This window comes from Synchiropus splendidus, chromosome 11, assembly GCF_027744825.2.
Source record: "Synchiropus splendidus isolate RoL2022-P1 chromosome 11, RoL_Sspl_1.0, whole genome shotgun sequence".
Lineage (NCBI taxonomy): Eukaryota > Metazoa > Chordata > Actinopteri > Syngnathiformes > Callionymidae > Synchiropus > Synchiropus splendidus.
The window spans coordinates 21,719,479-21,791,567 of NC_071344.1; the positions used below are offsets into that span (position 1 = coordinate 21,719,479).

Here is a 72,089-nt window from a genome sequence, read left to right on the forward strand (position 1 = left end):
AGCGGGCCCCTTCCTCTTCCAACATGACTGTGCACCAGTGTTCAAAGCAAAGTCTATATCTATAAAGACATGGATGACACAGTCTGGTGTGGATGAACATGACCAGCCTGCACAGAGACCTGACCTGAACCCGAGAGAACACCTTTGAGATTAGAGTGGAGAGTGAGAGCCGGGCCTTCTCGACCAAAATCAGTGTGTGACCTCACGAATGTACTTTTTTGGAAGAATGGTCAAACATTCCTACAAACACACTCCTCAACCTTGTGCACTGGCTTCCCAGAAGAGTTGAAGCCGTAATAGCCACAAAAGGTGGAGATCATATTCAACCCAATGGAATGGGATGGCACTCAAGTTCATGCAAGTCAAGGCAGGTAAGCAAATACTTTTGGGAATTTAGTGTATGGCTGTCATGAACCGGGCATCTCGGGTTGAATTTTAACCTGAGTGAAGAGTGTGCATTTATTTAACAAACCCACACTCTTCCATCCCACTTCAAAAACACCAGCTGTGGGATTCATGTCATTCCAAAAAGGACTTGCAAGCTACATACTCAAGTTCCAAGTTCAAGACAATAAACAAGAAGCGACTGATGCCACTTTCTTCACTCCGCTTTTTGTTCGGCGTTTTATTTAAATGATTAGAAACTTACAGCAACTGCATGGTCTTTCCAGAAGTGACGCCTGTGTGTCCCGCTCTGACTGGATGATCCTGCTGTCAGTTTGAAAATGAGCCAAGGGGACTCTTTCTTTCTCATAAACCAATGAGTGGTCACTAAAACATATTTCATTGGATCGATGTGCTGTCAATCAAAATTTCACCGTTCAGCAGGCCAGCAATGCATTTTGGACTCCATCAGCCCAAAATGTGATATCCACCAGGCATTGCCCGGTGCGACCAATTACCAGTCCACCCCTGGCCACGTAGCCACGGAGGAATTAGTACATTCCTAATACAGCTGAAAACGGCATGTACATCAGGGGTGTCAAACGGAATCCGAAAAGGGCCCTGTGCTTGCACACCAAACACGCTGCATCACACTGATAATCAACTGATTCAATTCTTCAGACACCCGATAGGCTGGACCAAAAACCTGCACCCACTCAGCCCTTTTGTGATCACTCTATGCAGCTGTGATGTATGTGAAGTTGTGCAATAATCGTAGCGAGTCAAAAGGTACAAGCATACATTTGAATTGGCAGAAATCTACTCAAGTGTTGCCAGTTCGCTTAGGTGGGCGTGTGTTGACGTGAGGGGTGTGCCACAGTGAGAAAGTGTGGGAGCGCGGCACCTGAAACTTGTTGAACAAAATAAACTTGGTCGGACAAGCAGAGACCCGGAGATTTTTCTTTTGGAAAACATACGGTTACCAGCGCGAGTCACACACCCGGAGGTTCCTTACCACGGTTCGGAACTGATCAAGCGGGTCCGGTAACACAAGTCATGGTCATCCACATCATCCTTCATTCACTGGAATTCTAAATAATTTGTAGAAGAAAAAAAATGTGGCCACTGAATTCAAATAGGGCATTTAGTTTTTACATGAAGCACATATAACCAAACTGCAAGTAGAAAACACTTTTATTCCTTGATGTAAACAAACATTTAACAATGCCCTCAAAGAACATGGAAGGACACAGGAAATTGTGAAATTTAAAAAAAGCCAGGACTCCTCCATACATGCATCAATGCAAAATCCATTTTGAAACTGACAAATCGCACCAGTCTTGTCACCTGAATATTATACAATAAGATACATAACCATACCATAACAGAAGAAGTTACTATTCGCTAGTAGTCCATTCATCACCCATGAAAAATATAGCTTGGGTTTACACAAACCTAATAAACACATTTAAGATAGACTGAGTAGATTGTCAGATGAAAGCACAAGAAAACAGTTTGAGACACATCAAAACAATGTCAGAAAATACTGAAATGTACACTGTGCATGAAGAGATCAGACTTTCCAGCTACTGAGGATGAACTGTAACAGCACTAACTATATCCCGAAGTTGGAGATAAGGTACAAGTGAGGTAGACCACTACTACAGAGCAGGAGAAGATGTTCAGAGAAAGCTGGTAATTCACACCCGTTTGGAAATAAAGATGCCTTCATGGAACGTTCTTTCACCAGTAAAGAGTGGAAAAATACATGTATAATATAGAATATGAGGGGTGCCACTGAATAAGAGTTCTCACGTTGCATCTAAATTGCATAGATTTATCAGCTTTGGTGGTTTGAAGTGAAGATCTGGAACAAAGCACATTCCCATCCACAGAAATCTTCGATCAGGAGCTGGTTACTATGATGGACGACAAAAACAATACAGTAATGAGCATGTCATAGTTCTCGGTAAAACCCACATCCCAGGTCAAACACCAGGGAGACAGAGGTGATTTGATTCAATATCATCTACAGTCTTCAGCGCAAAAAACAAACTCGGTACCTGAGTTGGAGCTACTGCATTTGCATCCTAAGAAGACTTCTCTTACCCTGAGTACAGTAGAAAGCAAAGTCACCATTTCCATATCCTGACCTAAATATATTCTATGACAGATATGCCTCATTCACATAGAGAAAAAATGAATAAACAAACACTGACTATTTAAAAATACAGTATAATATATATAACACAAGAAAAGAACACTGGTCAAGCTAGTCAGTCTTCCTCACAGCAAATGAACTCCTCTAAATAAGTCAAACAAAAGAGAAAGTTACCTCAGAGGCTTTATCATCAGGCTCTGCAATACTACCAGTCAAGGGGCCCACTCCCAAGACTTTGGGCTCAGCTTTCGGTTTTCCTTCCAGAACAACAACAATGTATTCTTGTTGCTCAGTAGGAGTGTCTTGCATTGCAACCACCTCATTAGCAGAGGGGACATCTGCACTTGGCATAGCAACCACCTGCGTCACATTGATGGGGGCCTCCTCCGCCACTGGCGGGATCTGGGGGCAGGTCTCATTTGCCATCCCAGTCTCTTCGCCAGGTACCTCCTGCACCATCTGAGGCACGTCAATTGTGACCTCCGTCATTAGTGGCGCCACATTAATGGGTAGCTCCTCCGACACTTGAGCCATTTCAACGGGGACTTCTGCTGCCACTGGAAACATGTGCACTGGGGACACTTCCAACAGCGGTTTCACATTGACGGTCGCATTCAATGCCTCAGGAGCCACTTCGACAGATGACTCCTCAGTTATTGGCGCGGCTTCGACTGGCACTGCCTCTGAATCAGGAACCCTCTCGACAGGGACTTCCACCTGCAGCATCACGTCAACAAGGTCCAAGTCAACCACAGTCTCACTACCCACTGAGGACACCTCAACAAGGCTCTGAGATTCTTGTTGGTTGTGGGTCTTCGGTGGGGTTTCAATAGATGCCTCTTCCACAACTGGCAAGAGAACTGGAGTTTCTTCAGTTATATTTTTTGCTACAGAGACAGGTCTTCCAGCTTCATCTTCTTCGAGAACGTCAAGTGTCAGAACTTCCTTGGTTGCAGCTACAGAAGAGTCGATTGACAGCACAGCTGAAAGACAAAAAAAAATCCCAGCATCCAAACGTCACTAACCTATGTAGGGCATGGGTCATGACAAATGTGTGGTGAAGCACAACCTCTTGGAAATAGTCCAGAGACAAAATTGAACCACAATGAGATCACACAAATAGATAAACGATTAAGAGTCACATATTGATGGCTGTCAAGGACTTTTGTCCATGATGATGCAGATGTCAGCCTTCCACACTGCATGCTGACCCATTAGGCATGGATCAAACTATTCCACTGACCAGGCATTTCGTAGTGCAGACTGACTGTTCAAACAGACCATCCAACATGTTATGGTAGGGTATCTGATAAAACTTTGAGTCAGGTGATAAATTAACATCTGCTACTGCATGATGAGATGTTTTAATTTGAAGTGGATACTCAAAGGAATTGAATAAAAGCACAAGAAAAAAAAATAAAAATGTTGAGGTGCATTGAACCAGCAGCAGTGGAAACACTATATTATTTGACAAGACCAATTGACAAGTACCAATGTGTCCAGATTGATAACTTTATTGTGCATCTGTTACTGAAATTGTTCACAATACCAGTCTTTTGATGTATGCAAAATGATGTGATCACATTTACAAACTTAATATCAGGGAATAAACGTTACAAGTACAGTTCTCTGCTTCACATTTGTAAAATGATTCATAGGGTGCACCTGGCGGAGCTAATGGAAGAACACTGGTCAATATAAGCTTTGGGGGGATTTTTCACAAACCTTATGCATAATTTCTGATATTACGCATTAGACAGCATCAGTTTAAGACTTGCAAACAAGTATTAAGATCCCAAAAGATCAGTTATTTCACACAACTGCAAATGAGAACACTGTGCTACGTGTTGATTTGCTTCAATACATTAAATGAATACAAGGTAGAGTCAAGTGATTATGACAGAAAACTGCAGCAAGCTCCAAAGACTTCCCAACTCAAATCAGTGTCATTAAGAAGCACAGACCTTGTAAATAGTGGCAAGTGAAAGTGTGGAACCAGTTTGTGTGCACACTCATATTTCCTTGGCATATCAAACCTCAGAGGCAGCCGACTTGTCACCAACTGTCATACCATTGATTTCAGGCTCCTCAGCAGAAGTGGGGATAGGCTCTTCTGCCTTTTCCACAGCAGCCTCGGCTTGGGGAACTTCCACCACAGTATCCACGTTGTGTGGGACCTCAGCCACTTCTCCTGTGATTGTTGTTCCCTCAGTCTCTAGAACTGATTCTGCCTCCTCTTCGGAAGGTGCCTCTGCCACCACCTCATCCTCCACGTCTCCTCCTGCAGCTGAGATGAAAGGAATTACCATACTGAGCACTCACTTAAGTTCTAATCACATAACCTCTGCCTCAAATCTATAAAGTGTTTGTAGGTAGTAATATTCATTTGCTTTTGCTTTTTTTCTGTGTCACAAAGCAGGATCAGTGAACCTCTGTGTCAATTAGGGCTGCACCGACCAAACTTTTATGGGATTCTAAGGATTCCATTTTTTTACTCTAGACGTCCTAGTCATCTGAACAGCCGATTTATGACCCGCGCCATCTTTTGACGATGCATGGATCTGAGCTAGCGCAGTGACACGTGATCAAATTTGTTTGTTCAGCATTTCACATGACATTATTAAACTTGCGTTGTGTTTCATTACTCATAATAGATCAGTCAATGAAGCATTTCCTTCATGTAGATATGAAGTGCAAATGGTGAACCACTATTGTATGGTGAGCCCAAATATATTTGGGTTAACTGTTCTGATTACTGAGTGATCTCATCCTCCATAACTGGTCTCTTTAAATGCATTCCAGTATGCAATCAGCCATCCTCGCACGACCTAGTGGAGGACTGCCACTCAGAACATGAAAACTTCGCTGCAGTACGCTGCAGCAACACTGAACCTTCAGCTGCTGCCATGTTATCTTTATGACGGGTGCCACGCATGACGTCAATGTGAACACTAAACAGAGTTTAAATGCCAGGATTGGCTCCTGGACCATTTTTTCCACAGATGCCCAATCCCACTTTAAGAGGCTGGATCGGGTTGATACCCGATACCAGGATCGGGATCAGCGCATCTCTAGTGTCAAGGCTTTTTAAGTTAAATATCGCAATTCATATTTAGATCGTTGCTGATCAGCTGTACTAAAACCACTACAGACTCTCAAACAGAGTGTGGATATTTTTGATAACTACCGCATCACACCCCAGTCAGCCTGAGCGTCTCTCCCCCTGAAAGTCAACAAAACTGACGCCTTCAATTAGTCTCTGAGTAAACAGCACCTTGGTCTACACAGGGGGTTTTAAGACATAATAGAATGTCCTTTTGGTTCAAAAAGCATTACAATAGTAGATGTAGTGTCAAATGTGGTCACTTGACATGCATGCTAATGTCAGGTTCCAAAGGAATATAACATTAACAAATTAAAAGGTTTCAGAAACAGAATGCTAACCAAGACAACGCCAGACAAAGATGGAAAGGAGCAGGGGTTTAAAAAAAGAAAAAAAAAAAAGAAAAAAAAAAAAAAGGTGTCATGCTTGTGGAGAAGACAGTGACAAACATTTCTTACCATCCTTAACGTTACATGCTATCAGTGCGCAGGAGTGTTGATGGGCCATGTTGCTCAAAGGTCTTAAAAATACTGAACAAATATTCGAATCTTTACCAGTCACTGTACGACAACGGGAAAGTCGAGTTTCAACCGGGGATACAATTTTGACGGTAGAAAAGCAGTATTCATGGCCACCACCTCCGAAAGAAAAACTCAGTGGTAGATTATTGGACATTTACTGTTTTAAAAAAAAGCCCCTAGCAGGACATGGTGCACAATGTTCTGGCATTGATGTTGTTAGTCAAATGCAGCTGGTATGAATGGAAAGTTAAACCTAGGTGAACGCCACGATTAAATTAAAATTAAAATTGACAATTTAGTTAATTATTTTATATTTTAAATACATTGCAGACAAACCACAAATTAAACATCAAACTTTCTTGCCTCTAATTATCAAATGATGAGAAATATGAGCATTGGTTTATTTTGGTACAATAGCTTTGGAAAAAACCTTTATCTTGAATTAAAAAAATGGCATGCATTTTAAGACGAAGTTGCAATTACTAAATACATAAAGAGCCATCTTTAAATTACATGTTGATCACTGATCTGATTCAAGTTAAATGATCCGCATCTAAAAAAAATAATTATATATTTTTTAAATCACGCATTCGGATCTGCGCTAGTGTTACAAAGGCCTTTTATCCACATGGACACTGCATTTTCAGTCACCCTAGTCACATGATCCGTGTCTCGTCAGACTGCCAATATGCAACTTTTTGAAGTCAGAAGACTCTGATATCAGTGCCCATCTGTCTCGCTGGAAATCCTCACATTGCAACAATAACAACTGACTGGAGAGTACTGCTCATGCGGCAACAACTGTTTAGATTAGTGTAGATAGTAACACAAAATCTTGAGCTAATCTTTCATTATAATGTGCAGCAAATGATCGTTGAAGACAAATAAAAATTCAAATCTTAACAGAAAACATGGAACTTGTATTCCCAAAAACATGGAACTTGTATTCCCAAAAAGCTCAGTAGCCTTTTTGAAAAGGGACAAAAATCCAAACCAAACAATTATGAACAAAAAAGAGCAAACGACAATATCAGGCAAGATCGAGCCAAATTATAATATATTATTTAATCCATTTAGACTGGGGGTCGGCAACCCGCGGCTCTTAACGGTACCCTAGTGGGGTAAAATGTTTTCCAATACTGTAAAAATGTGTAGAATAAATATTACATTTCAACATATCTGTCAACTAAGATTTGCGTCATATCTTGCGACACGTTTCAATCAGCAGGGCGGGATGCCAGGCAAGTGGCTGTGTGATGGGCCATGGATCCCACAGAAAAAAAGAGAAAAATAATTGATGAAAGAGGATTCAGCGTTTCTTGGACCGAATAATTTGCATTCATTTCAAATGCGGAAGGATTGCCTGAATGTTTGCTCTGTAGTTGAAGTAGTCAAATAAAGAGTAATGTGGAGACATTTCCAGGGAAGGCATGATACATTTGCAGCAGAGTACCTAGTTAGGAGTGAGAGGAAAAAGTGCGATTGCATTACTCTTGAGAAATTAGGAGCGCAAAAATAGATTTTAGAAGTGGATTGCATCTCCAAACTCCACCACTGCTGCAAGTTTTGTTGCAACCCGGGCGATAATAAATCGTGGATAACCGTTCACAGATGGTGTCTACAAGAAGGAGTCATTCATCAACATATCAGAACACCCATTTGCAGACTTCAAAAACTAAACCGAGACAATGCAGAAAATCAAAGACATGCCACTCTGCGCTACGACAGTGAAGGAAAGGGCCATTAAAACGGCAGGCAACATCACCGATCAGATCAAGGACATCAATTCAAGTGGCAGCATACTCAATTGCCTGTGATGAGTCGTGCGATGTGATCGATATTGAACAGACTGCGCTTTTATGCAGGTGTGAACTCCGATGAACCACCATAAGTTCTGTGCACTGCTTGTAAAAGTTGACAACAAATTGCCATGTGGCTTTCGAGTGGCTCGAAAAACTGCACTTTTTGGTGGATATGACAAGCCAGATAAGCAAGCTAAATGAAAGTCTCCAGGGGCTGGGAAACACTGCATTGCAAATGCTGTAAGCCATTTTGTCATTCAAACGCAAGCTGTCTGTCTTTGCCAGAGATGTACAGCTCGGCATGCTCTCCCACTTCTCTCTCTGAGAGAATTCAAAGAAGCCCATCACGATCACACACTCCACGGTGATTATTTACAGGGTTCGATCGTTGACATGCAAGCTGCACTTGGGTGCATTTTGCGAGTCCCAAAAGGGAAAAAAATGTACAGCGCCTTTCCCTGGAGAATGACCCGTCCAGGAGTAAATCAAGCTGACCTTGAAATGGAAATGGCTGATATAGCCGACAAAGATTTATGGGTGTCCAAATTCAAACGTCTGACAGTCACCCGCCAGAAAGCCCAGCTTGGCCAAAGCCACAAATTGAGTGAAATGAAAGCCTCCCAACACCCGAGAAACTTTTCTAGGACACATGGGATGCTCTTCCTGATAATCAAAGGAATATGACGTATGCATTTGGAGTATTAGCCATCTTTGGCTCAACATACCTGTGCGAGCAGACATTCTCAAACATGAGCTACATCAAATCCATATGATAATACATGCCCGATGTTGAGAAGCTGACCAGTGATGTCCAAAAACGGAGGTTACATTAAACGGGTAAAAACAATCTGCTGTTTATTTTTATAAATGCCGCTTTTTATTGCACTCTGTTGCCTAGATAAGGGGCATGTTGTGCACGTTCCATTTTGTCGTTTTTTTTTTAATCCTCAAAATAAAAATCACATCAAAAATAGGATTTCTTTCATTTCATCAAAGCAATGAAACATAATTCATTAATACTGTAATGAAGTTAAACTTGGGCGGGATTGTAAAACAGAGTACAGAGTGGATCGTCATTCGCTACAGGATGCATTGCTGGGAAAATATTCATGAAGGCTCATTATGTATTTGTAATCAACTAAGTCATTTTGATAGTAGGCTAATATAGATACATACAGCATGTGTTGCCTTCATTATAAAGCTTACACAAGGCTTGCTCCAGACATGTTTTTCGTTTTAATATGGCTCTTTTGGGTTGCCGACCCCTGATTTAGACCTTCTACAACGACACCCTGGCTGGAGCATAACTTCAAACTTAATTGCCCACCACCCCTGTTCTATATGATGTGGTATGCTTTGATGTAGGTCGAAAATTTACTGCAAGTGTAATTTACTACGATAATGTAATTTATCCCAATTTGGGTAAATTCGGCAACAAATATGTTCAGGTACATGTTCAATACATCAACCAATCAAATACACATTCCATACAAGCGAATGATCACTTCCAGAGCCACATCAAGAATAACTTGAGGCAATATATACCACAAACTCATACAAGGACCTACGTCGGTGATGCTAATCGTGGTTAATTGCACAAAGCTAAGCGAGACGGAGCAGATGGTGGTTTAACACCATCAATACAGTCGAGGGTGCAGTACTCGGCGGTTAGATGTTAGTTTAATCCAAATCTTTTAGGTTTTCTTTCTTTGAGCGCCTCAAGTGCAGCAAGTCTGTCTTTATGACGCTGGCTTGCAATGACTGAGGCAATTTATCCCCAACTTTCACAGCAAGTGTTCATGCATATTACAAATTGACTCTAAATGTTTACTGTAAGGTGCTCTCGCACCTAGTTATAGCACATAAATGGCTATTTCTACGTATAAAGAATGAATAATAGTCTTAATAAGTAAACCAATTTGATATTGGTATAATGCAAGGTTCAAGAAATCCTGATTTTCCTCTTTAGTAGGGCGTATAACTGCAGTGCATTAGTTGGATATTGGTCATTTAATCCAACTTAGCTATGTTTTCTGTTGGATCAGAGCAGTCATCAAGCAGTTGATTACTGAAACATTTTCACTATGACATTTTGCTGACAGGTGTGCCTGCATATCATGCAGAGCAAGGTTTCAGAAACGGTCAGGAAAAAGATCATGACAATGCACGTCTATGTTTGGATATAGCCTTTGTAACTTTTCATGTATTTTACCACAAGTTTCACATATTATGCGTTAAAAACTATGAGAAAGTCCACGCCATGGCTCTTTCTTTTGGTATCAGCTTTTACACATCGTGGAAGTGCGGAAACAATATATACAGGATCAAAGTTAGAAAAAAAAATACAACAAAAATAAACTGTTCCATGAACTAAAAAGGAAAGCAACAATTAGAGCAAACCTTCTATTGATTCTAAAGACTGGAATTGACATTGAATTAGTTTTCAACCAATTGAATAAGATGAACAAAAATGTAGTTATGTCCGATTTGGGGATCTGGGAATAAACTGCACATGGCAGGACGGCGGCGGCAGCAGCAGCAGCAGCAGAGTAGAACACTTTATTGTTTTCATATACAGTAGCAACACAGTGCAGTAGGAAACACAGGACAAATATCCTTTGGGAAAGAGTCCAAGGAAATCAGATGGGAAAAGCGGTGAAGGAGGAAAGGTCCAGTTCTAGCATGAGTAAGCCACAGAGGGGCTTAGTTATAGTTTTATGCTGGAAAGAATAGAGAAAGACTATTAGAAGTACCAGAAACAAAGGTAATCTCACTTAACTACCAGATAGGTGAGATGGATGGAGATTTAATGGAAAAAGACTAAAAGGAAATTGTGGATTTCTAGATTTAATGAGGAAACCGTTTAGGGATGCACCCGTGATTTTTTGTTGCCGATCAACACCGATCACCAATACTGATGAGATGGATTAACAATGAATTTGTGATCAAAATGAAACCTGTGTTCATAATATGAAAAATGAACGAAGATGGGGAGAGAGGAAGAGAGAGAGAGAGAGAAAATTGTGAAAAAAAAATCAAAAATATTTAAAAAATAAAGTGAACATTTCTTCTGCATTTTTTTGTAATTTTCATAACAAAGATTTTTTTCCCTCTACCAAACAGCTGCACACACTTATCTTAAAACATTTTCCCAACTCTCAGTTCCATTTTCAGAATGATATTTTTCATAAAATGGAGAATGTGTTTCCGAAAGACACTTTTTTTCCATATATACCCTTTTTTCTTCACATATTTATCAAGTCTTAGATTATAATTTAAAAAAATCCTTGAGCATTGCATCTGTACCAGCCATTAATGGTTTTATCAGTGTAACAATACTGACGACAAAGAGACGGACAGATAGAAAGAAGAGAAGGTTTTAGCTACAGAGTAAGACGAGTTAAGGCGGTAGTAAAAGGTGTTTGTAAGGAAACGTGATTAGTGGGGATGAAATTAAGAGGCAGAGTAAATGAAGTCCAAGCAAACTAATTTAATACTGAGAAAGATAACTTGCCTGTATCTTCATCTTCACCTGCAACAAAGACAAACTTAGTGAGAAATGTTCACACCACAGGAATCTTTTCTTTCTTTTCTAAAAACTAGGAACAATCCAGTCTGAGTTCTTCTGAGACTGCATGAATGATCGACTTGCTTTACAGAAGAGATAGAATCAGCAAATCAGAGTGAAGCGCGCGCACACACACACACACACACGTTCGACACGCCATTTATATGATCAACGAGCGAACACCTTTTGCCGAAACTTGATAATAAAAGGTCCACATGGTCCATCAATAGCCCATTCTTAAATATTGAATAGGAAAAAAAAAGTTTTTAATGTTGAGACTTACTCATGGGGGGCCATGGTTTCGGAGTCCACACGGTCTTGGGTCTGGAACTGATTTCTGCGATGCGTTCATTATATCTGGCACTGTCTGAGGTGACCGTACTATAAGCCTAACAAAAACAGAAATAATTACATTATTTTATAAGGATTATTGGAACAATCATCCTCATGAGGGTGTGCTGAAAATGGTTATAGTAATGGCTCTTCAATGTTCTGCACAAAACATTACACAAAATGAGCAGATAGCACCAGGGCTGAATTTGGAAACATAGAATAGTAATGAACTTACATAAGACATAGCTCCCACAAATGCTCCAGCACACAGCACAGTATAAACAATGTTCTCCCCAGACCCGCCCGGTGCCGATGACATCTGTCGCAGCTGCAAAACTGAAACACAAAGAAGACCGATGACATGGATTTCACTGTTTCGTTTCATTTTTTTTTGCTTTTGCATTGTGCAACAGGTTCTTGTACAAAAACTATGGACACTTGTTAGTGATTAAGATCTCTAGCACAGAGTTGTGCTACGGATTGTGCATGAGCCCCCCACAAACTTAGCAACCATACTAATAGTTTCGTGATGTTAATGACGTCTCCTTAAACAAACAATGAAGGTCCACCAATCTTCTCGTAACTATCACGACAAATTGAGTGAAAGTGGTTGTAAACAAATCTATGCAACTGCAGATCAGCGATCGGCAATGACAGGTAGTGATCGACATTCATTAATCATGCTGAAATCAGCCCATCATGATCGGTGACTGATCGACTGGATCATCCCTAGTGACAAGCAGCCTTTGCCGAGCTATTAATCACATTATGAGGGGAGTGTAGTCCAAATCACAGAAATTTCGAATTTCTCTCCTACAGTCGGACTAAGTTGTTTACTTGCATTTAAAATTCTGAACTTAGGTGGGCAAAGCAACAATGGGGTGTCAGGTAGCCATGGCCAGCGTCACCGCACAGTGAAGTTGCAGTTACAATAGAGGTGGGTTGACGGTGTCCCCAGCGCCATCCTATTAAAGAATTTTATCAATTATTCATCATCATTAATTGGTCCAAGGTGCAGAAATTCAACTAAATCAAATGTGTACAAGGTACAGAAAGTGCTTGCAAGCATGCAGACTTGTCGTAAGTATTTCAGTCTTATTGCGCAGTGATGATGAATTTCTCCAGTCTACTGTATGTGCCTGGTGGAGCGGGTGGCCAGTTGCACTGCAATGCTGTGGACTTTGCTTCAGCTGGGTAAAAAAGTCCAAGGGACAGTCAAGGGTAACACTGAATACCACAATATGTACAATGCAATTCAATAATAATTTTGTCACAAGTTCAGTTCATGGAACAATATTGACACAGAGGCTCACTGCCTTATTGCAAATATGGCATTACTAAGGTCAGTCTATGGCTCTAGAGAAGTCACGTTGGAAAAAAGTGTAAAATCATTTCAACATGCTGTAAAAGACGGTCAAAGCCTATTCAGAAAATAAATACACATCATTGATTAAAGACAGTCCGGGGCACGCACTGTGATGTTCTGGTATGTTGCGCTACCAGTAGTCTGGCGTCACACACGCAGATCACGTGACCAACAGCCATGTTTCCATGCTTCGTACGTGAAGGTCACATACGATCGCAAACATGCTTGGACACATTAATGCCCAGACACTTTCAGCTGACCCCGACGTCCACTTTGAACCGACAACCGCACTGTCGCAGGCCAGTGAACCGTACGCTCCATGTTGGACCGCTGTGTGCCGCTCCATGCGAAGCCCTAAACACACAGTGCTACAACAAAATACTCACCATCTCTGGGACGCCTGTAGGATGCCGACCGGGCCAGAGACCCACATCTGACCCAGACAGATCTGCAAGCAAACATCGTCGTTTCGAGCTTTGCAGGGACTTCTGAAAGTCAGCAGCACAAGAACGCGCAGCGTCAGAGAGGCGGAGCTGCTTCGTCGCGCGTACTTATGCTCTGTGGTGTATGAGAAACGATTATTGCCACTACCTACCTTCCATAACAGTTCAACGTTATACAAGTTATTGTTTATCTGTGCAAACGACGAACGTGTCTCGTGACCCTTTTCGACTGAAAACATAATCAGAGTTGTCAAATGCTTTTGTATCATCTTACTGGTGTGTTGAAGTTCATTCTTTATGCACACACAAAGAGACGGTTCTTTAAACAGAGTGTTGCTGTATGAGCAGGACTGTGTAGCTGTGATGTCACAAGGGGTGATGTAGAAAACCGGCGAAACTCGCAAATATCGTATTTGAAGTGTTGCCCGGAATCAAAAGACTCCGAATATAAACAAATAACCGTCCATATACCAGAGCGCTAGAGTTATACAGTCTGTTTTTCTGCCGCGCGTGCTTGTGGCATCAGTCGCCCTCTAACATAGGTTTTACGTTCACTCGCTAAAACCTCACGTGTGGGCCGTTGCAGCAGGCAGGCTGGCGGACACTGCTGACGCAACGTTCATGAAGGAACTCCTGACGCTCATAATACACACACGGTGAGAAAACGCTCACAGGAGACTGAGAAGCAGGAGGTTCTGACGCTGAAACTGCTGACAGAAACAGAAACCTTGACTGCCTTAAATGCCAGTTATAAAGTGTTTATTCTCACAAGCTAAAAGAAAACACAGAGAAGTCTAGAACTGTTGATGTTCATTGGAACTTACAATTACAAATACTGACTAACAGCAGGTGCTGTGAAAATGGCAGAAAACAATCATTTCATCAGCTGACAATGTCCATGGGCAAGGGCACAATAATTGTATAATAAATCAAACTTCATCCATTTTGACGAACAACGCCGTTGACAAACTCACTGATGAATCAGTTGTCTGTTCATGTCACCATGTCCTGCCAGGCAGAAGTCTGGCAGGTGCAGTAAGTCAAAACAGTGTGCTTTGAAAAAGTACTCGGACGACTGACTTCGGTTTCAAAATTGAAAAAGTAACTTAGTTCAGCAATTCATTGCTGACTAAGATAGATTACAATTTACTTTTCCAGTTACATTTAGCAGCTGCCGAAAACAGCCCTCATCTGTGAACATAAAATTTCTATGACAATTTTAAGGCTCTATGTTTGAAGCTAGAAAAAACAAACAAACAAACAAAAAAAAAACTGAACCCTTGGGGATACATTTTTTAGATATAAAACGTTTCATCTAAACTTAACAAATGTTTAGCTGGCATATTTGGTAACATTTTTCTCACCACAAAATGAATTAGAATGCAAATACAAAGTTCTGAAATGTGCACAAACTTCTCTTGAGATTAGGAAAGTTAGTTCGAATTCAGTTGCTGCCCATCCAGAATGATTCATGTCAATGTGATGATGATGTAAAAAAGTGGAACTCACTGACAAAGATAACACCTGGGGCCGATTCAAGAAGCCGGTTCACCAAAGCCGATGTGAAAACTCTATGAGCAGGTTGTTTACAATTCACCATGACAACAATTGAAAAAAAAAAGTCACTCCCAACTTCTCCTCAGTGGAGATCATTCATGCATGTTTATGCAGAAAGTGAACACATTGAAGAAAGAATGATGGCCGAGGTAACGATGTTGTTAACTAGAGAAAAAAGTTTCAAGTGTTTGTTGGCTACAGACGCAGAACTGACTCCTCTGTAACTAAAGTGTAATATTACTAATATATTATGGCATACAGTATGTTCTCATCGATCACCATTCTTAGAATAGAATTCACTTAACCGCCATTGTACTCCTCTATTAAACCTGCTGTGATGGATGGGAGGTGAACGCTGTAAAAGGGTGTTGTGGATTTAGACTGTGTAGTTAGTATTGGTGCTTCTGTAACCTTTCTGTGATGGGGCGAGCTGGTCCAATTGTCACATGAATACTTTGTGCATCACACTAAATGTTTTATTTTTCCTTGTCACTGGTTGTTACCAAGTCTCCTTGCTAGCATGACATTCTTATGGAATCCCTCATTAATTCTTTTAACAATCAACAGAAATTAATATAGGTCAAGGCCAGTCACCAAAATATTGTAGGGCTTGTAAGGCTCAAAACCTGAAGACATATTTTAATACACTCAGGGAAAGGCAACACAGAACATATACTATGCAAAATGCAATACTATGCAATGGCTCTAATATTGACAGAATGATGTTGCAAAAAAAAGTTTCATGTCCAGTATAGTCATTTTTTCATGCCTAAATTTTGTCATTTGTCCAACAATGTAACTGCAACTATGTGGCACTAAAGCAATGTAAACTGTTATACAAAATACCAAGGAATGAGCGTAGCAAAATTTTCTTTTACCTATAGGTAACGCTGTTTACTGAAGTGCAGCTACATAAATACATACATACATGTACAACATCGCCACCTCCAGGGACAAGAGCAGACTGCAGCGCATCCTGCGTTCCGCTGAGAAGGTGATCTGTCGCAGACTGCCACCTCTTCAGGACCTGTATGTCTCGGGGACCTAGAGACGTACAGGTCGGATCAGAGCCGACCCTTCTCACACTGATCACAGACTGTTGAATTCCTGATCAGCCTATTTTATTTTATTTTATTAACATCACTTTACTCTGAAGCATTTTCCTAGTTGGTGGGATCCCCACTGACCACGGCAATAAATTTGATTCTGATTCTGATTCTGATAAACATCAGCAAGACTTGTTGATCTCATTGGATGAACAACTTCAAGACCTGCAAGTACCACTGGGTTCAGTGAGCACTCAGTTTCCGGAGCCTGGACACTCCAGTTTGAGACACCTTGAACAAGACCACTGCTTCCAGTCTATATGTGGAATGTCTCGATCCTTTAAAACAGGGGTGGGCAATTAATTTTTATCAGGGGCCGCATGAGAAACCTGAATTGTGTCAGAGGGCCACCAACTTTCTTTCATTGTAAAATGCTCAAATTAAATATTTTGAATAGCTGATACTGATAATCAGAAGACTATAGCACTCTGTAAATATTTATATTAGGTTATGTGAAATTGTGGTGTATTGGTTAAATAAGAAAAACAATCATTGAACCAGTGCAATTTATTTTTAACTTGTTAATTTCCACAAACAATAACTTGTAATGTTCTCCACCTCATGTTACCTCTTCAGTGAGAATAATCCAGTCTGTTCTGGGCTTGAACAAGGGCATTGAAATCTGGCGGAATGTCTGAAGTGGCTATGCGAAGGACAGCTGAGAGGTGGTCATCAGTCATAGAGGATCTATGTTTGGATTTGTTAAACTTCATAACTGAGAATGTCTGTTCACAATGATAGGTAGATCCAAAGAGGACTAGGATCCTCTGAGCATGCTTCCTCAGGTGTGGAAAGTTCTCCTCTTTGAGGGAGGAGTAAAAATCCAGCAGTGAGACTGACTTGAAGTGATCTGCCAGAAGTGTGTCAGACTGCAGATCTATGAGTTCCATCTGAACTTCACTTGGCGCATCATCCACACTGCAGTTGAAGGGAGAAGAGACCATGTGCATTTCACTCTCAAGAGTTTTGAAATCTTGAAATCGCCTTGAAAACTCTGCATGCAATGTTTCTAACATGGTTGAGTACTTTTGGAGGTGATCGCCTGATCTTTTGGCTTCCTTAAGTGTTGGCAAGTGGGTCAGAATGTTGTCCTTCACTTGGCTTGAGAGAAGCTGCAGTTTTCTCATAAAAGCCTTCACTGCACTGTACATCTCATGCACAAAAAGGCCCTTGCTCTGCAGTTTGACATTAAGTTCGTTCATTAGTGCAGTCACATCCACAGTGAATCCGAGGTCTGCCAACCAGTCTTCATCTGAAAGTTCTGAGACGTCATGACCTTTCTGAACACAGAACTCCTGAATCTGGTCTCTCAGGTCCCAGACACTTTTCAGAATTTTGCCAAGGCTGAGCCACCTAACAGTGCAGTGATAGCTTATGTCACCATGTTCAGCCTCATTTTCCTCCAACAAAGCAACAAACTGTCTGTGATTTAAAGCTCTCGCTTTGATGAAGTTAACTATTTTAGTGACAGAATCAACAACATGTTTCATTTTTAACACTGTCTTACACAACACTTCCTGATGTATGATACAATGCAAAAATGTCAATTTCTGATCAGGGTTCATTTCTGTCACTTTATCCTGCATTCTCTTTAAAAGTCCAACATTTTTCCCGGTCAGATTTGGACAACCATCTGTTGTCACACCTGCAAGCTTGTCCCATTTCAGTCCTAACATGTCCATACATGCATTTACCTCTCTGAACAAGTCATTACCTGTGGTTGTCCCTTTTATTGACTGCATGGCTGCCAACTCCTCCGTGATTTGAAAGTCTGCGGTTATCCCACGTAAGAAGATGAGCAGCTGGGCGGTGTCACGTACATCGCAGCTCTCATCCAAAGCCAGAGAAAAAAAGTCAAAGTCGGCCGCTCTTTTCTTCAGCTGAAGCTCTAAATTTCCCGCGATGTCCTCAATCCGCCTCGTTACAGTGCGTCGGGAGAGTGAAACGTTCTCAAACGCGCCCTTTTTTTCTGGGCACATCAGCTCAGCAGAGTCCAATAAACACTCCTTAATAAACTCTCCGTCGGAAAATGCCTTACTTTTTCTGGCGATTTTATGAGAAATTACATAACTTGTCCTGACGGCTGCATCTCTGGAAGTGTGAAGTTTAGTGAAAAATCCTTGTTGGGTTTGTAGTTTTGCAAGCAATGCATCAGACTCCCTTGCACGCTCTTCACCAGACAGGTTTCTGTATTTATCTTCATGCTTGGTCGTGTAGTGGCGATTCAAATTATATTCTTTAAACACAGCAACCTGTGTACCACAGACTAAGCACACTGCTTTACCTTTAATTTCTGTAAAGAAATATTTGGCAGTCCATGTCTTGTTGAAAATACGGCATTCGTTATCAACTTTTCTTTTCTTGGGGTGTGCCGACATCTTGAGGGTACCCTGGCGAACAGTATCACCTTCACTCACTCAGGTGTATACGCGCGTGAAGGCGCTACGTCTACGACGTGTATATGTAGTCAAAATAAAATTTCAAAATAAAAGTTTTTAAAAAATTGTTTAATTTATGGTGTTTATGATTGGTCTTACGCGGGCCGGACAGGGACGTACAAAGGGCCGGATGTGGCCCGCGGGCTGTAATTTGCCCAGGTCTGCTTTAAAACAATCACAAGAAAAGAAAGTAATTATTAAATTAATTAAGTGGTCATAAGTCAAACTATTGTGAGCATTAAAGTATAAAAATGGGATAATTTACCAAAAACCAGGGCAGATAGCCTGCTATATACACACCCAACGTACAGTACTGTACAGGATGGAGTAAGATTTCATCTCACCATATTCTTTACCATAGTATTGGTATACTTTGCTGATAGTGTATGAAATATCCATTTCCTCCTCCAAAGTAAAGACATTAACACAAATGAAAACAACAATCAGAAACCAGTATATCTGAGGGACAGCTCATGTAGAAAGTTTGGACATGTGGAGAGGAACGGCAAGGAACATGTTGGACATAGAAGTATCAAGCAACAGATGGAGTGCTTTTCAAGCAGGGATTTAGGTTTACGGATGTGACAAAGGGGGGTATTAAGAACATCCTGTGACTAGAGAACGCAAACAGCTGATTCAGTGAATAATGGCGTACAGGTATATTGTGGAAAAACTATTTATGCTATAATCTCATTTGGACAGATCAGAACCATATTTCAACAATATTAACTAAAATCATTGTTTTATCTCAGTGATAAACCAAATTTCTGAACTTCTTCACTGAAGAACGTCACAGTTGTAAGACTGTTTGTGATATGTAGCTATATGAACTACATGTGAAAACAAGCTGGCTGGTGAAGGTTATGAACCAGTCTCATTTTCAGAGGTCATGAGTTACCGCTTAGAAAATGATGTGACGTTTCTTTGAAATTGTTGTCTAGTACCCTAATATTTTAGAACAGATATTGCCATCTTGTGGCCAAAGAAAACGAGGACTCTATTTCATGAAGCCTGCACATTTTTACCTACACAATATGCTTAATTTTCTTAAATGTCTAACAACCCTGTTATAATGTTTAACATTATGTAAACATGAGATTATTCCATCCATTATATCAGATTTAGCATGCATTGCTCCATTCACTAACAAAAGTTGGATGACAAGTTTTTACAGTATCTCTCGCTCCATTCCTTTCTTGGAAAGCTACCTATAGTCCCAAATATCACATGTCTGTACCTGTTGAAAAAAAGTAAAAAGATGTTTCTTACTTTTGCACACAAACACTGTGACTTTCTGACATTCTGACCTGCATCAATGTTCTGTATAGTGAATCTAGATACCCCAAACAACTGGGCAATGCAGAGAAGGTTGGATATAGTTTTCCGAAATTATCGTACTTGGATGATTAGTCAGTCATAGGTGACTCTTTTATTTTGGTGGCAGGTGTTGTGGAATTTCTTGACTTCAATAAAGAGAGAATTGTCTTTTATGAATATTTATTGAAGAATCTTTGCAAATGGAGTGTGAAGACAAGTTTGTGAACTTGTCTTGTATGAAGTTAAAACTCTCACTGAGGCAGTCTCAGTGAGCATACACTTTATTCACTGCACAGGAGGGATACAGATTAACATCGGAGATAACAAGCCAGAATGTAGCAACAACCTTAAGCAGCTGTGAGAAGCTCAGTCTGAGTCTGAGTTCTGAAAACAAGGAGCAAAGAGGCAGCCTTCACCAGTAACCTTCCATAAGTCTGAGTAATGTCAGTAACTTTCCATTGGTCTGAACAGTAACAATATTTTTTCCATCACACAGGCCATCTGATGGACTAAAGTAAAGTTAGTGCATTCATAAGATCTTACGGAATCCAAATCTGGTTCCAGACAGCACTCAGAATGACCATCTTGAAAATATTGTAGTGAAAATAGGAAATACCGCATCATGGACGACAGCGTCTGTGACGTGGATATTATAAGAATAATATCACCTCGAAATTTTGGGCACCACCTGAGATACAGTTCTCAGGAAACTATTAATATAATTAATGATAGCAAATTAATTGATAAAATAACGTAGTCAATCTCTTTATATGAAGTCGCTACTTAACTGTCGTGATTTAATGACCTTTACCGATCATAGGCACTTAGATTGATTATAATACATTCCAAAGTAACGCAAGCATGACCATGGTAATTTTATACGTTTGTTAAAGAAAAGCAGAACAGATAAAAAGGAAAGATTGTAGAAGTGATGTCCGGGCTCTCAAGTGAGGGGGGACAGTTCCTTGATTGGCGGATGAGCGCAATTGGCTGGCTCTAGTTCACCTTGATGATTGGCTGGTTCATCCGAGCTGCGCTCCTCCCAGTGTCCAGTAGTGGGAAGCAGAAGTCCATTTTGGGCTTGAGGAATGTGACCTAACTAACTAGAGTCAAAAGCCGAAAACGACAGGTGAGCGAGACGAAAAAGCTAATAGCAATATGGCGGACTTGTCAGCAGTTGTAATTGAGCTAAAAGCACTTCCTGCTATTGATGAACGCTTGGGGAAAACGGCCAGCACAGTTGCTGCCTTGGAGAACAACTTGACGGAAGTTAAAGGAAATGTTGCCACTAACACATCGCGGATCGAAGAGGCTGAGAGGCGGATCGACCTGGAAAACTGAAGCAGACGAAATCATCTTTGATCGGTCTCTGTGAGGGCACAGAGGGAACTCGGCCAATGCAGGAATACATCCATCCGTTATCGTCCGCTTTTGAGAGCTTGTTTTTCGAGCAGCGAGACAAGGCGAAATCACAAAGGACGGCAACAACCTTTACTTCACTAAAGATCTCTCGGCAGAAGCTGCAGAGGAGTTCCACCGTGAAAGTAATCTGCCTAACAAACCTTAACAACACGATGAGAACCGCGATTGTCACTCAAATGTTTTGATTTCTTCTTCCAAGTCGAGTTCTTACTGTAGAGCGATTGAACCACACTTATGATTCAATATTGAAATGCACTGCATGTGAAAATGCTGCACTTTAGTTAGCTCTATGTATCTAGCCATCTGCTGCTCCTGCTCCTAGTGCTTCTTACTAAGGAGATCAGTTGCCTGATTGTTTATGATCGCCAAACTCTACTCAGTAAAAACGCAGATGGGGAAAGCGCAGCAGGCGCCTCGTTAAACTACGAGCGCGTCTGCAGTCTGCCATGCCCTCAAGTCTTCCGTGCACTAGATTACAGCACCACCTTCATATACTGCTCCCGGTAAACTGTGACTATTTTAACTCCTGACTATAATAAACTCCTCATCGTTGGTGATTTTAGTATTCATGTTTGTTGCCCGGACAAGCCCCTGGTGAAGGAATTTCTGATAATTCTGGAATCATTTAACCTTCAGCAGTCTGTGCTAAGCCCCACCCATGACAAAGGTCACATACTCACTTGGTCCTCTCTCACGGTCTGCCTGTGTCCAACCTGGTGGTCGAGGAAACAGTTTTTTCTGACCATTGGTCGGTCATATTTGATGCTCCAGTATCCACAGCCGTTTCAAAAACTCCTGCAGCAATTAGATGCCATCGCTTTGTTAACTCCTCCACCACCAGTCACCTGTGGCTGCATCAATTCAAGCAGATACTGAACAGCTCACCACCTGGTTTAACTCCACATGTCAATCTATTCTAGACATTGTCGCACCTTTAAAAACTGTTAAACTCAGGCCCAAGCCTGAACCCTGGTTTAATAGCACAACCCGTGCTATTCGGCAGGACTGTCGCAGGGCTGAGCGCAAGTGGAGGAAGGACAAGCTGGAAGTGTCTAAACAGATCTACCGACAGTGCTGGAGAAATTATCAGGTTTCAGTTCAAAGGGCTAAAAGGGACAATTTTTCACAGCTTATTGTACGCAGCCAAAACAATCCACGTGTTCTGTTCAGTACGTTCAATTCAATTCTCGATCCTCCACAGGCTGCCTGCTCAGACTCAACCTCTGACACCTGTGATCTGTTTTTAACATTTTTTTTGCCACCACCAGGGCTTCTCTTGCAATCCCAGACGTGGATCCTCCCCGTGATGTTGTTGGTCCAGCTGTTTTTGACCAGTTTGATCCTATAACTATGACTGATCTCGAAAAAGTGGTCAGACAAATGAAACCTTCTGGATCTCCCCATGATGTAGTGCCTCCACGTCTACTCAAAGATGTTCTCCCAATGATTGGTCCACTGGTTCTTCAAATTATTAACAGCAGCCTGGCATCTGGAGTGGTTCCCAATTGTTTTAAGCATGCCACAATACAGCCACTGTTTAAAAAAAACAAGTCTAGATCCCTCAGCCATGTCAAATTACAGGCCTGTCTCCAAGCTGCCTTTCCTCTCCAAAATTCTGGAGAAAGTAGTTTACTTGCAACTACAATCCTTTTTAGATGATTTTAATATTTTGGAGGCTTTTCAGTCTGGTTTTAGGTCTCACCACAGCACAGAATCTTTCTCAGAGTTTTTAATGATATATTCTTAACTTGTGATGCTGGAGAACATTGTGTGTTGGTTTTGCTGGACCTTACCACTGCTTTTGATACAGTCGATCACAACATTTTAATTTTGTGCCTCGTCCACTCGGTGGGCATCGCTGGGTCTGCGCTAAAGTGGTTTAAGTCGTACCTGTCCAACAGAACCATGAACCTAAAATTGTTGAATCCTCCACTGCATCTGTTTCCTGTGGAGTTTCTCAGGGAACAGATGCCCTCTACTGTTCTCACTTTACCTTCAGCCACTTGGCGCCATCATCAAGAAACATGGAGTTTCTTTCCACTTCTACGCGGATGACTGTCAGCTATATCTCCCTTTGAAGAAGGATGACTGCCTCTCCGTGAACCTGTTTCTGGATTGTCTGACAGACATTAAAGCTTGGATGGCCCTAAACGTCCTGAGTTTTAACAATAAAAAGACTGAAGTGATGATTTTTAGACCCAGTAATGTCTGTGATCCTCTGTCTTTTAACCTGGGTCCTCTGTCCAACAATGTTAAACCTGTGGGTAGAAACCTTGGTTTTAAAATGGACAGTGATTTTAAATTTGATTCTCAGATCAGCGCGGTTGTCAAGTCGTGTTTCTTTTATCTCCGTCGGCTCTCTAAGGTGAAGACCATTTTATCCAGGCAGCATCTGGAAGCAGTGATTCATGCTTTTATCACGAGCCGACTGGACTACTGCAACTGTCTCCTTGTAGGTGATAGCCAGGTGTCACTGTCCCGTCTGCAGCTGGTCCAGATGCTGCAGCCAGGTTCTTAACGGGGTCACGCAAAAGTGAGCATATCACCCCAATTTTAGCTTCTCTCCACTGGCTGCCTGTGACTTTTAGAATTGATTTTAAAGTTCTTCTGCTCGTTTTTAAAGCTTTAAATGGTCTTGCCCCTCTGTATTTGGCGGAGCTTCTAACCCCCTACGTTCCTCCACGGTCCTTGGTCAGCTGACCAGCTCCTCCTTGAGGTACCTATGTCTGTCTGTGGCCCCCGGCTAAGGAATGCCCTCCCTCCCCATGTGAGACAGGCACCATCACTGTCCACTTTTAAAACACTTCTTAAAACACACTTTTACTCCTTGGATTTTATACAACCACACAGCTGATCTTCTTTTTAGTAATTGTTTTTTCTTTTCGTCTATCCGCCCTGTTTTAAGGTGGAGAGTGAGAGCGAGAGAGCGTAAAACCTATTTAAGCATAAATAGGACGTTGGATGACCTGAGAGGGTTTCCGCTGCATCCAAGTTAACGATCGTAGCGCACCGCCACTGGTATTAAATGAGGGTTGGCATTAACTTCGGAATAACGAGTCCCTTGTTAAAGTGAAACACTTTCTGCATCATGGAGGTGGATTTTATTATGGTCGTCTTCAGCGTGTATAAAGGGAACATCATTGAATTTCAGTTTGGTGTACCAAGTTATGGTGTGATTTTTGACGGTTTTGTCAATATGTCTGCCAGATATTTGTAATATCCTTGGACATGTCTCACCAAGGTCACTAGCAGTTCAGGGGGTCAACATAAAACTGTTCAGTAATGTTATCTGTTTATCTTAATCTTGAATGTCAAAACGGGTGTGCTTTGATCACACATAATGATATGATATAAATGAATGTGTCCAATGTAGCTGAAGTCAAGTCACACTACCTGTAAAAATGATGGTTACTCACGTAACCCAGGTTCTATGAATATGTGCGCCCTCTAACGGCCTTCGCTATTGGTTAATCCACATCGAGGCACTGGACTCGGCCTGAGACTTCGATTGATTGGCTCTCAGCCCAGGAAGGCACCACCCACCACGTATAACTCTCCCCTGCTCCCGCCGCTCTGCTCCTTTTGGAACTCAGCGGAAACAGGCCTGCTGGGCAGCCATTTAGAGGGCTACGCACATATTCATAGAACCTGGGTTACGTGAGTAACCATCATTTCTATTTCATGTGTGCTCCGCCCTCTAACGGCCTTCGCTATTGGTTAAAAAAAGGCCGTAGGGATTGGAAGAAGGAACGGCATCAACAGTCTCAGCGGAGGAAACACATACTGAAGTCCCTGCAGCCACGTCGCGTGCGCCAGAGCATCCACCCCCAGGGTGGGGTTGTCCGACGCCCTCAAGGAGAACCACAGAGGGGCTTTGTAGTTCATCCTTGACGCGAACAAGTCCACGACCGGAACCCCGAAGCGAGCCCAGACCGCCTCTGCCACGTGTGGTGTGAGACCCCACTCTTCCGCCGACACGCCTCCTCTGGACATTCTGTCCGCGTCCACGTTCAGCACACCTGGAACGTGACGCGCTCTCAGAGATAAAAGATGAGAGGCCGCCCACAGAACAATGCGAGCCGCCACTCTGTGCAGAGAGAGAGCTCTCACTCCCCCTTGGCGGTTGATGTAGGCAACCGTCGTGGAGTTGTCTGACCTGACCATCACGTGAGGACCTTCCAGACGCGGCGCAAAGTGTTCCAGCACTTTCTCCACCGCTAACAACTCCAACAGGTTTATATGCAGCGTGGAATCCGACCAGAGTCCTCCCACACGCTCCTCTCCTAGCACGCCTCTCCATCCTGACAGGGATGCATCCGTGAATACGTGCACGTATCACTGGACGCAGCCCATACGGACACCTTGGTGGAGACGACTGCTGGAGGCCCAAAAGATCAGATCCAGATGAACTTGGGCCGGAAGGATCACCAACTTCGATCTGTCCCTGACTGGGTCGAGCCTGAGATGCGCGAACCAACATTGAAGGCGTCTCATGTGCAAGAGTCCCAGTTTGACTACCGAGTGAGCCGCCGACATGAGACCTAAGAAGGTCATCACCTCGCTCACTCTCAACCTCTGGGCACTTCTCGCCAGTCGTCCAGATATGTCAGGATTCTTAGGCTCACAGATCTGAGCGGCTCCAACGCAGCATCCACCACCTTCGAGAAGGTCCGTGGAGCTAGGGAGTACCCGAAGGGCAGCCGGTCGAACTGGTAACAGTTGTCCCCCACTGCAAGCAGTTGCTTTATTGTCAGCATCCTGAACGAGCAGGAGGAGATGAAGGCATTCAGTCGTCGCAGAATTGGTCTGAGACCTCCCGACCTCTTGGGGACCAGAAAATACACAGAGTAGAACCCTCTCTCGCGGTCCTCCTGAGGCACCAGAGAGATAGCTCGTTTCGGAAGCGACTCCACCTCCTGCTCCAGACACAGACGCTCTGCTGGGGAGCAAGGAGACGTGAGACGGATTCCCGTGAACTCAGGGGGGCGGCGACAGACCTGAAGTGCGTAGCCCCTGCTTAATGATCTGTTTAACCAAGGGGCGAGGGGGCCGCACAAATCCACCCACACCGAGTGAAAGTCTGTGAGGGGTTGAGCCAGAGACAGAAAATGCCCGCCCGACACATCTGGTATGTATCCGAAAGGGCCGGGTGCCGCCGTCCGGAATCGCTGAAGACACCGTGGGCCGTGAATTTCCGGCAACATGGGAGACGTCATCAGCATGGGAAGCCGGGAGATGTAGTCCACTGCTCGACACGGTGACGCTCGGCGCAGCTGCACTGGGTTCATTTGACACAGGTGAAGCAAAATGGCCACCAGTGACGACACTCACCCGAGCGCTTGGAGAACACAGACGGGACCTCCCGGAGGCAGGCGGTGCAACGTGGCTGCCAGAGACGACAGCTGCAGAGGCCGCTGGGAAATGAAGTCCCTTAAGCCGGCCAGCACTCACCTGTGCGTTTGAAGAGTTCGAACCAGGCCGACATGACACGGGCGGTGCAAGATGGCTGGTGGCCGAGGAAGCTAGTGTTAGCCTAGCCTTTTTAGCTAGCGAACACGAAGCTTGAACACGAGGGAGGCCTACGGAACCGGGCTCAGGCCGGCACGTAAAAGCAGAACCCGAGTGCGAAGACCCGCATGCAATAAAAGCATTAGACGACACAAGATACTTCTTCTGTGGTTTATTTGCAGCAGAGACAGATCTTGGGCGTTTGTGTGCGGGTGTCCTACAGCAAGGAGCGGAAGACGAAGGTCTGGCGGATGAGGTAGGGGGCTGGGCACCTTCGCGGCGGCGAAAGGGGTCCTCCTGGACGTCTCTCTGGCCCGAACGAGCAGACTGAGATCTCTGAGCCAGACGGAAGTGCTCTGAGAGCTTGGCTGATGACGTCTGTGTCTCCATAAGCTCCATAAGACCCGAGACGTTGGAGCCAAACAATGTGTCGTCCGTGATTGGTGCTCCAATTAGGTTCCGCTTCTCTGGCTCCTTAAGCCCTGTCTTGCCACAGGTTGCGTGCCGCTATCTGGGTGAGGGCGCACGTGCGAGCTCCATCCACCGAGGCCGCCAGCGCCATCTTCTGAAATCCTCCAGAGCTTGTCCCCCTGAATGGATTCCTTCTCGAACAACAGCCTGTCCATGGAAGCTGCCAGGAAGGTCATGTTGTTCGCCAGTGTCCGAACGTGCATACCGCACGCATAAGCCCGGTCCAGGAAGGTGGCGGTAGTACGGTCTTTCTCCTCAGGGAGCCGTTGCTTACTGCCAGTCCAGAGAGAGGAGTTAGGCACCAGACAAAACCCAAGCGTGTCCCCCAGAGGTGGCAGCCCCCTGGTGGGATCGATGGCTTCCACAGTGGAATACACATGCCGTGTATTCCGCTGTGGAAGCCATCGATCTCACCAGGGGATCCCCCAGGCGGCGCCTTGATCGTCAAGCCGAGTGGACCCAAAGCCTGGTCATTTTAGGGACCGTGGCTGAGGGTCTGGACGCCTTCTTCGCCGCCTTTGCGTACAAAGGTACTGAGAAGTCCTCCTCTTCTGGTTCCACCTGGACAGGAAGGGACACTCCGAGTGTCTCCACTGCCTCGTGGAAAAGTTGGGGCATTTCGTCCATCGGGTACCTGCTCTGGCTAAGTCCCGCTGGAGTACTCTCGCCCTCGTCCACCACCCCCAAGTCGTTGTAGTCGTCGTCGGGGAAAATCTTGAGGTGGACCTCCTCCTCGTAAAAACGATGCTCATCCTCCTCCGTAACGTCCGCCCAAACCATCTTCGCTGGAGGTGGTTTAGGAGTGGGCTGAGGAGGCTGAGTAGCTGGAAGAGAGGCCGACTCCTGGTCCCGCCTGCGTGGCTCTTCCAGGAGAAGAGCCACGCAGGCGGGACACGAGTCCAGCAGTCTCAGGTGTTCAGGCCCCAAGCAGACGACACAGGCGTCATGCTTGTCGGACTCACCGAGAGAATCAGCGCAGGACGAACAGGAACGCTCCATGTTAACCCGATGGTTGTAGTTGCAGGCTGAGTGGAAAAAGGAGCAGAGCGGCGGGAGCAGGGGAGAGTTATACGTGGTGGGTGGTGCCTTCATGGACGGAGAGCCAATCAATGGAAGTCTCAGGCCGAGGCCAGTGCCTCGATGTGGATTAACCAATAGCGAAGGCCGTTAGAGGGCGGAGCACATATGAAATAAAACTGAGACATGTGCAATAATGGCACGAAATTGGTTTATCTTTACTTTGCAGCAAGATTCTACCAAGACAGCAGAGACCACAGCTGCTGTACAGAACATCCTTGCAATTCTGAATCAGTCACTGGGCACCAGCTCAGATAGGACTTGCGAGACTCAGGGACAGAGTTCAGGCCAGCGCCCAAGCTTGGATCAAGAAATGGCCAGGTCTAACATTCACACATCACATATCCATGTATCTTATCACCAATGACGCTTGAGCAGTGGTCTTCAGTAGGTACAGTACCGTAGATATTTTGCATCTATCTATCATCTATCTATCGATGTAGATAGATAAATCTCTCTTTCAGTTAACAGGTTCTTGGTCTGAAAAACAGTAAAGACCCCAGCTTTAAAGTGATTGTTGATAAACAATTTACTGTAAAAAAAAAAGGTTACAGGTCTTTCCCTGGATTTTTCAAGCGAGGATCTAAGCGTAGGCAAATGACCGTCAGTAAGCCAGCAAAAGTAGTCTGTAGTGAAAGTGACGGATGGTCTAGTCACGGACGCCTGCGTCTGTGACGTGGATATTATGGAAAATAATATCTCCTCGAAAGTTTGGGGCACCACCTGAAATATAGTTTCCAGAAGACTATTAAGCTCTCTTGATTAACACTTAATTAATTAATTAACTGTGGTAACTTAATTAATTATTAGCGTAATCAATCTATTTATCTGAAGTCACTACTCGTGATGTAATGTCCTTTACTGATCAGAGGCTCTTAGATTGATTATAATACACTCCAAAGTAACGTGATCAAGACCAACGTAAATTTATAGATTTATTTAGGAATAAAAGAACAGAAAGAAACAGGAAAGATGCAGAAGTAGAATAATATGATCCCAACAATATCGCGATGGAAACGCAAACCAGTTATGAAGCAATGTCAATACTGCATCAGACGCGTATGTAACTGATGGGAAAGTTGAGACGTTCTAGTCTAACTGTCAACCTCAGGCAAGTAATGATATTACTAAACCCCAACACACCAATCTGTGCAGAGATGACAAGCAGCGGCTTACTTTGGCGATGAATGGAGGGATGAATGGAATGGAGGATGGATGAGAGGGTGATGAGTAGATGCAGAAGGTCGGTCAGGAGGTGAGGGAGGAGGCAGGCGGCTTTGGAGGGAGGCGTCCTGGTTCTCAGCGAGGTGACTTGGAGGTGATGAGGACCCGCGGCTTCAGGCGTGGATGGCACTCTCGGATCGTCTTCCGGACCGCCGTGGATCTTTCGTCGCAGACGGGGTGATCGTAGCTGGCAGAGAGCGGCGTAGGACCGAAGGCGTATCTTTCTCTCGTGCCAGGTGATTCACCGGTCTGAACAACCTTCTAGAGTGGTCGCCTTAATGACACACTCCAGGCAGCGGAAGGTTGTTGGAAGTTGGACTCGCGTGCTCGTCACGGCCGCCGGCTGTGATCACGTGGTGTGACTGGGCCGTTCCTGAAGGAGGCTCTGGCTTGGCAGACCGCTGTAGGACGAGGGCGACGTGCAACTTTGGAGAAGTTCTCGATCACTCTCACACTTGGATGGGCAGCGAGTGGAACGCTGGCACGGCTTCAAGGGTGGAGGAGAAGCAAGAGTCTTTGCAGGAAATTGAGCAGGAACCGTCGAAGAAGTTGGTTGTAGTTGGTTGTAGGAGGCGAAGGAGCCAGAAGAAGCGGCAGAAGAAGGGGAAAGAGGAGCACAGAGGGACACAGAGGGCTGAACAGAGGGGTGAACAGAGAGGGTGGACAGAGAGGAGAACCTCTGTAGACTGGGTCTTTTAAACTCTCATGAAGAGTCTCCTTGTCCAGTTTTGATTGGTTGAAGGAGTTCCATCACCTATTGCTGATTGGACGAGGATTTCCAAGCCTGGCCTTCCTCCTCCTCCTCCAACGGGGTCGTAAATTCCAGTCTTGAGATGGGAGATTTTGATCCCCCCAGTACCGGAGTTTTATTTGACAATAAAACATTACCTGAGTTGTAAAATTGCTCACAATCTGTCAAAACTTTCCCATCTCAATTTAAGCATTCAAACGACACCAAACATGACCACTCTAGCACATTGTCTTATTATAATGATCAACATAACAATCAACCATTCATGTCAAGTTTAACATCACATGTTCAGGGCATCTGGTTTGCTGGAACATCCTGTGGAAACCATGGGTAAAGTGGGAAACATAAAAGTCCTTTTTCAGAAATACACATTAAGACACATTCACATACAAGTCTGTCTTTGTTCATCTGGAACCTGGAGAAGGGGGAGCTGTGTGTGCCTCCCACCAAACACAAGTTCACAAGTTGGTCAGGGTTTTTCCTCTTACGGCACAGCATCCTGGACTGTTGCTCTAGTCTCTCCCCCCTTTGACCATTCCAATGATTTATGGTCCTTATCGGAGGGTTCAGAAACCTCTGAGCTGCAACAGGCATAGTGGAAACCCAAGGAGATGTCTCCGAGTTGAAGTTACACATTCCAGAAAAGTCCACCAGGTCCATGCTTGAATCTCTGGAGAAGGAATCACTACAAGTCAAACGCTAGAACCCGTTTGATTTCACAGTTTTTCTTTTTTACAAAAACTCTGACACAACCCCATCACCAGACCAGGACCTGCAGCACATGCAGGTTGATCTTGGTAACTCTTTGCATGAATGCAGACTTGACTCATTTAGAGGTAAGCTGTCTTTCTTTCACATCCAAACAATTATTGTTGTTTGAAGTGATATTACCAACAAATTTTTTTTAGGTCTCCAGCCTGTTCAAAGAGGCATATCCAAAGACGCAAACAAGCACTGGAGGATGGCTCCTCTACAAAGCAGCTGGTACAAATTCCTATGTATATTGTGATTAAGGATATATATGTATATATCAGTTCTGCACTCGAAGAAGGCGGACGCTTTTTCTTTTGTTACCTCCTGCCCTTATCTCCCCTGCTTCTGCTCTTTGTCTTGTGCGGTCCATGTCTGAGCTCATGGACTTGATCTGCTGGTCTCTTAACGCTATTGACCAAATTTTCTCGACAAAGAAAACGGGTGAAGGAGAGCCTGCCTGCCCTGCCGGAAGGTTTGCAGCCGGATACATGATACATGATGATTGCCGCAGGCTAGAGGCAATTTCTGAGCACCTTTGCAAAGTGGATAACAACGTGGAGAAGCTGTCAGCTCGGCTTGGCACCCTTGTCTTCAATGTCTTCTTTGGCCCCCACTGTGCCTCCCTCCTTCTTAGCGCAGAAAATGGTGGTGCCTGATTGGTAGCAGCTACCCTCGATATCTGCACTGGGAGTCCTCCCATCCCAACTGCCTTCCCCCTCCGATATGTGCAGTCCTTGAGTTCTGTTGTGTCTTTGATGTACTCATGTGCTGAGGAGTTTTTACAGAAACCCTCACTGCGCCCCCACTCACAGGAGCCTAGTTTGGGAGTTGCTTTTTTTCTCCCTCCTCCTGCCTCGTGTTGTCTATTCTTACTGTGATTGCTACTTCTGTCCTTCCTGTTATGTCTTGTATGTTGTGTCTTGTCGGACAGGAGTTCAATTTCGTTGTTTCTAATTGTGGTGCAATGACAAATAAAGCTTCATTAGCTTCATTATATATATATATATATATATATATATATATACACACAGTGGTACCTCGGTTCTTGACCACAATCCGTTCCAGACGGCCGCTCGAGAAGCGATTTGTTTGAAATCTGAATCGATTTTTCCCATTACAATTAATTGAAAAAGAAATAATGTGTTCCAAGCCTTAAAATAGGCTTTTGTAGGAGTGAATGTAGAGTGCCTGCTGCAGGTGCTCTGTTCGTCTATGTGTGTGGCTGCTCCAGAAGTGAAGAGGTGCCTGGTGCGTGTCCAGCTCTGAATGTGCGCTTCTGTGCAGTTTGGCTCTGACAAAGTAATAAACCAAGTCACGCTCTGTCCGAGACTCGCCTCATCCCTGTCTGAGCTCCAGCCGACAACAGGACACCAAACCCTGGAGTGCGCGCTCCAGCCTGGGAGGTGTGGAGAGCGAGCACCTCCCCTCTGACACTCTACCATGGTCCAGCACGGAGACAAGAAAGGTTTTACAGTTCAATATCAGTAAATGTAGCTAACGGGACACGTCTGCATACAGAGGCTGCGTTATACACAATAACAAAGCGTGTCGTGGGTCAGCTGATCGGTCCGCGCACGTTATGTCTTTTCCGGCTTTTTTCGGGGGCGTTCAAGTTCTGGGTTTTCGTTCGAAATCAGAAGCAAAAATCTCGAAATTTTTGTTCGAAATTGGATTTGTTCGAAGTCCGGGACGTTCGAAAACCGAGGTACCACTGTGTATATATATTGTTCAGGAGCAGAGGAAACATTAAGGCTGAGGCGTTGATTAACTCTTGTAGACTGCTGATGAGTTCTGGTGGGATGTTTAGGTGCTGAGATGCCATTGTTGCCAAAGAAAGCTCTTGTTGAGCAACATCCAGGAGGTACTCCATATCAGTTGTGCCATTTTGAAGGATGAGACTGAATCTTGTTTGGATTACAAATACTCGCCTCATATCCAAGGAGAAATCCCTGAAGCTCTGGAGGAGTGGAGAGTCTGACTCCCATAAGGAAATTGCCCACTGACTGGCCTTATCAAGACAGGAAACTGAAGGCGCCGGAACCAAAACACGAACCGGGAAATACACAGAGGTACTGGGGAAAAATCTGCAACAAAAGAGAGGCAAATTAATATCAAGCCTTCTAAATAGGGAGAACACAAACACGCTCGGAATCTAATTCACAAGGTCCAATCAACTAAAAGCACTACGTGGAGGAGAACACTCAAACTCACACGAAGGGAAAAAACTACAACAATTGATTACAACAAATGAAAAGTGAGAATATAAAAAAGCTCACACGCGGGCTGACTGGAGAATGAAGGAGAGGAAACAGAAGCGCAGCGAGGAGGAGAAAATGAAACTAAGGAAGAGGCTGAAGAGGCCTGAAGAGGCGCGGACAAAAACTAGAAATACTCAGAGTTCAGCGAAGAATGTAAGTCTTGGGAGAATTATCGAATGACACGAAGTGACCATCTAGCAGCTCGCAGACTGGAACCCAGGAGAAGATATTCAAGGATTGATGACTGATTGAGTTCCAGCTGCGCTGCCATGAAGGCAGGTGAGAACATGGAAGGTATGATGTCATTGTAATCAGTGATCATGCTCCCATTACACTAAATATGTATATCAATAAACTTTTTCATAATCCACCAACTTACAGTTGAGCTGGGTGCAAAATTCTGAATTTGTGAAATATGAGGGAAACAAAATTGATTACTACTTTGAATTTAATATGATGAAACTAATGCCAGTATAAGATGGGATGCATTCAAAGTATACATTAGAGGAGAAATTATTCGCTATACAAGCATCAAATCAAGACAAAGAACATTGGAAATGGAAACAGAGAGGCAAATGAGAAAGTGAGAAAGACATCTTAATGAAGATTTTGACACAGATAAGGAAAAACCAGCTCCTTTGAAGAACTAAATACAATAGAATGTCAGCTGAAGAAGTTGCAAAAAGCCTTTTGTGGCTGAAACAAAATTATTATGAAAAAGGTGAGAAAGCGGAAAGTTATTATCCTGGCAAATAAAAAAAATGCAATCAGAATGAGTTAAATGTATTACAAATTCAACTGGCCACTTAACCTCTTATCCATTGGAAATTAATGAAAGTTTTCGCCTATATTATCAAGCACTGTGTAAAACAGAAACAAGTAAAATTTTGGAAGAACAAAATGAATTTCTTGGATGTTATCAATTTCAAACAATAAGAGATGACGCAAAAAAAGAACAAGATCGTGACTTGACTGTTGAGGAAATTTCAAATGCAATTCAGAGTATGAATAGTGGAAAAACACCAGGGCCTGATGGGTTACCTGCTGATTTTTATAAAAAAAATTAAAAGACAAATTGATTACCTCACTGTTAAACATGTTTAACGAATCATTTCAAAATAAAATTCTTCCAGAATCCTGTCGATTGGCTTTGATAACATTAGTTTTAAAACCAGGAAAACCAGCTACTGAATGCTCTTCTTTCAGACCAATAGGTCTGATGGGATGTGATGCTAAAATTGTGCAAATTACTTGCAAAAATTTGAACGGTATATCCCATTCTTAGTGCATAATGATCAAAATGGTTTTGTGCTGAAACAACAGGGATTCCATAACATAAGAAGAGTATTAAATATAATCCACGAAAATTGTGATGCAAAAGATACAGCTGTGCTATCTTTGGACGCAAAACAGGCATTTGATAGAATAGAGTGGCCATTTTTATTCAATGTTCTGCTAAGGTATGGATTTGGGAACAATTGTCTTCTATAGGTTAAAATTCTTTAGAACTATCCTATGGCCAGTGTTCTAACAAGTAATCTTGCTTCAAAGCCCATAAGGTCAACTCGCCAGGGATGTCCATTATCACCCATGTTGTTTATACTCGCCATAAAACCATTAGCGATGGCCATTAGAACACAAACCAGCAATACAGGCATTAAGCTAGGGGTCTGGAACATAAGTTATCGTTATATGCTGATGATGTGATTATTTTCTTTCTTACCAAATTTATGTACCATCATCCCAACTTTGATGAGTCATATAAAATCATTTGGACAGTTCTTTGGTTATGATATTAATAACTCAAAATCATCAATACTATTTTTAAATGGTGAAGAAAGATCAAGTCCTCACATAAAAAAAACCATTTATTAATGCTAAAGATGGATTCATGTATCTTGGAGTCAAATTACCCCTCTAATTAATTATTAATTAATTAATTATGATCCTCTGATTGAAAATGTCAATCAATGGATGACATTACCTGTATCAATAAATATTGTAAAAATGAGTATTTTACCAAAATTCTTATATCTATTTCAGTCAGTTCCTCCTTATCACATACTTTCTTTAAAACGCTTGACACAATCTTAAGTGAATTCATTTGGAATAATAAAAAACCCAGACTGCGACTACGATTACTGTACCTCCCATATGAAAGGGGTGGACTACAATTACTGAATCTAAAATGGTACGACTGAGCTGCTCAAATACGAGCCACAATGTTTTATTTTGCAAATGAAACACACCCATCATGGATGCTCATTGAACGGACATCATCACCAAATCGTCCTCTAAGGATGCATTTATACTCAACAGATCCAAAAAAAAAAATGTAAAAACAAACAAAAAACCCATTTCTAAAAGATACAATTGACGTTTGGTATGAAGCACATAAACACGTTGGGGATGTCCCCTGTATTTCCCAATTCACTGCCTTCTGGAGAAATGGGCTCTTGAGAACACACAAATTCTAAACAGTCAACGTCAAGTAGATGTCCACTGAACCAGCTTGACAGATGCGAATCCAGCCTTCCCAGCAAGTGGCTGAGTAGTGCAAGCTGGGAAAAAAAGCATGACTAAGTTAAAAAAATATTCACGCTCAATAAAAGATACATATTTTATAAACATAAGTAATGACACCAGTCATTCAGCAGGTGTGATCACTGTTACAATATCATACATTATCATTATCGTGGTAACATTGTTAATTTAATTAGTTAATTGTAAACAGCTGACCAAGTGTCTGTGTTTTCTTTTGTTTTAGTACCACCGGCGTGTGAGCCACAGCCTGTGTCAGCCTCTTTGGTTTCATTTGTAAAGTTTGCTTCCTTGTCAGTTCGACAACATTTTGGAGTTATTCTTTGTTTGGATCATTCTGTTCCCCCTGGAGTTTGGATTATTTTCATATTGAACAATCTTTGTGAACTTTGAAGAGTTTGTGCATTTGGGTCCACCACTCAGCTTCACCTTACATTCTCATGACGAATTTGAGATTGGATGCTTAGAAAAGTTAAGCAGTAAAGTAGCAGTATAGCAAACAATTAACAGTTTGTTTTATATTTACCTTATTTTAATTCTCCTTCATAACAACTTGCGTGTCCTTGCTGTGACAACATGCTCCAAAACTTTATTGACACGTTCACTTGTCTCCAACCTCACGACCTCGCGACCAAAATAGACCAAATATCTTAATGTAGCTGATTGACCATACTTACGTACATTAATTTCTATACAATGGTAAATACAGTAATCGTATCCGGTATTTTATTTCTGTTCACTTTTATAATGTTTTCCCCGTGACTAAAATAATCTAAAACTAGTAGTAAATAGACATGACTAAAATGTGACAAAGACTACGACTACTACTTTCACCCAACAAATCACACTGGACAGATAAACATCAGCAGATTTTGGAGCAGCTTTAGATTATCTACTTCCCTGATTTCTCCAAACCATTTGTGCTCCACGCAGATGCTGCAAGCAAAGGCCTTGGTGCCATTCTGTACCCACTCAGGATAGTTGGAATTTCTGGAATTAAAGAAGGAAATCACTGAAGGAAATCTGTAGGTAGTAGCTTAGTAGTTTAGTGGCAACAACCCCCTAACTCTTTACAGCAACATTTTCTAGGCATGGACATTTTCTGAGACCTGTCACTTACTCCTCGAGTCCCTTTCAGTAGTTTGTAAAGTGAACTAGCACGTCAAGAGAAGTTTTGAATATATTGTGGATAATACCTTACCAGTCCTATGAAGGCCAAGTGTACTACGTTGCGTGTGCTTCGGTGCTTGTACAGTGATGGTATCCGCAGTATTGATCTTGCTTCCCTCAGCTGATTAGATTTGGCCAAGAAATTGTACCTCAGCTCTGAAAAGGTCACACTTGTGTGACCTTTTCTCTACATTTCTTTGCAAGTGGAGGACTTTTCCAACATGTTCAATGTGATCTTCAAAAGACCGTCTGTATACTAGTGTGTCATCTACATAGATGACTGTTGCAAAAGGTTGAATGTGATGGAATTGAAGAAAAACCAACACCACCACCATGGGAATTCCACCCAGGGGAATTAACAATTTTATTATCAACAATAAAATTAAAACATAATGGAAATGGCAGTGGCAGAGTTAAAACACCTACCATCACAATTACCAACGGTGGGGACAGGGGAAGGGAATCCAAAAAGAAATTAAATTGCCTCACTCTTCTGTGACACACACGTCACAAGTTTGTTGACCATTATTATTGGAGTTAAAACCTCTCACCAAAGCACAGCATGGTGTAAGAAGAGGGATAGAAAACCTGCACGCCAGACTGAGATGGAGACGTTTGGGGTTCCAGCGCCCAGGAAGCAATGGGATTTGGCGAACCTGCCGGGCTGTTCTTAGATGGCTCACAACAGAAAACACTGGCAAAGACATGGAACAAGCATACACAGAGATCAAGGAGGCCTCAGAAAACATTAAAATTATGAGACTGAAACTGGCTACACAGAGACTTGCAACACACAGAGGTGAGCAACTGAAAGTGAAGGGCACCTGCCAGCTTAAATGCAGACACAAAGATCGTTCAAGTACGCTGAGGATACCGCCACCCATTCTGAGGATGAGCGTTAGTTTGGATTTAGACCTGATCAAGTTAATATTCACAGTGTAGAAAGAGGATGACGTACAGAGGAATATGCTGATGTGTTCCAAGGAATAGGAAAATTCCCAGGAGAATGTCGCTTTTACATTGACCCGAAAGCCACACCTGTGGCATATCCACCACGCCGTGTCCCCACGGCACAGCTGACTAAAATAAAAAAAGATAAGACAGTAATAAGACAGTGAAGTTGAGGCTAAAGCTATCTTTCACTTGGAGTTATTTTCACCAGGGATGCGAAGCCACTGACTCAGCTGTGCTTATTGTGTGGTGAGAAGCAATCCAGCAGCGCCATGGTCATAAGCAAACTTAAATGCCATCTCCAAACACCCTTCCCTTCAAAACAAGCGGATGGACTATTTTTTACAAAAAACCACAAAGGTAAATGAGCACGCCCTCAAAGTGAAATAGCTTGTTGCTGAACTCGTAGCTAAATCAAAAAAAGTCTCACACTGTGACATTAAATTTGCCAGCTTGTAAAGTCATTGTAAATGTGATACTTGGCCCTCACGCTGCCAAAGAGATCGCTAAATTGCCTCTCTCAGATAATAGGGTTGGGGTTATTGCCAGGCATATTGATGACATGCCTGCAGGCACTGAAACTGTTGTTTGGGAAAAGATGTGCATCAGTAAGAAATTTGCCTTGCAACTGGATGACTTGACGGATATTAGTGAACATTGCCAGCCCATGGCCAACGCGCGTTCTGCGAATGGAGAAGCCATAAGAGTAAAACTTCCTATTTCACAAAGCAATGCCAACAGGAGAGGAAATATTGTAGGTCACGTCAGAATATCTTGACAAAAGCAGGTTTACGTGGGGAAACTGCACAGGTGTATGCACTGATGGAGCCATAGTATGGAAGTATTTTGGTTTTATCACATTGAAATGTTTTTTTAAATAGTTGAATTGAGTGATCTGTATATTGGATGGTTGAATTAGTTTTTATTGAATAATTGAAGTAATTTTATTATTGTAAGGTTGATTGTTCTTTTGAATAATTATATTTCAAAATTTGAATATTTTCAAAATGAATGATTTTTTTTTTCACATAGTATATTCTATTTCCAGTCAGTCAGTACATCATGGCTGATTCAAAAGAGGCGGTAAGATTTCAACTATTCACTTTTACGGATTGTTGTGACTTTGGCAATAAATAAAACGGTCACACGCAATGATTTCCGAAATCTTAGGTGATTTAGACCTACCACAATTTTTTTTTTTTAAGTACGGTGTAGTGTGCACGATAGTCTCACTGCCGATTGATGAGCTCGCCCAACTAGCCAGAACTCATAGAGTATGTGTTGTCACGAAGTGAAAGGTTACAAGAAGGAACACATTTGCAACATGGAAGTGTAATGGATAGTGGTGTGTTTATCAGTTTTTATGAGTTTGCCCCTATACCGAACAGACCGACAGTGCAAACAGAAATGCAGAGATGTTGCAGGGTCTAGCACAGTATAACTGTGTGGGAAGCTTTGCGGGGCACTGGGATGTCATCGAGGTGAAATTATGTTATTATTTTTTACATTTGTCACATGGTGCAGATGAGACCAGCCCTTAAAGAAATGTGTTGGCCCCGACAATTGACAAGTTAGAGATGAAGTGAAAGACGCTAAGTCAGATTTTGACAAATATAGTATTAATTAATGTCAGGTTTACATAATTAATTGCCAGTCTGTTTCAGAAAGAACTGCTCGTGACCTGCAGGAATAGGTGCTTATACTTGCTAGTTGCAAGTTATATAAATATTAATTGTAACCACTGTACATGGGACTGATAAAGGACATCTAATCAAAGTGCATGCATGCTTGTTGGTAAGTCTTTTCCTGCAATGTTTACAAGTGGTAGAAGAAGAGGAAGTGGAAAGAGGCACCACACTGCTCTCTGCCAAAAGAGAGAGAGAACAAAGAGTAGAAGGAGTGACCATTGTAGATCAGGACGTGGCAAAGATTAGTAAGGCTGTAGTAAGAGGGGCTTTGAAGAGGATGAAGAGTGGAAAGGCAGTGGGTCCTGATGATATACCTGTGGGAGTGTGGAAGTGTTTAGGAGAGGTTGCCGTCGACTTTTTGACTAGAACATTCAACAAGGTCTTTGCGAGTGAGAAGATCCCTGAGGAATGGAGGAGAAGTGTGCCAGTACCCATCTTCAAGAAGAAGAAGTTGTGGGAAAGAGTAGTGGAAAGTAGACTAAGGTAACTAGGCAGAAGTTATCATATGTGAGCAACAGTTTGGCTTCATGCCAAAAAAGAGAACCACAGATGCAGTGTTTGCTTTGACAATGTTCATGGTGAAGTACAGATAAGGTCAGAAGGAACTCCACTGTGTCTTCGCGGACCTGGAGAAAGCATACAACAGAGTGCCAAGAGAAGAGTTGTGGTATTCTATGAGGAGGTCTGGAGTGGCATAGAAGTATGTTCGAGTGGTGCAAGACATGTATGCCAGGTATAAGACAGTGGTGAGGTGTGCTGCAGGTGTCACAGAGGAGTTCAAGGTAGAGGTGGGACTGCACCAAGGCTCAGCTCTGAGCCTCTTTCTCTTTGCGATGGTGATGGACAGGTTGACAGATGAGGTTAGACAAGAAGCCCCTTGGACAATAATGTTTGCAGATGACATTGAATCTGCGGTGATAGCAGGGAGCAAGTGGAAGATTAGCTAGAGAGGTGGAGGTGCGCCTTAGAAAGGAGAGGAATGAAGGTTAGCCACAGTAAGACAGAATACGTGTGTGAATGAGAGGGACCCAAGTGGACAGGTGAAGTTACAGGATGTAGAGATAAAAAAGGTAGAGGATTTTAAGTACTTAGGCTCAACTGTACAGGGCGATGGAGAGTGTGACAAAGAGTTGAAGAAGCGGGTGCAGACAGGATGGAATAATTGGAGAAAAGTGTCGGCAAGGATGAAAGGGAAGGTGTACTAAACGGAGGTCAGGCTTGCAATGTTGTATGGTTTGGAAACAGTGGCACTGAGGAAAAGACAGGAGGAGCTGGAGGTAGCAGAGAGAAGATGCTGAGGTTCTCTCTAGGAGTGACTAGGATGGATAGGATCAGGAACCAGACTATCAGAGGGACAGCACATGTCTGGTGTTTAGGAGACAAAGTCAGAGAGGCTAGGTTGAGATGGTTTGGACATGTACAGAGGATAGATAGCCAGTACATTGGTAGAAAGATGTTGAGGTTGGAACTGCCAGACAAAAGGTGGAGAGGAAGGCCAAAGAGGAGATTTATGGATGTGGTGAAGGAGGACATGAGGTTTGTAGGTTTGAGAGAAGTGGAAGCAGAGGACAGGGTGAGATGGAGGAGGATGATCCGCTGTGGCGACCCCTGAAGGGAGAAGCAGAAAGGAAAAGAAGATACTTTTTGAACATAGCTCTTAACTAGGGTTGCAACTCACAATTATTTTCGTTGTCGACTAACCTATTAATTATTTTTTAGATTAGTCGACTAATCGCGATTACCTTTGTTTGGACCTATTTTGAATTTCTGTTTAACCTAAAGTTGCTTAAATCATCTCACTGTGATACTCAGACACCATACATTATTAAACAAGTACATTAAAATAATGACACATCATAATCCAGGGGCATGTATCAACCCTGTGAAGCATGAAGCATACAACAGTTGAGAGAGAGCGCCAATTCTTTAAAACTGAGGTGTTTATTGGTCCTTGAGAAGAATTTAAAATTATCACTATACACATATGTGTTCAGCGAAGCTCCCGAGTTCAGTTCTGGATATTATTATAGGGAGGAGATACACTGAGGACACTTCACTACATTACTGTATAAAAAAAAAAATCAGTCTAATAGCGCAGATGTGACATGTGTGACATCATTAAAAACAAATCAATCTCCTCTTACAAGTTATCTACATGCTAACCAACATGCCAGCTGTTAGCTAAGGGTCTGTGTTGTCACAGGTGTCGAAGGGATTTGCTCAACCTTAAAGCGCGTTATCTTTGCAAGCAAAATGAAGCCACATTTTTGTTTTGAACACTACTACCTGTTGCTGCTCAAACTCCTCCGTGACTGTGACTGAGGCGCTCAGTCGGAGGTGGTGACGCGAGGCCTGGGGCGATTGACGTCGACCGAGGACAAAGACACACCTCTGGAAAGGGCCTTATGAGCAACTGAAGTGTCCACCATGTCCCTCAAGTAGGATTGAGCTAAGGTCAGCACAGATGACCAGTATGCCACCTGGCAGATATCCACCATGGAAGCTCCGCCAATCAGTGCCGCTGAAGCAGAGATAGACCTTGTGGAATGTCCTCTGAGGCCCTCTGGAACTTCAGCTCCTGTGGCCTCATACGCCGTTTTGATGGCTGAGTACATTCAGTGTGCCAGCCGCTGGAAAGAGACCGTTCTCCCTTTCAGACTCCACCATAACAGACGAACAGACCGTCTGACAGTATGAAGTGGACACAAAAGATGCAGTTTCGGCTCCTGCTCATTTTGATGGGGAGGAGAATGGAACGACCATAATCGTTTATCACCTGTGAGTGATACACCAAGGTGATCACCTTTGGTCTGAAAGCAGGGTTAGGGTGAAGGGTTACTGAATCCCTTCCATCGCCAAATGACATACAGTTAGGGTTGACTGATAATGCTATCAGATCACTCACCTGTTAGCTGTAGCTAAAGCTAAAAGCAGGACCGTCTTAAGGGTCAGGTCAGGGCCAGAGAAGATTCCGCCAGGGCCTCAGGCCTTCTAGGACCACCTGCAGATTCCATCTCGGAGTTAGGCTCCTTAAAGGTGGCCTGATCCGTCTGGCACCAAGCAGAAACCTCTTGACGGGTAGCTTCTCACTGAGAAATGACCCAGGGCCTGGTATCCCACAGAGATGGCTGCCGGGAACACGTTCAGCGTGGAGGCCACCCGTCCTCTATCCAGCAACTCCTGGAGAAAGGAAGGCAGACCAGAGGCAGGACAACTGGATGGTGTGAGACCTTGTAATCGACATCAATTGGTGAAGACGCGCCACCTATTGGCATAGGCCCTGTTGGTGTCTGGTGCTCGGGCACTCTGTACTGTTGAAATAACTGCACATCTGGGATTGGCCATGGAGGTCTCGCCGCCAGGCTCATGCTCGGGCTGTGCTGAGCCACCGTCACAACCAAGAGTTTCTGTTCCGCTAAAAAGGCATCATTAACCTGAGTGGGGGAAACTCGTGAAGAAGCCCCCGCAGCCAGTGTATCCACTCCGAGCCTCGGACTGTCCAGTGCTCTCAGAGAGAACCACAGCGGGGCTTTGGTGTTCTCCTTGGACGCAAACAGGTCTGCCACCGGAGTCCAGAATCGCTGCCAGGTCGTGCCCGCCACCACTGGTGCGAGGCCGCATTCGTCCGCGATCGCGCCCCCTATGGACATTCTGTCCACTCCCAGGTTTAGTGCACCTGGCACGTGGCAGGCTCTCACAGACAAGCGATGAGTCACTGCCCACGTCAGGATACGGGCCGCCACCGTGTGCGCTGGGCACAGCCCATAGGGACCTCTGCCATAAGGCGCGCTTCGAGAGTCCCAGATCGTCCTGGCGGGCTTAAGTTGACAGACAAAGTTGTTTGTTTCTGTCCTGGACCGGGTGGAGACGATGATGCACAAACCAACACTGGAGACATCTCAGGTGTACCAAGTCCAGCTTCACCACTGGGTGTGCGCTCTCACCTGATGCACTCTCTTCATGACGGCGATCTGCTCCAGCATGGTCGTTGCACTGGTCCAAGGGGCGCGTCGTGATCCTGAGCGAATCGAGGAGGATCCCTAGATACTGCACACAGCGTGAGGGGTGCAGATTGTTCTTCTGGTAAGGTGAGGTAAGGTGAGACGGTGAGACCCGGGCGTTTGATGTGTTTCAATATCAACGGCGTGTGCTTGATCACCTACTCCCTGGACGTTGCCAGAGCCAGTCGTCCAAGATAGTCCGAATTTTTACTCCTGAATTCCTGAGAGGTTCCAACACCATGTCCACTACTTTGTTTACGATGTGAGTGTTTAGCCTTCGAAGGTCCAGGATGGGTCTCAAGGGAGCCCTCGGGAGCCCTCAGGGGCTTCCTTGAAGGGGTTGCTGAGCTTCCAGCTTGCGGGAGAAGCTGGCTGTTAGCCTAGCCTTCTTGGGTGTGGGTTTGCTCAGGTCTTGGGACACAGAGTTAACTACCTGTGAAGAGTCTGCTGGACTCCCAGATTAGAGAAGTGACCACAGCATTAGGCAGAGTGGAATCCATTTACAACATCCAGGTTTCGTCAAGCCCAGACGAGACGGTGAAGACTGTCCTATCAGCAGTAGCACATGTGAATTCAAGGAGAGGATGAAAAGTATGAGACCTAGTACTACATCAGACCTCGTAATAGAGATGCAGACATACCTGTCAGAGTTCTTGTGTCAGTTGTGCAACTGACCCATTGTCATGATGGAAGAGATGTCCCCCTCAGTTAACAATAGGCTTTCTGTGGTGATGAAGGCCAGTCATTGTGGCCACCTCTATACCATTACAAATATTACAAACATGGATTCAACTTGGTCATTCAGTGTTTGGTGACTTTCTGTGTTGTGTGAAACAATAGCATTTATTTTTTGTTATTTACCTTGTTTCTTTTCAACTCCTCACTGTTTTGGTGACAGAATGGAACAGGGAGGACAGCATCCACGTCTGGAGTGTGTGAATGCAGGTGGAGTGATGGGGTGCGCTATTGTTCTTTCTCATCTTTGACCTCCAGTGATAGCTGTTTTTCTTTCTGTAGCTTTAACCCTCATGTGTCCGAGATGTCCCAGAATGAGTCCCATGAATTTTGTCTGAAAATCACTAGCAGAATATTACATTGAAAATAATGTCAGTGATAATAAACAGAGTTTATCTCTTACAACAGCAGACAAAAGGACTCAAGAATGTCTTTGTCTTTATTCTAACTTACCAGTCAGACAGTTTGTTCGGTGATAGCTTTGAAGTGGTGTTGAATCGTCTCACGGCTTAAATAATCGTCGTTGACGGAGGACAGAGTGCAGATGAGCTCATTGTACGGGGACTGAATTAACAATGACACAAGTTGATCTGAACGAAGAACTAATCGTTCATTGAGCCGGAAAGAGAACTGAACAAAACTTTGAACGATTAGTTCATTGAGCCGGGAAGTGAACTGAACGAAACTCTGCACCGGAAAGGGAAGGGAAAGAGAGAAGCAAACAATACAACGCCTGTTACCTGGAATATCTTCTTGATCTTCTTGATGATGCATGCACTCATATTTAGGAACTATTAATCCAACAACAAAGCGGAGGAATCCAGCACTTCTGTTGGAGCTACAGTGGACGATTAAGCGTTGTTTATTAGTCATGGGAAGTTAATGACAAGACTTCCGGGAGCGCCTTTAAAATTTAACTAAAAATGACGGTGCGCCTGCATAAAAGTGAACTAATCACTCCCTGAGATGACTCCTTCTCTTCCATTGTCTGGAACTGATTGAAGAAGAATAGTTTCTAACTCTGACGTCTGTGTCCACAGTCAACTCGAAATAACGTGTGAATGGACGTTTTGATGCTCACGCTCTGATCGCTGTTTGTCTGCTTCTTATTGAAACACGACAGTCATGATAAAGCAAAAGGACAAATGCTGCACCTTAGTCTTCATTATTCAACAGTGCTGTAAACAACAGGCATGACGTTTTTTTCTGCATGTGTTCACGGAAGAATCACGTAAGAAACATCACAATGACGTCCATAGCTCGCAGAACTCAAGTGTGTATTCCATTCATTCCAGCCGGACATGTGAGGGACAGCTTGAAACACGGCGCGAACGCTTATATATATATATATATGTATATAATGATCTATACGTTTGTTTTCGTCAGGATGACCCCTGACCTAGAAAACTTCCAAAATCACATCATGATCACTCATGTATGCAGGGAAGAGATTCTCCTACACTCCAGCAGTGTATCGCACCCGGACTCTCCTTGCTGCGATAGACTGCCACAATGGCTGCCCCCCAGCACGAAACAAAGATGGACACAAGATGTACGTTTTTGGCATAACTAAGGACAAGTTCTGAGTAGTATCTCAAAGAAATTTATGCTTCTCTCCAGATACAGCAGACACTACAACAAGAAGTCAAAATCCTTAAGTGTCTATGCTGTAAAGGAAAAGAAGGATTACTCTTACATTCCAGACATTCAGAGACTCATTCTTGGGAAGAGGTTGCAAAGTGGTGGTGGCCTTCCCAAAAAACGGACTCTTGGGCCAGATGACCCCCGGAATTCAGGGGCTTTAGTTCAGCCACCCCCAACTGCTGAACTCGTCAGAATGCACGTGAAACGTGGCGAAGGTGTTCCCCCTAGTTAACACTGAGGATACTTAATTTTGGATGTGACAATGTAATGTATTTGAAAAAGTAAAAGCAGTGACAAATATATCTTGTTTTCCATAAATCTATTTATTTTTAACACACAAACACGTGATTATGGTCCAATGCTTGTATTCTGGCCTGTATCTGCGTTCCTGTAGCTCCTGAACCCTCTGCTGAGTCTCTGGGTTCAAGTCCTCTGGTCTCCTACTTCTTCCCCTCCCTCTGCCTCTGCCTCTGCCAGCACGAGAGTGTGGGGAATCAAACTCAGAAGAAGTGGAGGTAGTGTCCGGTACTTTAAATTCTTGACAAAACATACAAACATTGTTTTACAAATGTAAAAAAAAAATGTTGCTGTTCAATAAGCATCAAAGGAAACTTAATTGCCAATGATATGCAGGAATTTTAGTAATTAAAAATTACAGCAACAATAATTGACTTGCACCCAGTTACTTTACTTTAACAATCAATGTATGTATGTACATTCGCTACATAGAATCCTAATAAGAGCATTATAACAGTAGAGGAAAACACTGAACTAAATATCTGTGCAAGTTGTGCATAGTTTATATTCAGGCAATGGTGCACCTTCCTAATGGGTAGGGTGCGTGTGTTTACTGTGAAATTGCACAACATAACATTTGACATATATATATTTAATAGCTCTAAACTCGTCAGTGCGTCGCCCGACGACAGTGATGCCGTGTCGGGGTCAGGGAAGTGACAAATACGCTAGGGAACCAAAGTTAAACGTTTCATTTTTCAAACATCTGTCACATGATAATGTGTAGCCACAATTACATTCGTTACCTCATCGCTGTTCATCATTCACACACACACTGGATGCAGACAGCCCCCTCCAACTGTCGGCAACCGGAGAAGAGGATTTTTCGACACCTTGCGCTCGCTGGTGCTCATGGGAAATGTGGTCTTCTTCAGGCAAAACACTACCGCATTAGGCCACCGGCGCCGCCAAAATCAACCAAAACTGAAAGTTCCTGTGTTTCTTTAAATATGTTTTACACTTCCCAGCCCGCCTAGCAGAGCATCTCTTTTCTGTTTTTTCATGTCCATTCGAAATAGAGTCTGTGGCTGCATGTAATGACTGTTCCATCATACAGTGAATACAGTATGCTCCCAGACTTAATTTTGGTCTTTTAGAATTGTCATGAAAATATGGCGGAATGCGCCTGGTCAGTGCACATGTGCGTGGTAATCCTGTAAATGTTGTCAATCCGGTACAGACACTACTTCAATAACGCACATCTTCAGAGGTGCATATTTGTCTGATGAGGAGTCAGTTCTGAATTTTGAGCCATATCAAATGAAACCAATAACTTATATACAACTCAATACATGTCAGCCATTGCGGATATAAATGTTTTGTATGTAGAAAAGAAATCCATCACTGAAGCTTCTCTGGCTCCTCAAACATTTTCAATAACCCTGCAATAACCCCTGAATTCGACGCCACCAACCCATGCCAGTTTGTTCCAACCAATCGAGAGGAGACCTTCTCACCCATCAGGTGTCTGAACACACGGAATCCCACACTCAACATCACTTAATTTTTCGGTTAATTGACCAGCTCTAGTGTACGGTAGTTACCATTCAGAGACGTCCATAGTATGATACTCCTCCAGTCCACTGCGATTGAGGCTCTGCGACTTCACTCACCCAATTAGACTATAGATCCATCATGTAAGGTACAACTGCAGAATGTGCAATGCTTGTTTTGAATCCAAGTTTAGGGAAGATATTCTTGGCTGCTGCAGACAGCAGAGTCGTGGTGCAGGTACTACCTACCCTTGTGACCCTGTGAAACCAATTGAGCGTTTTCTATGGATGGGGGTTGTTCATTTTTCTTAAGTCAATATTTAAAATCATAGTGGGTTAGGTGCAACCGGAAACACACTGCTGTCGTCTGTCAAGGTCCAATGTAATTTTAAAAGAGTCAAATGCCGAGAACAGATCCTCACCAAGGTTGAGAATTTGTTGAATACCACATATTAAAAAAAAAAATCAGTCTTGTCTTCTTCAGTTCTTCTATACATTTATTTCCATTGAGTATGAGAGAGTAGAAGTTGAAACTTGTAGTAGGGCAAGTCCAGACCTGTAATCAAGATAAATGACAAATCAGAACATAGGCCATTCATATGTACCTAAATACAGTGAACAAAAATATAAAAACACTTGTTTTTGCCTCCATTTTTCATTAGCTGAGACCTGAACACAAATTTCTCTCAACTACTGTTCCCAAGGCAACACAGCGGCCCAGTGGTTAGCACTCTTGCCTTTAAACAAGAAGGTTGCGGGATTGATTCCTGGGTTGGACCGGTGGCCTTTTTGCCTGGAGTTTGCACGGGTTTTTATCCAGGTTCTCCGGTTTCCTACCACAGCCGAGACATGCTCACGAGGTTAATTGGAGACATAATTGCCCCTCCGTGTGACTGTGACTCGTGTGTGCCCTATGATGAACTGGTGACATGTCCAGGGTGTATTACTGCCTCTAGCCCAATTACTGTGGAGTAGTAATTCCTGAGCCCACCATTCATCTCACAAATAGAACCACATCTCCCCCAGCAGTAGAATACAAAGATCCAGAGCATCTCAAATAGGCAAGTGACATAACTGGTGAGAAGTGGCACCATTTGATACACAATGCTATTCAACCGCTCAATGCAACTTTCTAAGCATCTTTCTATCCAATTCTGGATTTTCCATTTTTGCTGCGTATATTTAAACAAGAAACATCTGTCTGGATCCCTAAATAACAACAAGCAAAGCCATTTTCATTATCTTTTACTGTGAATAGAGTCCAATACTCTGGCATGGAGACAATCGAAAAAAAAAAAAATCAATAAATTTAATTTTTTGGGTTGGAACAGACTAAAAGCTGATCCTGTGGGCAATAGGTGTTTTCATGTGGAGAAAATGTATTACTGCAACTGCCCTAATATTAATCCCTGCAATGCGCATTGAGACTTGCATTCCATCTTCACAGCACCTTTTGAAGTCAATGGTTAAAATTATTGACTGGCATTTTTCTCAGATTTCAAACAACAGGTCAATATCTTTCCAACATTCAGCATCTCTGTAGCAAAGTACTGGTGACTCTGTGTGTTAAGTATGGCATATTGGCAACAGCTGAGTGTGACCCATGAAAATAGTCTTTAAAATGAATGAACAGAAAGTGTAAATCAATTCTCTGAGCAACAGAGAATCTGTGTTATATGAAAACCAACTGTTGCATCTGGTGTCCGACAACAACTATCCATTCACAGGCAACAATTTTGGTGACATTGCAGTTTTTAATATGCCATTTGACTTGCTCCTTCAAAACTTGCAACACCAGCAGCTTAATGATGTGTGATCAGATGAGACGTACTGCAAAAATGACTAACACTCACTGACATAGATCAAGACGGATTTGCGAATAACTTTTGCATCAAGAGACGATTGCTGAACACATAAAAAGTCTTGCATCTTAAAGATTGGCTCAGTACAAATGAGTTACGTTTACAATGTTCAGAGCATTGTGGAGCAGAAAACCGTAAAAACACAGATAGTTACTGGAGGACGCAGGTCATTTTAGGGCATTTGTCGCTTCGTATTCTTGTACATCCCTGCTGTGTTGCCTGAAGAGCTGGAAATGGTGACAAAAAATGAAACAATTATAATTCTTAACACAGACACACAAGACACTTACGATTATGGCTATGGACAAATGCTAGTTTATATACAGTGCAGCTGTTTGGAGACAAGGAATGATGAAAACAAAAGCAATATACTGAGGCCAGCAAAATTATGATCCAAAGTCTAGGAAGCAAACAACAACGTATGTGATCATTTGTTATATTTGGCGAGAAAAAAAAAGTTCAAATATGTGGACTTAACTACCAGATCAAAATAAGAGCGTGATCATGGCCATTCTGTAAACATATATTTTTTTCATATTTTCTTTAGTTGTTTTTATTTGTGACTCATTTTTTTTACTTCAGAATGTGGAAATGGCTAAACTTTGGTATAAATTATTTAATACTAAATTATTTAATAAAGAACCGGTATCTAGCGACTCAAAACATGGCATATCTTTGTGTAAACAAGGGTGAAAGTGTAAAATTTAAGAAAACTGGCAAATATGCTGTATGTAAAAGAGCAACAAATGTATTGTTCGAGTGTCCTTTAAATTGATATTGGACACGTGTGTCTGCACAAAACTCACTATAATTTTAAATATTTACATGAGTGAAAGAGGACTTATACTTATGCAAGTATTGGACTACTGAGAGGAGGTCAGCATTTGAAACTGGAGTGTGTCTGGATCTGCTCTTTAAATGTTATGTAATAAATAACGTATAAACAAAGCATTTTGCAAATTTAAAACTCTTAATAAACAGCCGATGAGAGACAAAGGGTGCACAGAAAGTGGGACGCCAATAGCTGTGTTAAATCAGCTCTTGTAAAATCAAATGGTTTTGGATGCGGTTGTGATGACTTACCAGCGCCCACAAGCCCACTGAAGATCCAAACGCTAAACCCACACTGAGCCAGTTTGAGTGAGCAGTGTCACGCTTGGAGCTTGTAAATGTTGACCTGGACCCAGACCCAACTAAAACCACAAACAACAATGATATCACCACGACATCACGACTGTTGGGTATTTGTAGTAATTAAAGCAATCAACGCAAATACTCTGTAATTTACCATTTTGTGGATTAAGTAACCACGAATGCTAGCACAACCTTGCTAAGCTAAGGTCAGTCATTCCTACGAGGATGGAGCGTGTAATTTCAATGAGACAAAACCATATGTATCGCCCACAATAGCGATCATTTTCATTTGTACCTCGGTGTGATACGACGACCCGAGAAAGTATCCGAAGAAACGACATACTGAACCAGCTTCGCTTCCTCAGGACACAATCCACAACGAAGTGGTTGAGTCTTACGTCACGTCCGCAGCCACGCTCACTTCCGGGTCCACCAGGCTGCGATCGCCGTTAGAATTTCATTGAGGCTGACCACGACGGAACCTGTAAGATTTTCGCTCTCACGTCGTTTTTTGGAAACGAACCCCTGCGACTTTTCCTGACTTCAATAAAGAGAGAATTGTCTTTTATGAATATGTATTGTAGCGTCTGCTGGGAGTCGCAAAAACAGCCGTTCTGTAGTTGACAATCTTCTTTTTAATTCCGTCAACCTCTGTGGATTGGTCTCATCAACAACAGCAGCTCGTGGCTCTCTTTAACAACTCCAAACAAAACTCCCTCTCTCATTCAGCGCAGCCCCTCGCGCCACCGCCACTCACCTGTCACCACTGAATCCTTAAAGGAACAGCATAAACATAAAGCCAGAACGCTACAGTATTGACGATTCTTCGCAAAGAGAGTGAGAATACAAGAAAACAGGATGAGGTTGACACTCTCACTGAGGTATGCTCAACGAGCGTACACTTGTTGGAGGGGTGGGGGAAGAGAACAAACAAGGATGTAGCAACAACCATCAAAGCATCTGTGAGATGTACTGTCTGCACTCTTTGTTCTGAAAACAAGGAGGAATGGTACAACCAAAAACAACGAGGCAGCCTTCACCAATAACTGCCCATTAGTCTGAACAATGACATCATTTTCCATGACAATTCCCCACTTTTTTTATTACAAATTAATAAAATAAAATATCATAATGTGATAATAATGTGATTAAATGGTAAGAATAAATATAAGTAAAATAAAAGTAAATATGAAAATATGGATAAATGTGAGTAAATATAAAAGTAAAACTCAGAATAACATCCAAAAAACAATCCCATTAGGGTTTACAGTAAATCATACAAGAGAAGTAAACAAAACACATAAATAATTTAAATAACAACAGCATACCTTCTAAACCAAAATAGTGGGGAAACTATTGAGTTCAACCTCAACTGGCGGCAGCTATGTCATCTTTTTTGATATCCATAATCAGTGAATTCAGTTGGTCAATTATGTGTGTGATATTACCAGAAACATCAGGAATGAAAGTGCAACATGAATCACCTATCACATGACATAAACCTCCCTGAGAGGCAATTAATAGGTCAAGTGCCATTCAATGTAGCATTACCACGTTGCAAGAAGCTACCATGAAAGGGGTCATAACAGAGAAACCAGCAGTCACTAAAGCAAATTTTGAGTTATGTACACATGTGCATCTTACCAATGTTATGAGTGTTGTTTAACTGTTCCCCACCAAGGAAGGCACTCTGACAAGAATTTAGTTCCTGGGGAGGTCATGAGTCGCTTTGAAATGTGATGAACATTAGTGGTAGGATGGTGGAAGTGTGGATAATGATGAGTAGTGTGTAATGGGGCAGACAAAAATGATAAAGACGGACGTAAATGGAACAGTGAGCAGATGCCACTCCATCTAAGCTACTCCCACATATCCAAAGAGCATCGGGGGGCGACCCAAATTCCACCTCACTTGGCCATAAGCACTTTTTTCAAACACTGATGAGTTCAAGAGTACGCTGATGCAAGCAAAATGCCCCCCTCCCTACCTACCTGAAATGACGCAGGATGTTAATTGACGGTTCTTATTCTAATTGATGTTCTGAAAACAGCTGTGAATATTTCATTTGTATGGGGGTGAATACACACGCAGAGGACTCATGCAATTGAGGCTTTTCACAGGCTTATTACTTTTACTTCTCGTATATGCTAAATACAGTATATTTGATCATTTACTTTGCTGGATGTGGTGCTCGCTTATGGACACCTAGTGGTGAATTACTGAAACGGCAGTGTCCCGATATACTATATGTCGAGTTCGTTGAGAATAGGATGATAAACAAATAATAACATAAAGTGTTATTGACACAAGAGTCAATATTGTTAAATATATTGTTAGATGTTGGAGATGCTTTAACACCATGAGGGAGCTGCAGTGCTGTTTTCTGCTGGTGGAAACAAATGTAGATTCTTGATGTATTAATCTACCTGTGTAGTAGACATCATTCCAACCCATTGTCCAAAGGCAAGGAACAGCAGCTCGGCAGAATGACATTAAATCCTGAAGCTGGTGTTTTAATTATGCATTATTATTATTCATTATTAGGAACTGTTTGTTCCTCTTCCCTCTGGCAGGAGGCTACGGTCCATCCAGACCAGAACATCCCGTCACAGGAACAGCTTCTTTCCCTCGGCCGTCAGATTGTTTAATTCATGAACAGCCTTGTTGTAATGTTATTCTATTTATTTTATTTTATTTGTTTTTTTTTTCCAGTGTGCAAAGCCCTTTCCATAACTGAATGAAATTATATATCTAAAGTACAAGGAAGTACACGTTTATTTAAGCCAAACCAAGTAGCCAGTGACTTCACAGCTTCTCCAAATGATCAAGTAATTAATTGTTTTAAGCTTTTCATCAGCCAGGGTTGCATGTCACAAGTGGCTATTTAAGCAGACGTTAAATGAGAGGTATTTTGAAAAGCAGGGCTTGAGATCATCTCGAGCATGTACATAATGCATGAATGAACAGGCAAACAACAGAAACAACAACAATAAAAGTAATAATAAAACCAAAATTGGTTTGGCCATATCACCTATGAGGAGTACTAATTCGTATCTGTTAAAGGTGTTGTTTTTAAAAGCAGTAACCACCACCATCTCTGCATTACCGACATGTCAGTCTGCAATAGTTGCCATTATTAATAGTACTTCACTTTGGTGCCACATGCGTGTGTCCCTAAGTTCTTGTGAGTGTTAATGGGCATGCTAGTTTTTGTAATCAGTTTCTCACACTCATGTCTCTAATCTATTTGACGTATTCATGAATCTCAATTATTAATACACTGCTGATCCTCCTTCTCTGAGTATCCCTGCATTTCATAGACCAAGTGCCCTTGGGTTCCATCTGTTATGGTGAATAACACTTTCATTTTCAATATGAACTTACAGTTGTGTAGTCGAAGTGCACATCCAGTCACATACATGGCTGACTGTAAGACCTGATTTGGTGAAAGTGAGCATCCTGGAAATTGAGTTCATTACCTTACACATGAAGCTCCATGGCCTGTTACGACTCGCCATTAACATGAATATGCCACAATCAGCGCCAGAGTCTTGTCTGGGGAATCCCTGATTGAATATAAATAAATGTTAATATTGTAATTAACCCCTCAAGTCAAGTGTGAAACAAGTGAAAACATGAGTCCTTGCCTGTTTTTTTTTCTGTCCATTGGCCTGGACATAGTTTCCGTGCAACATCCCTGTAAATTGAAATGGAAGATTAATTTAGAGAAAATTAAACATCAAATAATACAGATATGATGTAAGAAATGAGTACACTTCATCACTTCACCACAACACAACATATGGCATGCAAACTCACCGGGAGACTAGCCATTGGATCATTATTGTAGGAAGGAAGCCATGCGGCGGAGACGTACAGATCTGTGATGTAGACCTTCTTTCCCTGATTAGACGTAGAAAAAAAAAGTATGCCCACCCAGATATTGCAAACATTTGTTTGACATGACAAATAGCAAATATATATTAAGAGGGATTGGCCCCGTCCTTTTTGTTATGATAATATAGTACCTTGGAATGAAAAATCTCCACCATTATTTCAAGGCAGGCATTCCCATTTTCCCAATCTATAAAAATTAGGTTCGTAAATTGTCATATAAACATAGCGAACAAGATTTTATGACTTTGACTTACCGTGGACTCCATCTCTTCCTTTAGACCCAAAGTCAGGAAGTCAGATCGAGCCAGGCAACTTTTATTTGTGCAGACAATCAACTCTTTCCCAGCTCTGTTGATGTCCAAGACATAGCTTAGCTGCGGAAAAGCCACTTCTTAAAGATATTTGTAGCACTTGATTTTCCATTTATGGCCACACACTGAGAAAAAAAAAAGTCTTCCACTTTATATTGATCCTGGAGGACTACAAATGACCATGAGGACCTTTTTGCTTCTCCCTCATCCAGGTTTGTGAGGCTTTTTCTTGAGACAAAGGCATACAACACCATAATGAGATAAGTATGGATCACTGAACTAGTCCATGGATTGCACTGGGGCAGGAATGTGCCTGTGTCATCTGTTCGCTCCACCGGCTATGAGCGCCAATAAAGGCTTGTTGACTTAGAAGTTTGGTTAGAAAAACATAGGTGCATCACAAAACCATACAACAGTTATAGTACTTTGTGAAACAAAATCTAAAGGACTCTACAAGGTCCGGAACAAATCTGCCTAACCTATTATCACTTGGCCCAACGCTGACAGGCTTGAGTTTGTCAGCCGATGAAGTGGTTGTCCCATTTTTAACTGACGTTCAAGGAGATTTTATTTTGCTGTTTGTTCCTGCTTGTAGCATGAAGGGACTTGTGAGAGATCAGGAGGAGGGGAACGATAAGAAGGAGAGAGGCTGGTGGCAGAATGTAAACAGTGAGAGTGACAATGAGCGCTCCAACCTAAAACTTTCAGAGAGGACCAGTTAATTTAGATAGATAGATAGATAGATACTTTATTGATCTCCGAAGAGAAATTCCCATTTAATTTGGGGGTTGTGAAGGGTGAGCCAGGGGAAACCAAGGACCAAAGGTGACGAAGAAGCCGGGAGAACCAAGAAAGAGATCACCTCAGTGTGGTTGGTGGATTCGTCTGAAAGTGAGACGGCTGTGAGTTGAACACTAGAGAGCATTGTAATATATATATTTTTTTTGCAGAACCTCGGTTTACCTGCATAAACCTCCGGCGTGGGGATGGTCGGTTCACGATAACTAGGCACAGGATGCCTGGGGCCAGCCACAGAAACGGCTCTGCTGCGCCGGCTTCAGCGGGTGGAACTGACATGCGTTCGAGTGTGGAGATGTTCTGTAGCTGTTCCAGGACACTCTGAGTAGCTCTTTCGAGGGTCGCAATTCTGGTGCCCTGGATGCCTACTGCCCTCTGCAAACCTGCAACAATAGCTGGGTCAGACCTTTGACCAGACGGTTCTGTCATGGCTTGTCTAGGGAGTTGGACCCAAAAGCTACATTGCGGCAAGTTCACAGACGACACGGAGAAGCGAGAATAAATTTATTAAATTAAATATATTGAATAAAACAATATAACACAAAGACGGACAGGAACGATAACAGAAGACGTCACCCAAAACGCAGAGTGAGGGAACACGAAACACGGGCAAAACCTGGGAACAGAAAACAGGAAATGAATAACAAACCTGATTAAGGAGGACAACAAAAGACACACTCAGAGTTAAGCTCCTCGAGGCGGAATAATAAGGATCTCAATCTCACTCACGCGAGGAACAAACTCTAATGCTGGAAAACAGAAGAATGAGCCAAGCCAATTGTACTCAAGCACGCAACCACAGAGTATAACAACAACAGAAACGAAGGAGTGAGAGAAACTAAGGAGGCGGCTGAGAAAGGTTGTCAAGCACGCACGTAAACTTTGATAAACATGGCAACCAGAGAAGGAACTAATCGAAGGAGGTTATCTTGGAATGTTAACCGACCATCTGGCCCCACAAGCTGGAACTCGGAAGTTCGATGAGCAGACGAGCTCCAGCTGTGCAGCCATTAAGCTGGTGAACGCAAAGGAAAAGGAAACGAACGGACAATAACAAAATAAAAGCATGAGAGAGAAACACGAAACATGACAGATAGACGCACAATGCGACTCTAAACATTTATTAAGACAGTTGAAATGACATTTATTTATGTGCATATTATTAGTGTACCAGTGTTTTGGATGTTTTCACAGGTAGGGCAGTGAGCAGCAGGGAGACGGAAGTTCCTTTACGATGTTCCCTATTTTCCAGGTCTCCATTTCCACTCGATGTGACTATGAATGACATTACTGTGACTGTATCATTGACAATTATATGCATTTTTTTTATGAACACAAATTGACACAAATGCTCACCTTCTTTCTGCTCCTTTGTGTGTCATGATATTCCATAACAAGGACATCATGTAATTTTTTTTATAAATCAAAACAAAGCTATCAAGATGTGTCAGTCGAGGTTTGAGGAACCTGATCCTCTTCAAGTACCATTGATTTTTCTATTATCTTCTGTAATGTTCTGTAAAATAAACTTTTGTTTAAAATTTTAAAAATTAAGTAACAAATTTATTTTTTGTATGAAATGTGTATGAAATGCTAAATGTTACCTGTTTCCATAGCCGAGTCATCCGAATGTGGCGCAAAGACATTATGTCGAATGCAGGACCATTCCCATGGTGTCCAAAATCACCTATAAAAAAGTTGCAAAATACATGATGAAAGAATTTTTTTCCTCTATCTCGTACTGTATTTTAAATTAAAATTACAAAACAATGACATACCTACCATGATTCTTGACCACAATATTGCATGAGGGAGGAAGTACTTTGACAGATCACTGACAAAATCTGGAGCATGAAATGGATTTATCTCTCCATATACATCAAGTGTTGCAATATCAATGACAGTCTGCATGTGATCTTTGAATGAAGCTGAAAAAGAAAATGTAAAAAAGAAATTTCATGTACAGATTACCATGCGTTGGCACAAATTACCTTGTAGTCTTCAGGCACTATACGAGCGTCATCTTCTTCTCCCAAACTCACGTTACCCTTAACCTTTATGAGTTCATGCAGAAGAGAGAGGTGGTGCTCAATGTCACCTTTGCTGGGGCTCAGAAAGACCACTGACAAACTAAGGACAGCATTCTCCATCTGTTTCAGAGTAGAGCAGCAAGCTAGAAGGCCAACAACATGCATCCCCAGTTTTGGCATCATTGAACACAACAACAAATATATTATATTACTGTAATTGCTTTGACTTAAAAATATGCTTTACTGTTACTCTCACTTACTGTTTCTTGCACAGCTCTTTAGCATTTTTCTGATTGAGGCATCGATGGAGGATTGGGACATCAAAGTTGGCTCCAATTTGCTGCCCTCTTATAAGTATAAAATATTTATGTAGAAGATCCTCCAGACTACTTTGACAAAATGTAGTGGCAATGGAGCGCATAAGTACGATTGAACCATCGCACATTAACATGGCTGTTCTCTTTTTTGCTCCAGGAAATATGTCACTGACGCGGTTCACAAAGGGACATAGTGGTGATTGTCTTTTGTTGGATTTCTCACCACTACCTCATAAACGTAATAAGGGAGAGTCTTTGCACTGTCAGCACCCTGACTCAACAACATCTCCAGACAATTTCTCAAGAGACTCCAAAAACAATGCCCGGCGAGGCTTTGTATCCAGTTTTTCGTCCATAAGCGGTCACTGAGTCTCTTCCACCCAGCCACAAGGTGGACTAACTCCAAAACTGCCACCAAAAATACTGGTAGTAAGTCAGACAGAGTCATAGATCTGATATTCATCAACTGATCCCGTGTACAAGAACACAAGGAGGCACCATCAAAACATAAAAATAAGCAAAATAACACGCACGATAATTCCAGACCAGCCTTCATCGGTGCCAGAAAACTGACTGAATTTTTGGAGTAATACTACAAAGGCCTGTATAGAACAATATAGGTCAGAGACATAGACCAGTAGATCATCATCATATAGTGAGACCTTGTGTTCAACACCATTCCTCCATATCCCTGATATGCAGCTATAATGGTCTCAGTGGGCACCACTGTTGTGTTCCCTGTTGTAATTGAAAGGGTTCTAACTGTTAGCAACTTAAGATAGATGCAGTTGGGCACAAATTAAGTATCTTAACCCAAGAAATAAAACTTCCTCCAAAACCAAATTTCTCCAATATTACAAAGAGTTACAATATTTCCATTCAATGTGATCGAACGCTTTCTCGGCGTGGCCGTGGGTGCCGTGGTTGAGCTGCGAGTGTGGAAGCCGCTTGCATTTTTTAGTCGAAAACTGAGGGACAGTGAGCACAAATACAGTGTATTAGACACAGAGTTATTAGCACTGTACCTGGCGACACATTATTATTTTTTTTATGAAGTCGTCAGCACTGATCAGTCTGCTGAGCTGCGCTGTACAGTGGAAGCATGTGTCGCCTCTGATTATTTCTTCTGTTTTTAACAGGTTAGTGAGAGTTTAGAGCTCATCTGTGTGTTATTGAACCTCGTGGGTGTATGGAGGAGTACAAACATAATCAATTAAGATGTTTACGTGTGAATATTTAAGTTTTCCCTCCAGCGAAAATCCAAGATGGCGCTCTCCATGCAATTTCTATCAACATGTGCCTGATGAAGGATACGTAGTTGTTCAAACTTTAACACAGTTCATTAGTATTTGTTTCTAAGTGGATTTGTTGTTTTGCCTGATGTGTTTTATAGGGCTGAGTATCGATTCTAATTTTAAGAATCAATTCGATTCCGATTTTCATGACTTAGAATCGATTATCACGATTCAATTCGATTTGATTCGATCCGATCCGATCTCGATTCAGGTTAGTATTTAAACCATTTTCTGAGCTGTTGGCATGATCACAATGACAAGTTACACAACGTATTAATACTAGTATCATATTGACATTCAACAGGAAATTAATGAAGGATTCATAGGAAATGATAATAAAGATCCAGACACAGAACGCCAGATGTGACCGCTCATGGGACTGGTGCATTATTAGAAATATGACATTAAAAATTCACCCAAAAGATGCTGCTGTTTAATACTAATGCATTTTTATGTTATTATCAAAATGAAAAAAAGATATTCTCAGCCACTGAAAATGTAAACAGAGTGCTGGTTACTGACTTCACAGCAACCTGACGGTCATTGTGCAGTCTGTAAGCAGTTCTCTGTGGTCTGTAGTACGTACGACAAGAGGTCCCACTCCTCATCAATATAGTGAGTTGTCAGATTCATGTAAGATTGCGAAGATGTCCACGTATCACTTGTAATGCCCCCCTGACTGCTGACTGAAGCTTACTTTTCACGTTTTCTTTTACTGACTGGTGCATGTTTGGGATAACAGACGTTTGTGAGACACCATAACGTAGTGTGGCTCTGTTACTTTCATTAGCCGCCTGAAGCCCTCGTTTTCAACGATGGAAGACTGGCGCATATCTTTGCAACTGAAGCACGCAATCGCTTCAGTTATTTTGACAGAGCGTGCAGAATTACCCGGTAGTGGTAAAGTTCGCTCGAGTTTCATTTGTTGTGGCCCGGTGGATGGCTTGGACAGGTGCGCTGGGTGATGTCGCGTCACGTGATTCATGAGGTCGTCAAAGGGGTTGGACTTCACCCGGAGAATATGTGTTAAAACATAAATTAATTAATCCGATCTTCGGACATACGAATCGATTTTATGGAATTGATGTACGAATCGATTCAGAATCGGAAAATTGATCTTTTAAACACTAGTGTTGTATGTTATATACAGAATGTAATTCGTGAACAGTTATTTCGACGGTCTTTTGCTCAGACTCTTTTGTTTAATTTAGAGAGAACAACATTGAACCTCATTTATTTTCAGGAGAATATGTACCTGTTTTGTTATGTATACAGTAATGACTCTAACTGAGACGTGTAACACATTCTCTCTCTCACCCAGGTGCCCGGGCGTCGGTTAAGTTGGTGGGGGCGAAGTTTGTTTGGCCCAGCCTTCATAAAGATATAATAGTAAATAATAGTTGGGCAGCTGCGTGTGTGGGGCTTCAACGTGCTGAAGTACACCAACACACAACGGCCCCCCCTTAACCGTTTTCGGTTCCAGCCAAGCGTTTTGACCATGTACATGTTGACTTGGTGTGACCACTACCACCTTCGCAAGGTTTTACGCACCTACTCACGATGGTCGATCGCACCACCAGGTGGCCGGTGGCACTTCCTCTTTCCTCCACGGCGTCTGTGGATGTAGCGTGTGTATTTCTCTCGCCCGTTTTGGTTCTCCATCAACTGTCCCCTCTGATAGAGGTTCTCAGTTCATTTCTGAGCTTTGGTCAGCACTGGCCAGGTGCCTGGGTACTGAGGTTCATCACACTACTGTGTATCATCTGCAAGCTAAAGGCATGTGCAAGTGGTTTCACTGATTGCTCAAGGCGTCATTGCGTGATGCACTTTTAGATGCTAACTGGGTGGATCGCTTGCCTTGGATGATGGTGGGGTTGCGCTTGGCTCCTAAGGAAGATCTGGATGCCTCTCCTGTGGTGTTTGGCCAACCACTCCGCCTGCCTGGAGAGTTTTTGCCGGAAAGTTCTGTGGTTTTTCGAGTGAGTCTTTGGTAGCTCTAGTGGCATCATTTTTTCCCACGTTCGTCCGTGACTGCGGAGCTGGAGACAGCTCATTTTGTTTTCATGCGTCATGATGCACATCGGTCGCCCCTTCAGTAAGATGGCCCATTTAGGGTGCTGGAGACAGGTGCAAAGAGTTTTGTACTAGATTTTGGTGGACGCAGAGAACATGTGTCGCTGGACAGACTCATCACTGGCGCCATCTTCTAGTGGGAAGCCGGCTGTGGATGTTGTTCCTCCAACGTGTCACTCTCCCGTGCGTTCATATTTGGGAAAGCGTAGCATGTTTAGGAGATTGATTAAACCTTGTAGTAGGTACGCTGGCTGTTGAGGGTGTTGAGTATCGTGTTCTGTAAAAAAAACAGTGTAAATAGCAATCCATGATCCATGTTAAGAGTCCTGGGGCCTTCAGGTTTCCCCCTGGGTGTTTGGGGGGGATCTGGTTGGGAGCTGTGTAGCGGCTGCTTGGGGGTTGAATCTTTGTTGTGAAGACTGAATAAACGACACAGATAACTTGACCGGTGACACCTACTCTTTTGTCTTGCCACAGCCTAGACATTGAGAAATACATTGAGTGAGTTAAACTCTCTGCCTGAAACTATAGTGGCCATTGTTAGATACAAAGCATCAGCATCTAGTTGTCAATGGTCAGCATCAATGGTCAGCATCAATGATCAGCATCAAAGAAGTCAAAGTACGGATACATTAAATAGAGACTGGATCGAGGGCGTTCCTTGAATCCATTACTCCATCCAATACACAACATCACACACAAACTCATGACCGTATTAGGATGTTTGATCACTGCAAGTGTTACATGATTTCACAAATCGTGTTTCTAATGAGATATAGTAATTTATTCTCCAACAAGCACACCCAAAAATGAGCTAACACTGAAATTGAAGACACATAATCACCTAAAAAAACAGACATATCCAAAAACGGATCCGTAGGGAAAGCAGAACCATCAGAACTTAAATGAAACAATGCTAGTTCAAACTCAAATTCGAAAGAAAAACTCATACTCACTGGCCAACCTGAAAATGTCCACAACAGCGTTGGTTGTCCTGAGACAGTCAATATATCTCCGAGCTTCTTCAGCGCCAATGGTGAGTGTGATGTGAAGCAGAGCAGGGAACCACACCAAGGGTTTCAGTCTGCGGTTGTAAGGTTTAATCATGACTTCTCAACACTCTGAGCCAGAACCTCGGGAGCATAGTAGATCGAGAAAATCTTGGTAGAATACTCATTTTAACCGTATTAATTTTTGCAGCCATTGAAAGCTTTATAATAGATGCTGGCAGTCTGTACGAAGGTTGGTCATAAAAGGGGTTAAATTCAGTTCAAAAAGATCTTTATATTTTTGTGTTACTATAATGCCTAAATATTTAAACTGATGAAAAGTTACTTTAAAGGGAAATTCGCTTTTATTTAGAGTTACGTCAGCTCAGATATTTTTTCTTTTCTCACTTTTTTCTCCTGTCCTTCATATGACATCATTTTCGCCTCTAATGAAAGCCTCAAAAGTCTCCCCCAGTAGAGAGGCAGGTATGTCAGGACTTTTATTAATTTGTTAATTTTATCGGAAATGTATTTGACAAAGCCTTCCTCTCTACATACACGCCGCCGGTAGCTGGGCTGCTTCCTCTTCCGCCCTGCATTTGGGCAGGCATTGGCTGCATTTTGTATCCCTACCGACCCTTCTTTTATAACAGGTCAGAGATCTTACTTATTGGTTTATGACCAGCAGATGTCTAAAACTAAGAGAGAGATCAGAAATATTGATCAGCAGGCACCCCCTTCTATTGTCTGTGTAGCATGAAGGAGTGGGGTGGGAGGTCAGGGGTCTCTGTGTGGGATCACCTGTATATTCAGCGTCACCCTCAAAATATCAGCATCCTGTGGTAGAAATAAAAACCCAACAGAAGAATGAAACAGAGATCTTTGAAAAAAAAATGCTTCCGTAGCAATGACCAAGTTTCTTAACACTGTATTCTACATTAAATAATTAAAAGCGTAACGTTGCTATGCAAGGTTTTAAAAAATTCGAAGTTACTTGACATAATTGGTAGACGTTTGATGAAACTGATGAGCCAGCATGCAAGACAATGGAACCAATAACAGTGGAATGGTTGAGAAGGACAGATGGATTGGTTTAAAGAAGGAGTTTCTTCTGCTGCAACCGTACATGCTGTGTACAATCAGAACCCATTTCCATGAAGGCATTCCCACAGGTAAGAGAGTGGTCATTGGGGCAGACTTCAATGGACATGTTGGAGCAGGAAACAGAGGTGACAAGGAAGTGATGGGAAAGTTTAGTATCCAGGATTGGAACACTGAAGGTCAGATGGTGGTAGACTTTGTAAAAAGGATGGAATTGGCTGTGGTCAATACTCCCAGAAGAGAGAGAAGCATAGGCTGACTTACAGGAGCACACAGGGGGATTACATCTTGTGTAGACGATGTCACTTGTTGGAGATTCATGTTTGTAAAGTAGTGGTGGGTGCGAGTGTGGCCAGACAACATAGGATGGTGGTGTGCAGGATGACCATGGTGGTGAGAAAGGTGAAGAGGGCAAAGGCAGAGAAGAAGACAAAGTGGTGGAAGCTGAAAGAGGAAGAGTCTTGTGTTGCCTTCAGGGAGGGATTGAAGCAGGTTTTGTATGGCCAAGAAGGACTTCCAGATGACTGGACAACTACAGCTGAGGTGAGGGAGATAGGTAAAAGAGGTCTGGGTGTGTCATCTGGAAGAAAAGTGGATGAGGAGACTTGGTGGTGGAACAAAGAACTGCAGGAGTGCGTACAAAGGAAGAGGTTATCCAAGAAAAAGTGGTATGTTGAGAGAACAGAAGAGAGTAGACTGGTGTTCGGGGAGGCCCAGCAAAAGACAAAGGTAGTGGTGTCAATGGCTAAACAGAGTGCCTACTAGGACTTGTATGCGAGGTTGGACAGTAAGGAGGGTGAGAGAGATTTGTACAGGATTGCAAGGCAGAGAGATAGAGATGAGAAGGACGTACAGCAGGTTAGCGTTAGCGGGGGATGAGGTTTAGAGTCCGGGGGTTCGGTTTATTGCGCGGATCTACTGGTCCCAGAGCACCTATAAATGTTTGTTTTATTGTTGTAGGCGGATGATGGAAGGAGAGGAGAGAGGCGGATGAATCATGGTGAAGTGCACAAGTCCAGGTGGTCAGTCCGCCCTCCCTAGCACGGTATATATGTTGTTTTAAGCGGGTGAGTATTGCGTGTTATGTTTCGCCTATGTAAATGTGTTTGGAACAGGTCATTGCATAGATCATGTTGGTGGAGTGAATGTTGTATTGTTGTGTGATTACTGCAGATTTTTTTGTGTTATGAATAGTTTTGAGGTGCGTTTGTATTGTTTTCTGAAAGCAAGTAGTAAACGGCAGTTTTGTAATGTATTGTATTGTTGCTGGGTCAAGCCACAAGCAGGCCAAATCGGCATATGAAAATAAGCGTCCGTCAGGTCGATGGACGTCAGCCAGTCTCCACGACACACGCACTTCAGGAGACTTTTGAGGAGGAACTGACTCAACAATGCCTTTGGCATGGGCATTTGTAGCTCCGCTGTCGGCGATGGGATCCTCTACGCCGTAGCGAGAGCTGAGCCGGAGCGCCGGTTGACTGGAGCTGGAGGGCGATGAGGAGGAGCTCAAGGAAACTGATCCGGTCTGACACCAGCTTTTCAGGAGGTTTACTCTGGACCTCAATAACGCGATGTACTCCAACACCTAGCCGGTGTGCGCTCATGATTCCTGTTTGGACCTGGCTAGAATCAACCAGTAGTCCCAGTACGTCAGTTGCTTTATTATTATTTGTTAATTATTAATATTATTAATAATTATTAACGCCTGTGCTTCTTATTGTGGCGAAGCTGAGGAAAAACAAAACTTCTTGGCGCCAGAAACCGGAAGAGAACTTGGCGGGTGATGAACCCTAATTTTGGGCAGAGAAGAAACAGACCCGATATCAAAGTAATGCATCTTATTTTTTATTCAATTTAGACTTTGGTTTAGATACCATAGTTTTAGATACAAAGTTTTCTTCCTACGCTTTTGAAGGGAGCATAGGTGAGAGCAGCCGACTGGTCTCTCCAAAAGGAGCAGCGATGATCAGCGCAGCTATGATCCGGACGGCTGGGCTGACGCCCCCCCCTTTGACCAGCGACAGTGTTGTCCTGGGCGGCGGCTGTGTGTGGAGGAGGCGCCGCGAGCAGAGCACCACGCCGACGCACTGTTGAATCTCCAAAATCTCTGGTGGAGTGAGAGAGGTTATGAGATGGATGAGTCTGTCCACGGAGCTCATAAAGAGCGCAATGATGTTCTCAAGTGCTATGAGCCGGTTGCTGATGGCGTAGACACCATTCCACTGCGCGATGGTGGCTTTGTCAGCACCGGGTGGGATGGTCACTCCTCAGGGGGGAGGTCGAGCTCCAGGGGCGAGCACATCAAGCATGACGGCTGAGTGAGCGGGAACGCCGCGCCACCAATCCAAACACACCACCTGGCAGTAAGCTCCGTACCTGACCATGTGCGGTCCCAGTGCCAGTGGAGTGTCAGAACCGTGCCGAAAATAGTCCGTATTTCTTCCAGTTGGGCAGACAACATGGGGTCGTGCCCTGTGTGTAGTCTCGCCATCCAACGCCAGCAGGCCGTCAGCGCAGTGGGATGATTCTTGAGCTGGCGGTGGAGAAAGAGCTTAACTTCGATATGACGGGCGACCAATGCCATGAGGCGCGGGAGAAGATGAAGCGGGAACCTGCCTGACCACCCGGAACTCAGCCAACTCTGGGAACAGAGTCTCCGGATCCACTTCATAGCAGCGCCTGGCTGTCGTCAAACTCATCCCATGGCTTGGAAGAAGGAAATGTGGAATAGTTCGACTGCTTGTAGGCCAGTCACAGTGCCCTATTCAAAGAGGTTTATTGTCGAAAATACTAATACTAGACTAAATTAAAAACAAAAAAAAGTTGATAACTCTCTTAAATCACTTTAGAAAGGTTGAATTGGTTCTGCACCGACTAGAAATACATTTTCTGCTATAGTTGCAGGTGAAATCGCTGAGCAGTGAGCGCACAGTGCAGAAAAACCGTTTTCGGCCAGAGGGAAAGTGGGTTTTATAACGGCAAAAATAAAATAGTTGATAACCCTCTTTTTCCAAGATTTGCAGGTGATATTTTCATGTTCTGAGTCTATTCTGGTAAGTGAGTGAACAGCGCAGATAACGCATTTTCAGCCCGAGCGACTGGTTTTCAGACCAACATAAAAACGTTGATAACTCTCTGAAACCACTTCAGAGAGGTTAAATTAGTTCTGCACCTACTAGAAAGACCGCTTCTGCTATAGAGAAATTTTCATTTTCTGAGTGAACAGTGCAGAAAGTGCATCTTCAGCCCGACTGAGGGTGGTTATCAGAGTCTACAAACATAAAAATGTTGATAACTCTGTCAAACCACTTCAGAGAGGTTAAATTAGTTCTGCAGCTATTAGAAAGACCCTTTCTGCTGTTAAGTCAGGTAACATTTTTATGTTCTGAGGCATCCCTGAGCAGTGAGTGAACAGTGCAGAATCCACGTTTTCAGCCTCAGAGAAGCCCGGTTTCTGACCACGAAAAAAAAAGTTCGTAACCCCCTGAAATACAGTTCAGAAATGTAGGCTTAGTGTTAATTATACCAGAAAGAGTGTTTTTCCTACAGTTGCAGGAGAAAGTTTCATGTTCTCAGGCATCCCTGAGCAGTGAGTGAACAGTGCATAAAACACATTTTCAGCCAAAGAAAAGGTGGTTTACAGACCGACAAAAATAAAAATGTTGATAACTCTTAAATCACGTCGGACAAGTTGAATTAGTTCTGCAGCTACTAGAAAGACCGCTTCTGCTATAGAGTCTTATGAAATTTTATTGTTCTGAGGCATCAATTAGCAGTGAGTGAACAGTGCGTGAAATGCGTTTTCAGCCAAAGAGAAAATGGGTTTCGTACCGCCAAATATAAAATTGTTGATAACCCTCTAAAAACACTTCAGAAATGGAGGTTTAGTGTTGAATATACGAGAAAGTCTGTTTTTCCTAGTGTTGCAGGTGATATTTTCAAGTTCTCAGTCTATTCTGATAAGTGATTGAACAGTGCAGAAAACGCGTTTTCAGCCAGAGCGACTGTGGTTTTCAGACCAACAACCACAAAACTCTCTGAAACCACTTCAGAGAGGTTCAATGAGTTCTGCAGCTACTAGAAAGTCAGGTGAAAATTTCATGTTCTGAGGCATCCCTGAGCAGAGAGTGAACAGTGCAGAAAACGCGTTTTCAGCCGGAGAGAAGTTCGGTTTCAGACCAGAAAAAAAAAAAAGTAGTTGATAACCCCTTGAAATACAGTTCAGAAACGTAGATTTAGTGCTGAATATACTAGGAAGTGTGTTTGTCCTATAGTTGCAGGTGAAATTTTCATGCTCTGAGTCACCTCTAAGCAGTGAGTGAACGGCGCAGAAAACACGTTTTCAGCCTGTTTCGGACCGGCAAATATACAATTTTCGATAACCCTTTGAAAACAGTTCAGAAAGTTTAATTTAGCGCTGAATATACTAGAAATAGTCCTTTTCCTATATTTACAGTTGATATTTTCAATGTCCTGTGGCTATTCTGCTCTGTGATTGAACAGTGCAAAAGATGCGTTTTCAGCCAGAGAGAAGTTGGTTTTCAGACCGACAAACATAAAAATGTTGATAACTATCTGAAACCACTTTAGGCAGGTTGAATTAGTTCTGCACAGATGAGAAAGACCCCTTCTGCTCTTGTGGCACCTGAAATTTTAATGTTCTGAGGCATACCTGAGCAGTCAGTGAGCAGTGCAGAAAACGTGTTTTCTGGACCAGGTGCAAGTCCCAAAACCCGCCCTTCACGAATTCTCACGAATTTCTCACTCTGAACCTGAGTTTTCAGTCTCCGAACCGGAGTAAGCAACACGCACGTTTGCGGGAATGCATACAGGAGGCCCGGGGGCCAGGTCACACAGGCCAGAGAGTCGGCCCCTAGTAGTGGGTTGTCAGACCTGCGGAGAGAGAACCAGAGGGGGCATTTGTGATACTGAAGATCTGCAACGAGATGGATCACCGGAGCCCCGAATTTCTTCCAGATCTGGTCTCTCAAAGAGGCTGTCACTGCCCACTCATCATGCTGAGCTCCTCTGGACAGGCTGTCTGTTGATATGTTACAGACTTCAGCAATGTGGAGGCCTCTCAATGACGCCAGATGCTGGTCCACCCAAGTCCACACTTTGTCAGCGACCTGATGAAGCCGGGTGGACCTCTGGTACCCATATATATATATATATATATATATATATATATATATATATATATATATATATATATATATATATATATATATATATATGATTGGGTGCAGGTATGTAATTCAACCACTACAGGTGCTGTCGCTTTTTCAGACGCTGATCAACTTGGTGATGAGCGGCAGATATATCATAACAGAACAGTGGCCACCTCCGGCCATACTGTGGTTCAGGGGTGGCACGATTCACACTATCATCCCATTCTGTTGAAGTAAGGCGGAGAGAGAAGTGTTGCCATGGCTCGACAAATCACTCCCAAAATTTCAGAAGAAACTTCCCGCATAACTGTGCTGCATTTGAGATGAACAACCTAACAATATGCTTATTAACGTCGTCTTTGTTTGGATCAACCGAAGGAGACTAATGATCCAAACACGAAAGCAGCTAACAGTGCTTTATAAAGTAAGTTACTCACCGCTCGGCACGTGTCGTGACGCGCGGCACGTTCGTGGCTCCAGAATGAGCAGCTGTCGCTCTCGTCCTCCCTCCAGTCGCCACCAGGTTTCAGTCGAGCGACTGGGCAGGCTGGGATCAGTTCCCACAACCACCAGCACTCGAGTTTTGCCTCTCCGCTGCGGCGCAATCTCCGCGCGCATGGGCATTTGTGGCTCCGCTGTCGGCGATGGGATCCTCCACGCCGGAGCGAGAGCTGAGCCGAAGCGCCGGTTGACTGGAGCTGGAGAGCGATGAGGAGGAGCTGGAGGAAACTGACCGGGTCTGACACCGGCTATGTTTCCTGATGAGACACCAGCAGTATTTGAATGGAGCCCGGTGGCTGGATTCAACTCATTGAACTCATACAATGTGTTCTGGTCTCGAGTCGGGTGAGGGTGCTGCCCTCCAAACCACTTCTGAAGACCTTGCATGTTGAGCAGACCCAGTCGGTCCAAGGAGTGGGCCGCTGCCATATGACCCAGGAGAGAAATCATGGGGAGAGCAGGGACCCGGGTCTGACACAGCTGACAACCAACGATGTCAGCTGTCTGATGGGGAGAACGGCAGACCCTAAACCAAGTCCACCATGACCCCCAGGAAGGTCGTGCTCTGAATCGGACTCAGCGCGCTTTTCAGGAGGTTGACTATGAACCTTAATAGCGCGATGTGCTTCAACACCAAGCTGGTGTGCACTCATGACTCCTGTTTGGACCTTGCTAGAATCAACCAGTAGTCAAATCAAGTACGTCAGAATCCGTAGACCCTGTCTCCTTAGTGGGTTGAGCCCCGCCTCCACGCACTTGGAGAATGTACGAGGCACTAGAGAGCTGTATGTACACGTGACCCTCTAGCCCAAACCGGAGAAACTTCCTGTGACTCAAAACCATGTTGTGGAAGTAGGTGTCTGCAAAATCTATGGAGGACATCCACTCTCATACTCTGACAGACTCCAGGTGTCTCCTGGTAGTCCGGAACCACTGTCTGGTCATGAATTGGTTGAGGAGACTGTGATCCAGAATAGGTCTCCACTCTCCTGTCTTCTTGGGTTCCAGAAAGTACCTGGAGTAAAACTTAACTAGTAAAACTAGTTATTTGACGCCTGTGCTTTTTATTGTGGCGAAGCTGTGGAAAAATGAAACTTCTTGGCTCCAGAAATTTTACCAGGGACAGTTCTGGTGTCAGGGATAAAGGAGGCAGAGACACCGTTACTATAGTGCTTGGTCCCCTGAGACGATGTCAAAGAAAAACACATTTTTGAAGCCGGAGAGCTGACACTCAAGTTCGCACTGACTGGACCCGGAAAAGAACTTGGCGGGTGATAAACCTTCATTTTGGGAAGAGAACAAACAGATCCGATAGTCAAGTAATGCATCTTATTTTTTATTCAAGTTAGACCTTGGATTAGATGCATAGTTTTAGATACAAAGTTTTCTTCCTAGGCTTATGCTGGAGAAGAGGTGAGAGCAGCCGACTGGTCTCTCTAAGAGGAGCTGTGATGATCAGCGCGGCTATGATCCGGACGGCTGGGCTCACCCCGCCACGCCGACGGACTGGTGAATCTCTAAAATCTCTGGAGGAGTGAGAAAGGTTCTGCGATGGATGTGCCTGTCCACGGAGCTCATAAAGAGCACGATGATGTTCTCAAGCGCGATGAGCTGGTTGCTGACGGCATAGACACCATTCCACTGCGCGATGGTGGCTCTGTCAGCGACAGGTGGGAGCGCCGAATATACTACAAAGAGTGTTTTTCCTATAATTGCAGGGGAAATAAAAAAAAAAATGTTGATAACTCTCTTAAATCACTTTAGACAGGTTGAATTGGTTCTGCACCTACTAGAAATACCTTTTTTATATTGGCAGGTGAAATTTTCATCGTCTGAGGCATCGATGAGCAGTGAGTGAACAGTGCAGAAAACGCGTTTTCGGCCAGAGAGAAAGTGGGTTTCAGACCGGCAAAAATAAAACTGATGATAACCCTCTTACAACTGTTTAGAAAGGTAGATTTAATGCCGAATATACTCGAAAGAGTGTTTTTCCTATACTAGCAGGCGATATTTTCATGTTCTAAGGTTATTCTGATCAGTGAGTGAACAGTACAGAAAACACGTTTTCAGCCTGAGCGACTGTGGTTTTCAGACCAACAAACATGAAAATGTTGATAACTCTCTCATACCACTTCAGAGAGGTTGAATTAGTTCTGCAGTTATTATAAAGACCGCTTCTGCTGTTAAGTCAGGAAATATTTTCGTGTTCTGAGGCATCCCTGAGCAGTGGGTGAACAGTGCAGAAAATGCGTTTTCAGCCAAACAGAAGCTCGGTTTCAAAAAAATAGTTGATAACCCATTTAAATACAGTTCAGAAAAGTACATTTAGTGCTGAATATAATAAAAAGTGTGCTTTTCCTATAGTTGCAGGTGAAATTTTCATGTTCTGAGTCACCTAGTGAGTGAACGGTCCAGAAAATGCGTTTTCAGCCTGTTTCGGACTGGTGAAAATAAAATTGTCGATAACCCTTTGAAAACAGAAAGTGTTATTTAGTGCTGAATATACTAGAAATAGTCTTTTCCTTAT

General features: G+C 43.1%; 2 protein-coding genes and 1 long non-coding RNA gene across 6 annotated transcripts; all 3 read right to left on the reverse strand.

Annotated features, from left to right (window-relative positions):
• Positions 1-1,549: 1,549 nt before the first annotated feature.
• Positions 1,550-13,998, reverse strand: mgarpa (mitochondria localized glutamic acid rich protein a). 4 transcript variants are annotated; one of them, XM_053878531.1, is made up of 9 exons: positions 13,834-13,998; positions 13,625-13,726; positions 12,108-12,208; positions 11,823-11,928; positions 11,486-11,503; positions 4,617-4,826; positions 2,720-3,528; positions 2,448-2,494; positions 1,550-2,303 (listed from the first exon to the last, which is right to left on the reverse strand). In XM_053878531.1, exons 1-8 carry the CDS (start codon positions 13,838-13,840, stop codon positions 2,459-2,461), a joined length of 1,389 nt encoding a protein of 462 aa, XP_053734506.1. In that variant the 5' UTR covers positions 13,841-13,998; the 3' UTR covers positions 1,550-2,303; positions 2,448-2,458. The 4 variants fall into 4 exon arrangements, 3 of the variants coding, with proteins under 3 accessions (XP_053734506.1, XP_053734507.1, XP_053734505.1); XM_053878530.1 differs by having other exon boundaries at positions 1,560-2,303; positions 4,617-4,832; positions 13,834-13,997; XM_053878532.1 differs by lacking the exon at positions 2,448-2,494 and having other exon boundaries at positions 1,559-2,303; positions 4,617-4,832; positions 13,834-13,997.
• Positions 13,999-44,066: 30,068 nt separating this feature from the next.
• Positions 44,067-45,044, reverse strand: LOC128767629 (uncharacterized). Its single transcript, XR_008416146.1, has 3 exons — positions 44,776-45,044; positions 44,556-44,671; positions 44,067-44,463 (listed from the first exon to the last, which is right to left on the reverse strand). It is a non-coding gene; the product is annotated as an uncharacterized LOC128767629 (long non-coding RNA).
• A 1,676-nt stretch (positions 45,045-46,720) lies between these two features.
• Positions 46,721-51,510, reverse strand: ndufc1 (NADH:ubiquinone oxidoreductase subunit C1). The gene is made up of 4 exons (XM_053879230.1): positions 51,375-51,510; positions 51,029-51,138; positions 50,100-50,172; positions 46,721-48,639 (listed from the first exon to the last, which is right to left on the reverse strand). Exons 1-3 carry the CDS (start codon positions 51,418-51,420, stop codon positions 50,113-50,115), a joined length of 216 nt encoding a protein of 71 aa, XP_053735205.1. The 5' UTR covers positions 51,421-51,510; the 3' UTR covers positions 46,721-48,639; positions 50,100-50,112.
• Positions 51,511-72,089: the final 20,579 nt, after the last annotated feature.

Bases quoted from the DNA above. Each gene is read 5' to 3' on its own strand.
- mgarpa (XM_053878530.1), bottom strand. The intron at 11,929-12,107 runs GTAAGTTCATTA...TGTTTTTGTTAG, and splicing joins TTGTGGGAGCTATGTCTTAT to GCTTATAGTACGGTCACCTC. The intron at 3,529-4,616 runs GTATGACAGTTG...TTTGTCTTTCAG, and splicing joins TGAGGAGCCTGAAATCAATG to CTGTGCTGTCAATCGACTCT.
- ndufc1 (XM_053879230.1), bottom strand. From the start codon at position 51,420: ATGTCGTTTCTTCGGATACTTTCTCGGGTCGTCGTATCACACCGAG. The intron at 51,139-51,374 runs GTACAAATGAAA...TTGTGGTTTTAG, and splicing joins GGTCGTCGTATCACACCGAG to TTGGGTCTGGGTCCAGGTCA. The intron at 50,173-51,028 runs GTAAGTCATCAC...CACCATTTCCAG, and splicing joins CAGTGGGCTTGTGGGCGCTG to CTCTTCAGGCAACACAGCAG.